A 72,089-nucleotide genomic window follows, 5' to 3' on the forward strand; every position below is an offset into this window, starting at 1 on the left:
GAGATTTTAAAGCAAATGGTTTTTAAGGGGTCATGTGTATATTTTTTCTAAAGTAATTTTGTGTTTTTGAATGAGCCAGACATGACCCAAGGTTTTGAATTTGTGTTTTGGAAACCAAACTTTCTATTTTGAAACCCAAAAATTTCACAGCTGGCTCGAGCGACCAAGTAGTGGCTCGAGCCAACATTGCGAGCTCCCCGTATTTTTCACTTTGCAAAAGTTGCCTCTAGCGACCAAATGGTGGCTCAAACGAACTCAGTTTATGTCTTCAGATGGCTCTAGCAACCAAAAGATTGCTCTAGCTATCAGTTGATTTTCAGCATGTTTTCAAAAGGCATTTTGAGTTCATATCTTCATTCCCATCTCTTTTCAGAAATTCTTAAGCGTGAATTATGACTTATTAAGGATTAATAAGCTAAGAAACAACATAAGTAAATGATTACGAAATAGAGGAAAAATTCATTCGGTTTGAACGTTGAGTTTCATCCTTTGAGCATGAACCTTGTAATCCATGTTTGCGAAAGAATTTCTAAGTATTATTTGAAGTTGTGGATAAGCCACGTAAGTTCATGATTTGAACACTCTTAGGCATACATTGTGCATTCTAAATGAATTAAAAGGTTAGAAAGAAGCCTAAGAGAATTAAACAAGCTAAGGAGCATATTAAATAGCATTGTGATCTGATTCTTGTATGTTTATGACTTGTGTAGGAGCATCCACGAGGAAGAATCAACACTCTGAACATTGTGAGTAATATCTTGGTAAAGATATTTTCATGTATATTAATTTTTGAAAACTACCTATGTGTAAGTTTTCTAGACTTCTGAATTTATGTTATGAATGAGATTCTATGTCTGATTCGTAAAACAATATGTAAAGTGATTGACAAGTACGAATACGAAATGGGCCCAAGGCCGTTTGGTGTATTTGACAAGGTCACAGAATGGGCCTAAGGCCGTTTAGAATGTTTGACAAGATAGACCTAAGGTCATCTTATATATGAATTGGACTGAAGATCGTTTCGTATGTTTGTCAAATGGATCAAAGGTCATTTTGAACAAGGAATTGATTAGACCAAAGGTCATTTTGAGTATAAATACGAATGTGAACATGATCATGACTATCAAAATGACCACAGAATTGACTGGACCAAAGGTCATTTTGAGTATGAACATGAATGTGAACATGATCATGACTATAAACATGCACACAAATATGAAGTTGGAAATGATGGACCTAAGGTCGTTAGGTACATGTGTTGTGACGGACCGGATAGTCATTTTTGTATGGATCCATTAGACCTGAGGTCAGATTATGAATCAATGTTTTGGATGGAAGGTCGTTTTGATTATGAATGTATTGAACCAAAGGTCATTTTGAACATGAATGTATTGGACCGAAGGTCATTTTGTATATGAATATGTTGGACTCAAGGTCATTTCGTCCCTTCAACATGTTCTAAGTATAATGGATTAGACCCAAGCTCATTTCATTATGATTTTGCTTAAGTACGTTATGAATGGGAATTGTGTTCCATATGTATTAAATACAAATATGATTTATTTATATACGAATTTCATTCATTAACCTTTTCACTCTAGTATTATTCACTAGGCTTTCACTTAGTCCGTTATATATATATATATATATATCTATGTATGTAGGTGAGCAACGGGATGTCCGACCCAAGCCTTAGCGAGACTGTAAGTGGTTACCAAGATTTTGGAGTCAGCCATGGTTGCCTCATGCACGAGGCTTTTGTTTTGATTTTCTTTTGTTTACTTTTGATGGTCAGGTAAGACCAGGTCTGTATATAAACCTTGGTTTTTGGTTTTCCAGTTTCTAAATGGTCCTAGACATGTATAATCTTTTCTGTTTTGCTAGGTGTGAGTTATTATATATATGTGAAAGGTTTTATTTTGCCATATATGAACAGCTTATTGGACAAAATTTATTGTTCTCCTTCTGCATCTGGCCCCATATTATTAATTTTTTTAATTTATTTCTGTATGAGGCTGTAGGTACTCTCATGATTACTGGCCAGTTATGATCCTAACTTATAGGAGTGGGTTCGGGTCGTGACAATGAGAATAATAATGATATCATCAAATGAAATATTTTTAGATTTGGAAACAAATTTTTACCAGTACATACCAATTATTTATCGTAGTAACCAAAATTTTGCATGTTTAATGTCCATGTGAGATGATGGGGTGAATCTGGTCATATATTTTGAATATCCACTGTCCAAAGTACAATTTTCTTTGTCGGATTTCACTTTGAAGTACCTACAAAACAAATCAAGTATTCAATAACCTTTTTGGGTTTGTGAATGTTAGTTTCGAAATTACTTTATTTTGGAACCCATATGTTTTTTATTTTAGCAAAATGATTTCTTTTACCAGGACAAGAAAGTGAAATATGACATTTTCTACCACAAAAATAGCATGTGAGATGAGAGAGTCTAGAAGATGCATGAACAAAACCATTTTTGAAGGTTTTTCCTTTTGAAAAAGGTTTATACACAATTCTGGCTCTACCAAATGTGTGATTTTGACTTTTAAGAAGTTTATCCAAGGTGTCTATTCCTTGAGTAAATTTTGAAAGAATTTTTTTCAAATCTTCTATATTTTCATTCAAAATAACTTCATTCATTCAAAATGTTAGTTTCTTTTTTATCTTTAAAATGTTAGTTTCTTTTTTATCTTTGAAAAACCTTTTTGTAATACTTCAATTTTATTAGATAAAGATTCGTTTTCTTTTATTGAACTTGAAAGCATCTTTTTAAGAGCAATATTTTTTATGCCAAGTCTTCTAAGTTCATCATGCAAATCTTTAAACGCGGATTGTAATTCATCAAAAGAATAAGATTCATTGTTTACTTCATCATCATCTCCAAATGCCATTAGCCATAGGTTAGATGCTTCATTGTTGTTGCTTTCCTCATCGGAGCAACATTCATCATCATCTCCCCAACTGGCTTTAATTTTCTTTTTGCTTCCATTCACCATTACAAGTTCATGGGTCATGAGAGACCCCAAAAGCTCTTCCATGCTCAATCTTGTTAAATCTTTTGCTTCTTAAATAGCAGCCACTTTTGAATTCCAATTTTTTGGCAAGGATTTGAGAATTTTTCTCATCAACTCAACATTAGTATAAGATTTACCAAGAGATTTTAGAACATTAATAATGTTAGTAAATCTAAAAAAACATTTCAGAAATGGATTCATGGGATTCCATGTTAAAAAGCTCATAATCATAAACCAACATACTAATTTTATATTCTTTAATGTGGTTGGTGCTTCATGTATGATCTCTAATTTATTGCAAATTTCCTTGGTTGATTCACATGTAGAGATTCTATTAAACTCATTAGAATCTAAAACACCGAATAAGAGATTCATGGCATCGACATTCATTTAAATGTTTCTCAAATCATTATTATCCCATTCGTGTTCTTCTTTGGGTAAGATTCGCCCTTGGATGGTCTTAGAGGGTGTCTTGTGACCATTAACTATAATTCTCCATGGCTCATAGTTTAAAACTTGAATGAAAATTTTCATTCTTGTTTTCCAAGAAGTATAATTTGAACCATCAAAAAAAGGTGGTCTAGAGGGCAATTAACCTTCAGCAAAATAAGCTCCAAAATTGGTTGTCGTGATATACTTTTAGACGGTTAAGTCAAATGCAAGAGTCCAAGCTCTGGTTGTCATGATCTACTCTTAGACGGTTAAGTCAAATGCAAGAGTCCAAGCTCTGATACCAATTGTTATCTATAGCGTTCCTAGTTTAGACTTGACCTACTGATGTTTTGAATTCGGGCTTCTTTTGTCTTATTTAGATATTCATACCATGTTTCTCTTTATTTCTCATTGAGTTTGGGTATTGGAGTGTCTTAGTTGTGTTTGGAACAGATTGGTTGCTAATTGGTACAAACTGTTGTTGTTCAAAATTTGGCCTCTTCACTCGAGCAAGCTTTGTGAGCTCCCAAAGCTTTTGCAGGCCTGCAGAGATACTGGTGAGGTAGTGTTCTTAGCTTGAGCGAGACTTCTTGCACTCGAGCGACGGTCTTCTGTCTGTAAAACTTCTAAGAGTGTGTATTCTTCACTCGAGCGAATCTTTTTGCACTCGAGCAAAACAACTTATTGTGTCTGGTCGCTCGAGCGACAACTCTTGCACTTGAGCGAGTTGCGTGTATATCAGTTCGTAAAAAAGCCATTTTACATCACTTTTTCATATCTCTATCTCTCTAAACTTTCTAAAAACCCTAAGTTGAAACCCGATCTCTCTCTAAAACTCACTTTCTCTCTTCGGAAACACTTGGATCCATTGATTTCTTCACCCTACTCCCTTTGAGAAAAAGGTAGAGCTCACTTAGAGCTTTGTTTTCATCCGAGCAAAGTTGGATTTCGGCTTCCTTGAGGTTTCTTCATTCCCTCTTTGGTCTTCTAGCTTCGAGGTAAGAATTCTCTACACTCTTTTATGATTTTTAACTTAGTTATTTGTTTTTATAAAATAATCTTGTGATTTTGGAGGATTTTGAATAAACCTAGGGTTTTGGTTTAAAATCAAAAGAGGGGTTTTCAAATGGTTGTGGAAGTGGAAATGAGATTGAGTGGTGATTAAATTGTTGATTTTGATACTTGAATTGGACTTTGGAAGAAAAAAGGGTTTGGACCTAAATGTTTCAAATATTTATTTTGTATGAATAAATGGAATTAATTTTGGGAATGTGAAATTGGATGGATATTGATATAGATGGTGAAGTTTGATATGTATTATCACTCACCTTGAAGTTTGGAAAGTTTATCTGTATTGGAGATTTTATATATTTGTTTAGAAATATCTTTTTGGGGTTATCGATGGAGGATAGCTATGATTGTTGTAGAAATTGCATGAGGATTAGGTGAATTGAAACTAATTTCTCATCTTTGTGCATTGAACATTGTTGCTCATTTAATACATTGCATATGTATATGAATTTGAGAAAATGGGTGAATGTTGGAAAGAAATGTGTATCACCAAATTAAGTTGGCCAGTGTGTCCAGAGTGAAAGTCCTGAAAAACACACGTATACATGGGTGCCGATTCCCGTGGACGAAATATCCATGAAATGGAAATAGTAGTACTTGTATAGACTACGTTTACATGGGTGCCGTTTGACGGTTTCCCGCAAACGAAATATCTATGAAAGGTTGTACCAGTTGAGATCCCCTCCCTTGTTTTCTATTGTAAAAGACATGACTTGAGAATTGTGATATAAACTAAGCATGGCATGATTTTGGGAAATAAATGTAAAACGTTTTGACATGGGCACTGTATATGTATTTCACCCTTATATCTTTGTTATGATTTATAGATTGTGTTGGATTATTTCTACTGGGCTTTGGCACACCCTATATAGGAAAACCATTTTTAGGTATTAGTGAGATACCTCCACCAAGGACTTATCTTGGGAGGACTGTCACACCCCTAACTCGCCCCTAAAAGTTTTGGGCATGACCTATTCAGAATTGAACACTTAACCTGATACATATATCCTATGGGGCCTGAACGGAAGCGCTTGATATTAGGAAATAACATGAAAACATATCCATTGAGCCATTTCTAATATGCCAGGATCGCGACTAGCAAATAAACATATAGGGAACAAGCATCAGAGAATAAGGTACATACATACGTATATGTGAGAGCCGAATAAGTAGAAGAGTCGGAAGATGCGTACTCCAGAAATTAGATACTATCCGGCTTCATATTGCGTGACTAGGACGCCGAATACGTTAGGAAAGCCGAATAGACGGAGATCAGTGGCTCCGAATGAATAAAAGGGGAATGGGATAAAAGTAGGCTCAGGCCCCGAGGCCCAAAAAGCAAGTATAAATACAAGAACCATAGATTTAGAAAGGTATGTAAGAATCACTTCACAAAACTTAGTAAACAAGCTATCCTGAGTGTCTGAACTAACTTATCCATCGAAGTGCTAATCCCGGCACCCCTGACCGGAGTGTTTGTATCTTTTCAGGTGACCAGCTGAGGATCACTAGCATCTCCCAGGATCTGAAGAGTATTTCCAAATCACTTCTCCACAACTGGCACCGTCTATGGGAATACTCAAATACATCCATGGCAGGCGTGATTGAACATCCTCTGCTAGCCACTGACAAGACTGCACAGAGAGTTGACCTCATTCTAGCAAACTCGCTTGGACCAAAAACCATCGCAACAAGACTTGCCTCGGACCTCTGCTCATATTCAAACCCAATGCAAAAGACAATACAAGCGACCATGGCACAAGCTAGGCAAACCAAACAGAGGTTGGACAACATCATCGCTGAGAACGAATGCCTTCGTCGCGATCTAGCCTCGGAAATAGAAAAATCCAAACAAACGGTGCGCCAGGCTTCTGAGCGACCCCCGAGGGCAGATGATCGACGATCCTGGGCCCGACAACAAGAAACTGACGGCCGCTATGCCTCAACAGATCATCTTGAGGAGTTCGCAAAGGACGAACGTCTCCACCAATGCATTCGGAGGAGTGTGGTCGAAACACCTGCCCGTCCGGATGATGCATCTCCGCTTGACACCGTCCACATGATATACAGCCTACCAGCGGCCCCGGCCGTGCATGTGATCCAATCACATCCAAGCCCCCAACAGCAACTCACGCCAGCAAAGCGGCCCCAAGAAACGCCAAGTATCACCTTTGACGATTCTGATTTGATCGGTGTAACACTCCCTCACATCGATCCGTTAGTTGTTGAGATGCGCGTAAACCGGTTCACCGTCGAACGCGTTCTTATCGACCAGGGCAGTACCTCAGAGGTTATGTATTATAAAACCTTCACCAAACTTGGATTCAACGAGTCAGACCTGACTCCGTCTCCTTATCCACTATTCGGCTTCAATGCCACTCCAGAGTACCCATTGGGAAAGATTAGCTTACCCGTTCGAGCAGGTTCCAGAACGGTGGACGTGGAATTCTTGGTCTTCAGGCTGCCATCGTTGTACAATCTCATCATGGGGCGATCGTGGTTGCATACCTTGTAGGCCATCCCAAGCACCTATCATCAACTGCTACGTTTCCCAACAGAACACGGCATTGAGCAAATCCGTGGATCCCAGAAATCGGCACAAGCATGTTATCTCCTTGCCACCAGAATGCCAAAGGAACTGCAAGTAAACTCCATTGAGGTGCTGAATCGGGAGATCCTGGACGATGTTGGGCGGTATCCAAATGAGAAGGCCACGGAAGATTTGGACCGAGTTGACATTGATGCCAGCCTAGAAAAATTCTTCATGATCGGCGCCTCTCTGAATCAAGCCGACAAGCAGCAGCTAATCTCTTTCTTGCTCAACAACCTTGATGTCTTTGCGTGGACTCCATACGAAATGCCGGGAATAGATCCGTCAATTTCACAGCACCATTTGAATGTCGATCCGAAATGTAAGTCGATCATTCAGAAAGGCCAACAGTCAGCCGCGGAGCACACTACCATCGTTGTTGAGGAGGTAGACAGACTGCTTGACGCCGGGGCAATTAGAGAAGTCACTTACCCTACGTGGCTCTCCAATACAGTGGTGGTGAAAAACAAAAATGAGACTTGGCAAGTGTGCGTCGACTTCACGGATCTGAATAAAGCTTGCCCCAAAGACTGTTTTCCTCTACCTAGAATCGACCAGCTCGTCGATGCGACGGCACGTCATCAACGCATGAGCTTCCTCAATGCTTACAGAGGCTACCATCAAATCGCCATGCATCCAGATGACCAGGACAAAACTGCCTTCCTCACCCCAAGAGGAACCTATTGCTACAAAGTTATGCCCTTTGGGCTGAAGAATGCAGGGGCAACCTACCAAAGATTGGTCACCGCCATGTTCAAAGAGCAACTCGGCCACACTATGGAAGTATACATCGACGATATGGTGGTCAAGTCCAAAGAAGAACAGAGTAATATAGCCGATCTAGAAAAGACATTCAACATCTTACGCAAATACAGAATGAAACTGAACGCTTCCAAGTGTGCGTTCGGAATCGGCTCTGGCAAATTCCTGGGTTACATCGTCAATCACCAAGGAATCGAAGCCAACCCAAGGCAAGTCACAGCAATCTTGGAACTCAGCTCCCCCTGCTCAGTAAAAGAATTCCAAAAGTTGATGGGGATGGCCGCTGCACTCAACAGGTTCATCAGCCAGTCTACAGATCGCTGCCGACAATTCTTTCAGACACTACGGCAGGGTAAGGCTTTTAAATGGTCCGCCGAATGCGAATCAGCCTTCAACGGACTCAAGACCTACCTCCGCTCAGTATCTCTCTTGACAACACCCGCCGCTAGTGACCCGCTCATCCTATATCTGGCAGTTTCCGATAGGGCCGTCAGCGCCGTACTGTTAAAAGAGGAGGAGGGGAAGCAACGGCCAGTGTATTATGTGAGCAAGGCAATGGTTGACGCCGAAACACGCTACCTTCCGCTGGAAAAACTCATCTTAGCCCTAGTCATGGCGGCAAGAAAACTGATGCATTACTTCCAAGGACATAGCATTGGGGTGCTAACAGATTATCCCCTCCGATCAGTACTACGGAGTGCAGAAGCATCAGGACGTGTTTCAAAATGGGCTCTTGAACTCGGCCAATACGACATTCAATTTTTACCTAAAACTACAATCAAGGGGCAGGTGTTGGCCGACTTTGTTGCCGAATTCACCGGCGAGCTTGCCAACCTCAAACCTGATGAAGTTCGACCAAAGGCTGAAGTTCTACCAAAGCCGAACTGGAGAATTTATGTCGGGGATATTTGGCAATTGTACTGTGATGGATCATCTAACCAAAAGGGCAGTGGCGCCGGAGTTGTAATCATGTCTCCAGATGGCGCAGTAATTGAGCAGGCCGTCAAGCTTGGCTTCGAAGCATCAAATAACGAAGCCGAATACAAAGCCCTTCTAGCCGGTCTGCGGAATGCGCACCTTCTCGGCGCTCGGCATCTGCTTGTGTTTTGTGATTCAAAATTGGTAATCAATTAGCTAAAGGGGGAATACGCGGCAAGAAACGACCGTATGGCGGCCTACATGAAAAAGGCCAATTCCTTGCTGGCAAAATTTGACCATCACGAACTGAACCAAATAACACGCGACTAGAACACACACGCGAACGCGTTGGCGTGCCTAGCCTCCGCCATCAATTCTGAGATCAAGCTGGCCATCGAAGTAGGTTTCGTCCCGAAGCCGAGCATTGGCCCTCCGAAGGAAATCCATGTCAACGTTATAGAATCCACACCAAGCTGGATGGACCCCATTGCTGCATTCCTCTCTTCTGAACAACTCCCAGAGAACAAAAAAGAAGCATACAAGCTGCGAAATAAAGCCCTGCGATAATATCTGGATCCGCAAGGAGGGCTTTACAAAAAGTCCCTCTCTGGTCCACATTTGAAATGCGTGCACCCCGACAAAGTGGAGGAGCTTCTGACAGAGATACATGAGGGCAGTTGTGGTGCCCATTCTGGCGGACGCTCCCTGGCCCATTGAGCTATAGCGCATGGATACTATTGGCCGACAATGAGAGCTGACGCGGAGAGTTATGTAAAAAAATGCGAACAGTGCCAAAAGTTCTCCCCATTAACCCATCTGCCTGCCGAAGAGTTGAACTCTATCACTAGTCCTTGGCCGTTTGCTCAGTGGGGACTTGATATCGTAGGACCATTGCCCAGGGCCCCAAGGAACAAGCGATTCTTAATCGTCGCGACAGACTACTTCACAAAATGGGTCGAAGCGGACGCTTTAACACATATACGAGATGCTAACATTAAATGCTTTGTATTGAGAAACATCATAACATGATTCGGCATTCCGAGAGCTCTCATCTCAGACAATAGCACCCAGTTCGATTGTGGCGTATATCGAGAGTTATGCAGCAAATATGGCATTCGACCTTACTTCTCGACACTGGCCTACCCCCAAAGCAATGGTCAAGCCGAAGCCTCTAACAAATCCATCTTGGACAGCATCAAAAAGAGACTGGAAAAAGCTAAAGGCAAATGGGTCGAAGAATTGCCGAGTGTATTGTGGGCTCATCGTACTACGCCGAGGAGAGCCACTGGAGAAACACCGTTTGCTCTATGCTTCGGAACCCAGGCAATCTTACCCCTAGAAATCAGCCTCCCAACTCTGAAATCGCAAGTTTTTGATACGGGCCAAAACAACATGACGCTTGCCCTGGATCTGATTCTGATCGAGGAACGAAGGGACCACGCCCTGGCATCCATGGCACGATATCAGCAGCAGCTCGCCAAGTCGTATAATCAGCGAGTTCAGTTACGCCGATACACGCCAGGAGAGCTTGTCCTGAAGAAGGTACTTCCAGCCGACCGGAGACCGGCCGATGGAAAATTGGGTCCAAACTGGGACGGCCCCTATCAGATAGAATCCATCGCAGGAACAAGGGCATACTGGCTCTCAGACATGTCAGGAAGAAGCCTGCCACGGCATTGGAATTCAACACATTTACGTAAATTCTATCATTGACCCGACTTGTGGGCTTGATACTTGTACATGTTCCACCTTTGCAATACAAAGTTTCTCGTTTTCTCAAGCCCGCTTCCAAGCCTTGATTACTTAGGGCCGATTAAGCCTATTAAGCCTCCAGATTCGGAGCCCCTTTCGGTGCATGACACCTTAGGGCCGATTAAGCCTATTAAGGCCGATTAAGACTCCGAATTCAGAGAGCCCATCGTGGATATCACGATTGGCCCAAATAAAGCCTTCGGATTCGGAGCCCCTTTCGATGCATGACACCTTAGGGCCGATTAAGACTCCGGATTCAGGGCGCCCTTCATGGATATCACGATTGGCCCAAATAAAGCCTCCAGATTCGGAGCCCCTTTCGGTGCATGACACCTTAGGGCCGATTAAGACTCCGGATTTGGAGCGCCCTTCGTGGATATCACGATTGGCCCAAATAAAGCCTCCGGATTCGGAGCCCCTTTCAGTGCATGACACCTTAGGGCCGATTAAGCCTATTAAGGCCGATTAAGACTCTGAATTCAGAGCGCCCTTCATAGATATCACGATTGACCCAAATAAAGCCTCCAGATTCGGAGCCCCTTTCGGTGCATGACACCTTAGGGCCGATTAAGACTCCGGATTCGGAGCGCCCTTCGTGGATATCACGATTGGCCCAAATAAAGCCTCCGGATTCAGAGCCCCTTTCGGTGCATGACACCTTAGGGCCAATTAAGACTCCGAATTCGAAGCGCCCTTCGTGGATATCACGATTGGCCCAAATAAAGCCTCCGGATTCGGAGCCCCTTTTGGTGCATGACACCTTAGGGCCGATTAAGCCTATTAAGGCTGATTAAGACTTCAAATTCGGAGCGCCCTTCGTGGATATCACGATTGGCCAAAATAGCCCCCGGATTCGGAGCCCCTTTTGGTGCATGACACCTTAGGCCCGATTAAGCCTATTAAGGCTGATTAAGACTCCGAATTCGGAGCGCCCTTCGTGGATATCACGATTGGCCAAAATAGCCTCCGGATTCAGAGCCCCTTTTGGTGCATGACACCTTAGAGCCGATTAAGGCTCCGAATCCAGATTGGCCTTTTTTGAGAGATGCATTCGCAGCACTTCATTGGCCGAATAAATATTCACTGAGAATCGTTCTTAATTCAAGCCGGTCAATACATGTTTAAACATTTACGCCACGCGACGCAAAACTTGCCAGAAAGTTGAAATAATACGATTAATTAAACACATAACATTTCAAGACCAAATACAAACATTGAAAATAAAAGAAATTCTACTTATTCGGCGCGAAATCTATTCATTCGGCACCCTTATCGTCGCTCTTCTCAATTTTGAAATCGGAATAAGGAAAGTAGTGGCGATGATACAGGGGCGAGGCCGAATCAATGCCCACGGCTTCGAGAGCTTCCTCGGTTTGAAGGGCCTTGATCCAACCGTGCTTGAATCCACGATTTTCACATCGGCAGACCTCCTCGGCAAAGTCCTGTTTGGTGTTCTCTATCCCGCCCTTCAGGCCGTCCTGAAACCCCTTTTCATAACTTGAGGTTCGTTGGGCCACTCTCTCCGTAACAACCAATTTAGATTGACCGACCGCCACCGACGCGCTCGTCTGAACATTCTTCAGCTCCCGAAGCTCACGCTCAGCCTTTTCCGCGCGAATCTCCATACTGCGATTCCTTTCGTCCTTTTTCTCGCTCTCACGTCGCGCTTCCCGCAGACGCATGCCGACTTCGTAAGCAGCATATAGCCCTTTTACGGCCCCATGTATGCTGTCTCAAAATACTTCGAAATCTCGACGTCCAACCATCGATTGTTGGACTTCCAGCGGGAATATTTGTCAAGCAAACTCGACTGTCACATCTGGGTCTTTAATGATAGAATCCCCCTCCGTCATTGGTCTATTCCTCACAAAAACCACAAAACTCAACGGTCGTGGCGTCGCATCAAGCTCAATTTTCAGTCGCGGGCGCAGAGAATTTCCCCGTTGTTGCCTGTCCTTTCGGGGCGATCTGCTTCGATGACGTTCTTCTTCCCGATCCTTGGACGTTCTTCTTCCTGTGCGCGTAGGCTCGCTACTACAACTCATTGCGGCGTCTGATTCAGTCAATCTTCGTCCCTCCCAAGTTACCTGAATGGAAATAAATAGTGCCTCTGGCGTGCACCCGCCCCATTTATCCTTCAATGTTTGCAACCCTCCCGAGGCAACGTCAATAATCCCAAACATCAACAGTCGGATGACAATTGTCCAGCCCACGAGCTGGGCCAGCTCGCGCCCTGGCTAAGGCAAGGGCAGATTTACTAATCTGGTCGGCCATGTTTTCAAGCGCAAGCGCCGATCAATGTGTGCCTCAGCCAGCCTAGGAGTTATGCCCATTCAGCTTCCCAAGCTCGTGCCATGGCTAAGGCAAGGGCAGATTTACGAATCTGGTCAGCCATGTTTTCAAGCGCAAGTGCCGATCAATGTGTGCCTCAGCCAGCCCACGAGTTACGCCCATTCGGCTTCCTAAGCTCCCGCCCTGGCTAAGGCAAGGGCAGATTTACTAATCTGGTCGGCCATGTTTTCAAGCGCAAGCGCCGATCAATGTGTGCCTCAGCCAGCCCGGGAGTTATGCCCATTCGGCTTCCCAAGCTCGTGCCGTGGCTAAGGCAAGGGCAGATTTACGAATCTGGTCAGCCATGTTTTCAAGCGCAAGTGCCGATTAATGTGTGCCTCAGCCAGCCCACGAGTTACGCCCATTCGGCTTCCTAAGCTCCCGCCCTGGCTAAGGCAAGGGCAGATTTACTAATCTGGTCAGCCATGTTTTCAAGCGCAAGCACCGATCAATGTGTGCCTCAGCCAGCCCAGGAGTTACGCCCATTCGGCTTTCCAAGCTCGCGCCCTAGCTAAGGCAAGGGCAGATTTACGAATCTGGTCAGCCATGTTTTCAAGCGCAAGCGCCGATCAATGTATGCCTCAGCCAGCCCAGGAGTTACGCCCATTCGGCTTCCCAAGCTCGTGCCCTGGCTAAGGCAAGGGCAGATTTACTTTATTAATCTGGTCGGCCATGTTTTCAAGCGCAAGCGTCGATCAATGTGTGCCTCAGCCAGCCCAAGAGTTACGCCCATTCGGCTTCCCAAGCTTGCGCCCTGGCTAATGCAATTGCAGATTTATGAATCTGGTCGGCCATGTTTTCAAGCGCAAGCGCCTATCAATGTGTGCCTCAGCCAGCCCACGAGTTACGCCCATTCGACTTCCCAAGCTCGTGCCCTGGCTAAGGCAAGGGCAGATTTACGAATCTGGTCGTCTATGTTTTCAAGCGCAAGCGCCGATCAATGTGTGCCGATCAATGTGTGCCTCAGCCAGCCCCCGATCAATGTTTTCAAGCGCAAGCGCCGATCAAGGCAAGGGCAGATCTGATCGGCCAAATATCTAACCTAAGCAGCTGATCTAACCATAACCGAAAGCAATAACATTCATCAACATTTTCCTTAGCCAGTTGAGCACAACTCATGAAATTTTATATACTCAAGTTACCAAACAAAAAGCTACAAGCCCGCATAAAAATGCCTAGCAAAAAACAAACACTATGACTATAGCAAAAGATGAAAAATACTAAATTAAAAATTGTAAAAATACATTCGACGTCCTAAAAACTGTCAGTCGGCCGGATCAGCCATCGGAATTAGACTCAAATGGCTCAACATCTACTTGCTCATATGGTATTGGCATAACCAATGGAACGTTAGTAGCAGCAAGGGCTTTGGGCCAGCCATGTTTGAATCCCCGATTTTCAAACTTGGGGACTTGGTCCACGTACTCGGCGAGTCTAGCATTTTTCCCGGCCTCGAATACTTTGGAAGACTCCGAGTCAGCTGATTCCTTCGCCGCCTTCATTTCAGCCAACTCAGCCTCCAGTTTGGAGATCGCCTTCTGGGCCAACTTGAGCGTATCTTCGCTCGCATCCGCCCTCTTCTCGACATCCGACCTCAATTGATCCGCGCAACGAGCCTTCTCCATCTCGGTGTCAGCCCTTGAGGCTTCCTTGTTCACCCTCAAAGCTTTGACCTCGGCCCTTCTCCTCTGGCCTTCAACTTCCTCGCGTAAATGACCAATCTGTTTGACGGCGTCGCGATGGCGACGGCCCATATCAGCTATCCATCCGACGATCTGTAAAACAAGAATTTAAAACCATAACTTCAACAGTATTTGGATTAAGTGAAGCTAAGTTCGAATATATACCAAAAGTGTCGATTGGGCGGCTAGTGCTATTGCATTCAGATCCGTTTCCCCCCGGAAAGCCTTCTTGTCAGACGGCAACGACACGGACGTAGCCAAGCTAAATGCGACTTCTGGATCTTTAAGCGCCAAAGCATCAGAAGAAACCGGCATGTTTTTTTATCATCGGCTGAATGACAAAAGGAATGATCACGTCCGATGCCTCTAATCGAGGACATTTGCCGCCATGTTCTTCTACGCCGGCTTCAGCTGGGCGTTTCTCTGCCTCAACTTCTTGGGCGGCCTTCATGATCAAAGTAGATTCGGCATCCCGATTTTCCGCCGTCTCCACTACAATAACGCGTAAGGACTCTGATTCACTAACAGGCAGGGAGAATTGAGATTCGGTGGCGAGTGGTACTTCAGACGGAAGGGCCTCCGCTCTTCGCTGTGCGGCCAACCTTTCCGCATTCGCCTTCCTGGCAAGTTTTGTCAGGCTTAACCCGGCCATGTCTTCGGGGTTTGCGGCGGGAATATCCTCGAAGCCGTGAAAAACGCCGTCAAGCAAAAGATCCCCTCGGCCCGAAGAGGATGGGGGATCGGCCGAATTCAATACCGCGTCAGACTCGGTTTCGGACTGTTCTGATTCGGTAACATTAGCTACACCCCGCTCTAAATCCGACCCTTCAAAGCCAACCTGCCTCAAATTTTTGAAGTCAGACAAAATAAGAGCGATGAGAGAATCTTCACCCTCCGGAACCGGGATATTTTTCGCCGCCGAGAAGGTCGTATATGTCGGCTCGTAACGAAGCAGAATGTGGGCCGCCCTACCTTGTTTCTGAAGAGTTCGACGGCCGAAATATTTGAGCGCGAATTCGATATCCGAAAGAACAGCGCCGTCAGTTGAAGACAGAACTTTCTTCAAATTTCTCCCTGCACAAGCCAAGCCATAACATTTCAAAGAAGAGGCTTTACAACAAAAATGAACAAATAATAAAAGCGAGAAAGCAATCAGCCACCTGGCTCGCCCCTCCGTCTAGGAATAAGGTCGACGTGATCCTCCCCTTCTCCAAATTCCCAATTACCCTGGACAACGACCATAACATCATCAACTCGTTTTCTAGAACTGGAAAGCATAGTAATCAGCTGATGGTCGATATCCTTGGCCCTAAGGAAGAAATGCCCGTGCCGACCAGAAGACTTAGCCAAGGCATAACAATGCCGAATGGCTGGAATGCCAAGGTTAATTCTTAGGCGACGGTTGGGCGCTATAACCCCCATTATGATTCTAAAGAAATTCACATTAGGTTGGGAAGGGATTAAACCCCAATGGCGAAGCACAGCCCTAAGAAATGGGTGAAGGGGGAAATGGACTCCACCCTCTACAATTGACAAAAGAGGAAAGACAATCATGGTTTCGTCCTCTCTCTCCATATCAAGAGTACCGTCTGCCACAAGTGACAGATGGACATCATCAGGAATGGAGAAATGGCGTTTAAAGCCAGCAATACGATCTGACAAGAGGAGGTCTTTTAAATGTTTCGCCATACCCTACAGTCTATGAGAATATGCCAAGGAATGAATAAACCAGAAAGAGTCCTCGAAGCAAGGGAGGAGAGAACTTACAAAGAACGAAGAGGATATCGAAGAAGAGAGTTTCAGGGACGATCTAAAAGGCAATCCAACGATGAGCATCATAAATACATACTTGAAAGGACGTCAAAATTTTAAATCGCAATAAATAGACACGTACGAGGGGGCGGGAAGTCGACACGACAACCAAAAGGGGTGCGCTTAGATATCCGCATAAGGATGAGGCCAACCGCTGACTTTTGGCTCCGACTTTTAGGAATTCAAAACCAAGCACTCAAGCCAACTGTCGTCGGTGAAGTGCTTGGGGGGCAATTGTGGGAGCCGAATAAGTAGAAGAGTCGGAAGATGCATACTCCAGAAATTAGATACTATCCGGCTTCATATTGCGTGACTAGGACGCCGAATACGTTAGGAAAGCCGAATAGACGGAGGTCAGTGGCTCCGAATGAATAAAAGGGGAATGAGATAAAAGTAGGCTCAGGCCCCGAGGCCCAAAAAGCAAGTATAAATACAAGAACCATAGATTTAGAAAGGTATGTAAGAATCACTTCACAAAACTTAGTAAACAAGCTATCCTGAGTGTCTGAACTAACTTATCCGTCAGAGTGCTAATCCCGGCACTCCCGACCGGAGTGTTTGTATCTTTTCAGGTGACCAGCTGAGGATCACTAGCGTCTCCCAGGATCTGAAGAGTATTTCCAAACCACTTCTCCACAGTATATATATTTACAAGTCCAGCCCAGAAATTGGGCATATAACAAAACATTAGATACAATTCAACCTTGGCCGGCAATTAGAATATAAAATAACAAAATTTAACAAAACTGTACTAAGATGCAAAGGGCTTCTCCAAGTGCCTAGTTGTACTTAGGTTGACAAAAGATAGATGATATCGACGTTAGGACTGACCTCCAAGTTGGTTACCTACAGAATTAGACAAAATTACAGAGTAAGATAAGCTTAGTGAATAACAGTACTTAAACAGTTTAATACGCAATTTAAAACATAATACATAACAGTGCATTCATAAAAATGGAATTCATATCATTAGTCTGATGCTGTATTATTTTCAGAACGGCCTTGGGCCCAGTTATAACAGAACGGCCTATTGGCCCAGTTATAACAGAACGGCCTATTGGCCCAGAAATAACAGAACAGCCTTTCGGCCCCGGCAACCTTTCGGCCCAGAAGTATACAGAACAGCCTTTCGGCCCAGAAATATACAGAACAGCCTTTCGGCCCAGAAATATACAGAACAGCCTTTCGGCCTAGAAATATATAGAACAACCTTTCGGCCCAGAAAATATACAGATGTATATAATGCCATCATTGTTTACATTCCCACCAAATTCCAATCGATATACATGTTAACGTAAGAATTTACGGAAATCAGAACGTTAATATCATTAAACATTTACAGTAATAAGCGTACATTCATTGTACTGTTACTCACAGTGTTATTGTGGAGTGATGGTTCCTCCTGTGGTGTGTCCTACACACATATATAACATCCATTAGTTCCTTTTTTTCTTTTAAACCATTTTTTGAGTCATTACATTTCAAATGAATTTACAACCATCAAAAAGGCATTAAACATAAATTCTAAAAATATCCGGGGGTTAAGCACGTAAAACAGAGCGAACATTTTTTTCGGACTTGGGCCGAACATGCGGCCACCCCCTCTGCTCGAGCGGCCAAAAACAGTATGCTTCTCCATTTTTTTTTTCTCTTCTCCGCACGTGCGGCCACAACCTCCGCACATGTGGCCTGGCCCCTGTTTGGCAGTCCAAATTTCATACAAAACTCAACTTAAAGGACACATAGTAAGGTTCATAATAGATCAATTTAACATAAGAAGAAAGTTCAAAATCACATGAAAAATGAATCACAAACCAACTTCTAATCACTTTCAATTTATAATTATAATCAATCACAATCCAACTCTTTTTTGGTTCACTTACGCACACACACACACACACACATATATGTATATATCCATCTAATCATATAATCCAACCGCATAGATGAGTATCTACATGAGATTAACAATGAAGCAAGGTGTAACTTCTCCATAACTCAAATTAATTTCCAAAACAACCAAAACAACTACATGGTAAACATAATACCCAATGAGACAATCATCTTTCACAAAACTTCAACATAACCTCTAGCCCTCCCAATTAAAAGGGTAAACTCACTCAAACCCAAGAAAGAACTTGATTTAAGATGGTGTTTACATACCTTGATTCAATTCTCCACCAAGCCTCTCAATTTCCCTAATTTTTCTCCCTAGGTGAATCTCTCCTTTTCTTCTTCTCTAATTCTCCCCCAGGGGATATTTTTCATTGAACTTCTAAGTCAAAAATGTCCAAAGGGCTTTGATATATAGATATATATTTATATAAAAGATGAATAAGACAAAATTCAATCGTTTAATCATCCCAAATTGAAATTTCACAGAAAATCTCATTATAGCTTAAAAACCATGCAGATTTCAAATGTCAAATCAATTTCAGAAAATTAAGTCTCTAAGGCTTCCAACTCCGGATTCAAACAGTTTAAGTGCGACAGATAATTTTCTTATTAAACAGATAGGAATCCATATTCCAAGTCTCACTTAATTCAACGTAATTTCACATAGAATTTCACAATAAGCGTTCAAAAACACAGAATAGAGCACTGAAAAGATACCAGAATCATGTACGAGGGTCGGGGTATTACAAGGACTGTGGAGCTGAAGGCTCTATTTTCTTATTTCGTATGTAATGTTTTTACAAGCCTAGGGCTTTATATGTATTAAGCTTATGACTCACTTTTGATGTAACCAAGTATTGTCTTAGACAGTTGTAGCCTTCAAAGCATTTCCATTATCTGTTTAACTTCTACTTCTTATTTTTATTGTTGTCACATGCTATAGATTCAAGATTAGGACTGATGAATGTATATTCGCATATGCCACCTCCTTTGTACAACTGAGTTTTATGAAATGGAACGATATCATACTTTGATTTATGTTGTTATTTAATTATCGTTATGATTGGTTTATTACAATTATTTCAGGGCGTTACAACTTGGTATCAGAGCGTACCGGGTTTAAATAATTTGGGTACGAAGGAAGTGGTTCTTAGCACAATGGGTTTATCTTATAATTTATACAACTTCCACATTTGCAGAGCTATCCACAGTGAAACCAGTAACGCCTACAGTCACAGTCACTGCCACTGCCACTGCTATGGCTCGAGTTCTCCAAGCTTCACAGAGATCACTTCTCTCTTCTTGCAAAATTCTATTGCCTCAGTTTCTATAACATCAATTTTCTTGCCAACCAAATAGACACATAGCCAATTTTCTCGCACAATCCCGGACCCAAACGTTGATCGACATCCTCCAAAAATCACCCTTTAAGTCCAACATCATCAGGATACTCCGCAACGAGATCCAATACCAGTCTGAATACGTCCCTCCCTGCTTAGTAACCTTCATCCCTTTTGTTTGGTTCCTAAGAAAGTAGAATGAAAAAAAAAAAAAAGAGAAAATGTTAGAAGATTTATGGTTTTGAGGACCCAATGTTTCTTTTTATGTTTTTCAGTTGTTCTTATTAATTTGGATTTTTTATCTAGCTTTTGTTATTTTGCATAAAAATGAAGGAATTGGAAGATAATACAATGGTTCATAGTGAATTGATTTTACATTCCTGGTAAATTGAATTAGCTAAGCTAGTTAAATAATGAATTGAATATGTTATAGGTACATGTTTGGTGGGTTAAGAAATGAAAAGAGAAGAAGGAAATTTTGAAAAAAACAAATAGACTTTGATCTTAGATAATGCGAGTTTATGTTGTAATTTAATGAAAATCTTGACTCTACTTATTCAAAGTGACAACAATGGAAAAATTAGGGTTTTTTTTTTTTTTTAAACTCAAAAGGTGTATATTAAGATTTTTTTTGTTCTTAAAAGATGTGTACAGAAAAGTTTTCCATATAATATTATGAGTGTTGCTGGATGTCTATTATGGTCATTTTAATTTATGATATAATTGTCATTAAATTAAAATTTCATTGTGTGCCCTAAATTAATTAGGTGTGTGGAAAAAGAATTTCCCAAAATCAGCGCTTGGATCTTTAGACAAAGAAAATTCAATTTTGAACTTTTCACCTCGAGTGCCCAATTTAGAAACAAATAATTGGAAATTATAAACGAAATCTGGTATTTAATGCTTGATAAAAGGAAACACAAAATCATTGTAGAAGATAAGTAAGAAAATATTATAAATAATTAACATTACCTTTATAAGAGAAATTCACCACAAGAACTAAAGCCTACTTTTCAAAGAAAGAATAAAAATTTTAATTTTTTTTTTGAAATAAAATTTTAACTAGATAGGATTTTTTTACGAATTTATAATACTTATGGGCTTATATTTCATTTTTGTAATCCTTTTAAGGATTTAATAGATTCAATCGATAGTTTAATGACTAAATAGATTTTGATTTATATACTTTAGGGACTTAATAGATACAATCGGTAGTTCAAGGACTTAGTAGATAATTTGATGATAGTTTAGGGTATAAAGTGTAATAAACCCTATTATCAAATGCTTATACTAATGAACCAATCAAATTTTTAGATTAGGTGAAAGACTAAGACTAGAATATGGCCCTTAATTTTGGACAAATCTAGATAGTTTTTCATATATAAATAGGCCCAACTATTCATTTAATAGTTTTAAACATGAATATATAATTTTTTTACCCAAGTTTAACTTCTTCTTTTTTTTTTTAATAATAAATATGCATAAATGTATGCATATTTCTTATTTTAATATGAAAATACTTAATAGTTATCAATTTGATAAATAAATAGGTCAAGTGATTCATAAGTCAGGCATAAATTAAGATATTTTTTTAAATGATTAGGTCATGGTTAAACTAGCGTAAAAGTTGAATCAACTAGACTTTAGGCCATTTTAATGTCTATCTCAATTCTAGCTCCAGAAGCCAAATCAAGAAAATAAATTTCATGTCAACAAAATGTTGAATTAGCACAATCTCTCGAAAGTTGTGAACATCTTCTTCTCAGCACAGATGTTGCGAGTGGCCCCAGTGTCAACCTACCATTCCTTTGGGTTGGACCTCACCATGTTCACCTCAGAGATGATAGTTAAAAGGTGCATGTCATCAATATCTTGTGGCAGATCCTCCATTTTAGCCATGTGGGCTCGACTTTTGTTCTGTGGAAGGATCTTCTTGTATGGCTTCTTTTTGCGGCAATCAACCACCATATACCTATCGCTTCTACAATTGAAGCACTTTCCATTGAACCTAAAAGTAAGTTCCTCCTGCTCATATACTGGCTTTTTGGAGATACCACCTCTAACCCCTAGCTTTGAGCTTTTTCCTGTTGATGGCTTCTTCTTCACTCCCAAGGACTGGCCATGCTCAACCATGTTTGCTTTCACAGTGGTGGTACTCCCTCCTTTCTTCTTGTTGTCTTCCTCAATGCGAAGCCTAACAATGATCTCTTCGATTGTCATCTCCTTTCACTTGTGCTTCAAGTAGTTATTGAAATCTTTCTAGCCGTTAAACAATTTCTCAATCAAAGCAGCTGCCTGGAATGATTCCCTCTGCATGAATCTCGTGCATAATAACTTTGAACTGTTGGACTTAGCTAATGACACCATTTTGAAGTCTAGAAACCAGGCAATGACAAATTTCTTCACCCCAGCATCCTCGATCTTGTACTTTTTGTCCAAAGCATCCCACAGCTCCTTTGCCGACTTCTTGGCATAAAACAAGTTGAGTAGTGTATCTACCAATCCATTCAAAATATAGTTCTGGTAAAGGAAGTCCGACTGATTCCAAGCATCTAGATCCATGAGTTTTTGCTTGTCTTGCTCATTCTCTTCCATGGTTGGTAGATCGTCACTCAAAAACCTCGCAAGGCTAAGAGTATTCTAGCAGAACAGTATCTTTTACTGCCACCTCTTGAAATTCACTCTAGTGAACTTCTCCGAGTGCTCATAATGGTTATGCAGACCTCCCTGAACAGCAGGAGTAGCGGCAGGATTGACCACAGAGGTCACATCAATAGGATTGACCACATGGGTCATAGTAGGGATTGGCGAGCCAATTGACCTAGGGTTCTGTCCCACCAACATTAGCAACAGCAGCAGCAGCACCATTAATTACAAAGAACCCCACCAACATTAGCAACAGCAGCAGCTGCACTATCAATTACAATTGTCATTTCTGAAAAATACAACAGAATTTCATTATTTTGTGTTTCTAGAAACTAAACTTAACACTAGAAAATATCAAAGTCAAAAATTTAATTCAAAACTAGTCTCGCCACTTACCTTATAATTGAACATGGTTAGGAAAGTTTCTAGGAAGATTGGGGGGGTCACACTAGTCCCATTTAAAACTCAGTTAACCTTAAACAAAATTTTCAAGAGCATGTTGATTCCTAGTCCATGGGAAACAAATTTAGAATTAAGTTTTCGAATGGATAAATTAGGTTAAAACAAATCAAGTTTCAAAATTTACAAGCAATTTAAAATTTACTACCCAAATTCCAAGAAATCAAAATTGCTACAATAATTTACAAGCAAATAAAATGCTTCCAAATTTACAAGCAAACAAACTTGCTTCAATAAAAATTGGTAATGAACCACTACTAGAACACAAGTAAAAAATTGCTTCAAATTATAAGAATAATAACCGATCCAAATAAGGATTCTTTTTTGTCCAATAATTCTTTTTCATGCTTAGGCATTTTTGTCCAACAAAAATGTTAGTAGCCAAATTTGGTTTACAATCCAAATTCTATTAATTTGGTTTTGTAATTTATTTATTTTTTCCATTCTCTTTCGTATAGGTATTCCTCTAAAGAAAGTTAGTAGAAAAACACAACAAATGCAAAACAAATAATTGAAAGAAACTATAAAAGAAATAAATTATTTTAAACCTTCTGGCTTTTATTTAATAGTAGAATTAACTAATGAATTAAAATGCTAGACAAGTTATAAAAGAAAACTTATAACTCCAATTTAATAGGTAACAGTCATATGAGTTACCACTAATCAATAAACATGTAAATTATTCTAGAAGAGTAGAATCAATTAACATGTAAAATGGGGGGGGGGGAGGAAGCATGCAAATAATTTTAGAATTCTAGAAAATAATTAGCATGTCAATTTTCACTTCAAAATTAGAAACCAATGAGCATACAAATTATGTTATAAAATTATAAAATAAAGAAGTATGCCAATCATGGTATGAAACTAAAACTCATGCTCATAAAATTATTCATCTAAAACAGTAGACATTTATTTCTGAAATTAATAGCATGTAAATAAAATTATTTTTCCTTGTCCAATAGTAATAAGCATACAGTTTATGTAATTAAACCAGAAACCAAACTGGAAGCAAATACATGAAACAATTATTAATCACTTGAATTTCTAAACATGATTTCTATGTAGGTGAAACGGTAGGCTTCTAATTCTTAGAAATAGTTTCGGTTTTCGTAGTAAACAAGTTTTTTTTCTTTTTATTATTAATTTAAATCTCATATCATGTACTATTGAAACAGTGGGCTAATCAATGCTATGAAACAATGGCTGTAAGATATAATATTTTATTCGGCCATGCTGGGACCCCCAGTGGGGTGACCCCAGTGAACTCTCCCCCAGTGTCAGTGTCGGCTTGTCATTAGCTGAAAACAAAAAAAAAAAAATTAAAAATAAAAAAACTATTTTTTGGACCAATCACAGAGGATCCCAGCACCTCCACTGGATATCTCAAGCTTTATTCTATTTTATTATCCTAATCATGCACCTCATATATGACACAATAGCTATATACATGTTCAATTTTCTACAGATATTACAGTAGTACCGATTACTTTTGTTACTCACAAGAGCATGGCAAAGAACTCAGACAGTATTTTACAACTTCAAGTGAACACGTTCTGTAATTATTTTTCAAATTAACAGATGCTACAAATCTATATAATTGATATTTAATTAATTTAAAAAATACAAAATAAGCAATCACACTGAAAATTATAATTAGATTGAACATAAATACATAACAAAATAAAAGAAGAAAAAAAAGCAAACCGAAACCTGTGTGGTACCACAGTCTTCTTAAAATAGATTTGCCGCCTCACCGTGTATGCTGAAGATATGTTAGTGTCTGTCTCCCAAAATGCGATGGTTAGAACCCGCTAATACAGAAACACCTTCTGTTTTGCTCCGACAGACTGATAATGGCAGTACTCTCTCATACAGAAAGAATAATATAGAAGCAGACTAACTATCACTTGAGAGCAAAGAATTTCTGTGAAGAACATCAAAGAGATTGGTCTCCTTTTATACACAATAGGAGAGAGAGGAGGAGCCTCCCAGCCATGAAGGTTGGTAACAAATGCAGTCAAAACTGCTCAATTACTCCTACAAAACTGATAAAGTAATACACAAAACTGATGAAAAATAATACACACTTGTGTGTGTATATATAACAACAGCTACTTAACAAACTTAACCCAAGAAGATTAGGTTGGTGGACCATCAACCCAAGTCCCGAGATCCAAGACCCACAAACTAGGCCCGGGTAGGCGACGCACGCGCATGTATGACAATTTTTGCATAATCAACTTAGACCATAGTTTTAGCCCAAGTCTATTCTTGAAACATCCATAACTCCCTTCGTTCGGAAAATTTAGATGCCCCAAAGGGGCTATGTCCTTAAAAAAAATTTGAGATTTAAATACCCAATTAATACTTTAATTTACAATCAATGTGAGATAGGTAGTTACACACTATTCTCAATAACTTATTCATAAGGCTAATTTTATAAAATAATTTCTCATTTAATTCTTAATATTTTTTGTCATACTTTTTGTGGTGTAAAGATTTTATTATAAAGAACCTAAATACATTTGATCTCACCTCAATCAGTAGTTGGGACCTACTTTAACTTAATATTAAAATCACCTGAAATCATTTTTTTTCTAAAATAAATAAAATATAATTATATTTCATTTTTATTTTTATTTTTATTTTTATTTTTTTGTTCTAAATTACTTTTTAAATTCATTAACTAAACACAATCTAATAAGTTACAGATTAGGTGAGAGAGACGTTTCTAAAAACTTCATAAAATTTGAGAGAGAGAGAGAGAGAGAGAGAGATTACTTTTACTTCCTCATCTCTGAAATTCATGTCTAATGTAGTATTTATATCGAGACGGATGATAGAAAGACGACAAGGTGAGATAATAATTATGTAAAGACCACAAGGTGAGATATTTTTTATTTATTATTGGGACTGAGATGCTATTGTGAATTGGTGCTATGCACTCTACGATTATGTTTGTTTTGCTGATTTATGGGTGGGATTGGATTAGGATTAAAGTGGACTCTACAAATATTTTGTTTGGTTGGTTTATTGGCTTTTGAATTTGTTTCTCCAAGGGAATTGGTATAGAGCATGTTTGTTAGGTGAAATTGAATGATGGGAATAGATTAATAGTTCATTTAGATTAATAATTCGTTGTTTGTTTCAAATTTTTTATACCGAATTAATAGTCCATCTGGACTATTAATTTCAAATTTGTGAGACTATTGTATCCCATGGGGGGTGGGCCACAAATCATGGGATAACTCATCCCATGAGATTAGGTTATCAAATTACATTGTTGATCCTCAATATTAAATATCTTTTTCCTCATGATATTAATTATACCTAATAAAGTAGTCTCAATTTAAAAATAAAATAATTTTATTTAATTTTTATTGATGTTTTATTTATTTAATTTTTTAAAATAATTTTTTATAGATATTTTATTTTAAAATTTTGTTGATAATTTGTTTAATTTCATTATTTAAATTTTAATAGATGTTTATTTAACTATTATTATTTTTTTAGATAAATTTATTTAAAATTTTAATTAAAAATAGCATATATTTTTATTGATATTTTATTTATTTAATTTTAAAAAATTATTTAATTGGGTAAAAAATAAAATAAAATAAATTTTTATTTAATCTAGCTAAAAATAAATAAAATATTAAAGATATATTTAATATTACAATTATTTAATAAATAATTAAAAAAGATAAAATAGTCATTTGAGTATTTAACTTTCTCTATAATATCTTAAATAAACATAAAATGTATGTCCTATCCAAATAAATAGTTTCAGAACTATGAAGCTCACCCCCTTATCTAGTGTGTCGAAACAAACATGCTGATACAGTAGTGGGATTAGGTTGCCTTGAATGGAGGTAGGATTGAAAAATCAATCCCACAACTGAGTGTTCAAGTACCTTTTTTTTTTCTTTTTTTTTTTTCTTTTCCTCTCTTCTTTTACCCAAGTGTGTTTGTAAATTTTTTTATATTTTCTTTAGAATTTTTTGATATTTTTTTGTTATTTTATATAAAAGTAATTTAACAATCTTATCACTAATTATCTCCGATACTATCATTAAAACAAATATATTTTTATTTTATCCTCTTACTAATAATCCCTACATTAACAATCTTTTTACTAATCATTCCTTCACTAACAATCCTATTTAATCTAATCCGCCAAACTAACATGACCAAAGTGAATTGAGACAAAATTATCTAGTGTACGTAAAATGGAAAATTCATGTAATGTTTTACTTTAATCGCGAAATTTAGCCCCGGTTTGGGAAGGAAAAAGCATCGTAAAATTTAGCCCCGGTTTGGAAAGAAACAAGCCAGGCTTTTTTGGTTAAAATAGTCACAAAAAACAAAATAGACTTTTTAGCTTAATAAGACAAAACATCACATCTAATCCGTAATCATTATATTCTTTAAAAAGCCAAAAAAGTCAAAAGTTCTTCCCAAACGAATCTGTTTAGCCATAGAATCAAAAAGCCAACCTACTTCCCAAACGAACCCAGTGGGTGTGTTTGGTTTGTGTTTTAAAACATGTTTTTTGGAAGAAAATTTCCAAAAACACGTTTGGTTACAAATTTTTTAAAAAAAATTTCAAAATTACTTATCTCTATTACACATCAATTAATCACTTTTTCTCTCTCCTCTCTCATTCCCAATTACTTTTTCTTTCACACACATCTATTCAATTACAACAAAATATCAAATCATCTCAAACTAGGGGTGTAACTCGGGCAGGTTCGGTTTGCTTAGAAGGTTATCCAAACCCAACCCAAGTTATGCTGAGACCTGCTCAGGCCCAACCAGGCCCGAATTGTAACCCGAGATTACCTATACAAGCCCGACCCGAGTTATCCGAATTTCCCGAATTGTAAATGAATTTCATTTTTTTTTTTGTAGTTACATTATTAAATTATTAAAATTTGACTCTATTTACATTTTTTTTTTATAGAAAATCATTAATACCATCAAAACAAATAATTTATATAATGTAAGAGAAATATTGATATAGTAGTCTTTACAATTTATGAGTGAAAATAAAAAATAAAAAATAAAAATTAAGATTTTATATTATTTGTATATATAATATATATTCAATATAATTTAATAATCTAAATTACTTTAATATCATGTAACGACTAATAATTTATATGTATATTTAATATTTTTATAAAAAATGATTCGGACCCCCTTTCCCCTCACCCCTTTTGACGCCCTCTCCTTTTTATTGGCCATTTTTTCTTTTTTCTTTTTCTTTTTTTCCTTCTCCTCCAATCACCACCCGCCATGTGTGTGGGGGGGTGGTGATTGGAGGGGGTCTCAATCACATCCCTATTTTTATATCTATATATATATATATATATAATTCGGGTTTCAGGTTGCTCGGGTTGTTTGACGTCTTTGCCCCAGTCCGCCCAAATTTAATTCAGGCTTTTGAATTTTTGCCAAAGCCCATACCGAATTTGAAAACATCTTGTCCAAACCCTAAAAAAATTCGGGCTGGGTTCGGGTTACTCAAGTTGAGCCCGCCCAAGTCGCACCCCTATCCCAAACTCCAAAACTATTTTCAAAATACACAACCAAACAAACTAAAAAAATTTCTAAACTCTCTCTCTCCAAAAAAAAAAAATTGAAAATTTATTATATAACACAAACCAAACACACCCAGTATTTTTGTGTTATTTTAAGAGAGAACATGACAAGTGTGATGTAATAAATTATTTTTTTATTAGTAAAAAGAGATATTTATTGATGAAAATCAAAGAATATAACAAATGATGGACATTAATAAAGAAGGTGAGTACATAAAATATTAACACTGTGTTGGGTTGGAAATTTGAAAAGAGATTTGGAAAAGGGAAAAAACGGTGATGTTTCCGACCCCCAGTGGCACCCAAGTGATGTGGCGCGTTGCCATTGCCTGAAAATCAAAAAAAAAAAAAAAAAAAAGTTTTTTTGGCCAATAGGAAGAGACCCCAGCACCCCCACTGGGGGTCTCATGCATTTTCCAGGAAAAAAATGTGTGTGAAACTAGATGAAATGTAGGTATATTTTATTCATATTTCATCTACTTTTTTTTTTCTTTTCTAAATCTCTTCCCAAATCTCATAACCAAATATAGCGTAAAGCAAAACTGAACAATCCAAATTAGGTTAGTACCAAAAAATAAGGCTAATTATTTGTTAGCCCATCACATGTAATAAATAATGTGAAGTATAGTTTCAATACCAACACATAATCTTTTGAAAAATAAGGTGTAATATTCCTTTTTGACATTTTTGTCAATGGGATAAGATTCTCTCTTTAATTGGGAAAACCACTTGGAGAGTACTGTTGAGCCTTCGTGGGGTCTATCAAGAAATCCGCATCAATGATTCGAATCGTCAATATGTAGAGCTCATCGAGTATTTTAACCATGCAAAACTTATTTTGATTGGATATCGAAAACCACTTGATTATATCATATTTGTATCAATAATTTATTTTCAAAATTATATTTATCATTAACACGAATGTGATCTGATTAAGTAGCTATTGGTATCCGATTAACATGATTTTTTTACAAAAATAAAGTACTCAATGAGTCATACAAATTGAACAATTTAGATTATCGATACAGGATCTTTAACGGACCCACAGAAGACTAATAACACTCTCCAATCTAATATGAACTTGAGAGAAGCCATCCCTTGTCAAAATAAGACCCATTTGCTCTATGTTCATGAACTTTGTACTATAAACAAAATGTACTTTTATTAATTAGCGGTATTAAGTACAAAAAAGTTTCATGAAATAAAAATAGATATAAGATAAAATATGAGTTTTATGTATATAGTGTCCATCGTATGTGGAATTCATATTTATACTTTTGTGAAAATTCATTGTGCACTTAAATTTACGAGATACTTACATGTAGGTCCTAATAAGTAGACTTATTATCTAATAGATCCTATGTAAAAAATTTATCATAAAAAAAGTCACCAATTGTAAGTTTTAGTGACAATTTATAAAAATCATGATAAAAAAAAATCACTAATTATCAATTTTTAGCGACATATATAAAAAATTGTCACAAAAAAATTATTTTTAATGACAATTTTACCAAGACTTATTTTCAATAGGACTTGATGGGAATTAAGTCTAACTATTAGGGCCTATTGGTAGTTTACCCTAAATTTACTTTTTGTGACTATATAAAGAAATTTTTTTAAAATAACCATCAGAACTGTTGTTAGTATTGAAAAATTGTCTAAAATATAGGGTAAATTACACTTATCTCTTCTGAGATATTTAATAATTACAAAGACCTTCTCTGTAGTTTCTAGAATTACACTAACCTCCCTTGCTTTTGAAACTATTATTAAGATTCACCCAATCTGTTAAGTTCATACAAACAGCGTTACTTGGATGAGAAAATGACCGTATTACCCTTTGATTTGCACGTGACCATATTTTAATTTTTTTTTTAATTATGTAAGAAATATTAACAGTAGACACCTCATTTTTTACCGCCCTTATAACTTGGGCACCACCGGTTGCGCACCCAATGATGAATTTGTATATGCTTGTCAAATGCTCAAAGTCCTCAGCGGAAAGCCTCAGCTTTGAACCTCAAAACCCTACAAACCTTGTGTCTTGTTTTTGGACCAAAATAGCAATTTTTCAAGTCTAAACATCCTGGGACCTACAGACCCACTAGTGTGGCCTGCCGGCCACTTGTGTGTTTTTTCAGATCTTTTTGCTAGTTGTGCCAGCTATTTCCACGGATGCATGCACCATTCCATACGTGTCTGTATAGATATTTCTGAGGTGGTCTTACTTTGTTCTATATATAGAGGACCCTCTCTCATATTTTAGAGGGTTAGAAAATTTGGGAGCAAAAAATATTTCTCTCTCTCTACAATTCTCTCTCTCTCTTGCAAGTTCTTCACTCTTTGCCTAGACACTCTAAACCAAACCTTGAGGTATTTTTGCTGAGGTGTTTTTCAGCTTACATTTAGCTCTTGAGCGTGTGGAATGGTTGGTTTGTAACTCAAAAAGGGTACCTCTCTTCAGGAGGTATACTTCTTAGCTTGTTCCCTTTCTTTATTTGCCATTTTGTCTATTGTTGTTAGACTGTTTTTACACTGAATTTTTGGGCTAAAACTTATGGTTTAAAGCCATTAAAGGTAAAAGGGTGGATCACTCTTCTTTAAACCTTGTTTCATAGGCTTTTGCCCTTGTGTTTCCCACATTTTTATCAACTTTCTTTGAGCTTTTTACCATTGGTTTTCAGAGTTTACCAGAGGCTAAAAATCATGTTTTGAAGTCCCAAAAATGGAGGGGGTAGCCTTCCCTCCTTGTGCTTGCTTACTAGCTTAAATTGCTCCATGTTGTAGCTTACTCTTTTAGCTCTTTTGACTTCAATTCCAACACTATTTTAACCTATTTTAGGACTTTTTTGTGTGTTTATTCCATTTATGCTTTGTATTGTAGGCTTGTAGTGTAATGGTCCTCATAGGCTTGGTGGTTTAAGCCTTAGCCACCAACCTATTTGAGTTGATAATGTTTATTTCTTGCTTCCTATACTTGTATTCATCTCTAATCACTTCTGCACTTCTCTCATTTCTTGGCTCCTTTTGTTGCCTTGAAAGTTGTTTCAAACCAATTGCTTGTTTAAGCTTGAGATAGAGGTATTGTGCTTAATGGTTTAATCCCTTTGGGGGTTCATTACCAACAGCATGGTATCTCTTTCATGTCCAAAACAACTCTTTGTTTGATGCTTATTTCCATTAGTGGACTTAAAGCTCATTATTGGATTTAATTGACTAATGAATGGATGGTAATTAAAATGGAGTAATAAAATTGGGACTAAAAGACATGCAAGATAATAAAGAAATTTGGTGTTCAATCGGACGTTAATTGAACACATGGAAACTTGGGTCATTTCATACTTTCTAGTGATGAAATGGTTCAAGTTTCCAAGGTCAACCACTTCCCTTGATCAATCCATGATAGGGAAAAGGTTTTGTTGGTCTTCCCTTACCATTTACTGAAATTGTGTCCCTTGGTTCATAAGTCATCACGCAATGAAATTGCATCGATTGATGGCTTGCGAATCAAGCCTACCCCTCCTTTGAGTTGTTTGATGATAAGGAGAGGTAGAGTGGACAAACATCCCCTAAGAATACTCTATGTGTGCTCTGTTTGCTTTCTGTTGCAGTAGGAGGAACCAAACATTAGTGGCCGGCAGGCTACTTTTACTGGGTAGCAAGCTACTTTTAATGGCTGGCCAACCATCACTTCTAGCTTGCCGGCCACTCTTGTCAAACCAAGCAGTGCCTTTTTTGGCACATAATAGAGCAAAGGTTGGGGTAAAAAAATAGTGCAATTTTCTAACTGTACAACAGAGGTATTCTGTAGCAAAATAGGGGACTTTTTCAAGTGAAAATCCGCGTGCATGCATGAGCATTCCTCACTTCCCGGGGCTAATTAGTTAGAGTAGTTACTTACTTAGCTTAATTTCTTTTGGTTGTATTCGTGTTATAATTAATTAGTTAATTCTACTTTGTAATGAATTAGTTAGTGTAATTAATTAGTTAAATCCAATTTGTAATAATTAGCTAGCATAATTAGTTTATTTAATTTGGTTTGTAATAGTTAATTCGTAGTAATTAGTTAGCTAGTTAGTTTATTCGGACCCTCATGCACGATGGCACGATTGTAATAATGTGTATGTCTTCCAACCTCACGTCTTTCTCCCTTTTATTTACTCGCTAATGATGGTTAGTTTAGAACATCATGTTTCTTTTATCATTTCCCATGATTGCATTAATTAGTCTTGCATGCATGAGATTTGGCTTATCATTCTAGCAAAGCATTGTTATTGCTAAAAATTCTTTGAATACGTGCTTAGACCGCATGCCTTGAATTGATTCACATGCTATGTTAGTAGGTGAGCCTATTAATTACATATTGCATGCGTTGCATTAGTTATTTTGCATCCGTAGGATCGTGCATTTTTTTTTTCTAACTCTTTTATTTCTTTTGGCTTACCTCAAAGTACTAGGTGAGTGGTTTTTGCTTTAGCATATTGCATGCGTGCGATTGTTGCCATATCAAGCATAATACCATGAGGCTAAGTGCTTAAATGATATACCTGTTTTGAATGCCTGTGGATGAAGGCTAATTGCTTAATTTGGGATAATTTGATGAATGTACCTATGATATCGCCTTTTTAAGTGGTTACATAGTCAAAACACTTTTTCAAAACAAACATAAAATCAAAATGTTTCAACTTTTGCAAATTAGTCTATACTTGTGTGCATCACATAGTAAAATAGCCTAATAAATCGGAACAAGAGCATATAATGTAAATAAGAGTCACATCATGATTAGTAGAGACCGATCTTTGATCGGGCGAGCGGGGATGCTCAATTCACAGCTCAATATAACACAACCCAACTCATTGCCTTAAATTTCCACTTCATCATTTCATCACAACTTTCATATCATCAATACAATTCACAATTGAATGTTCTCAATTTCAGTCTCATTTCATAACACAACTTAGATTATTAGCAACAAGAGTCAATCGTAATTTTTACATGAATTTTTCCAAACACCATCAAGGTTCAATTAACCATGAATATGTGCAATTTAAGCCCTCAATTTCATGATACTACTTTCAATTTAAGCAAAACCATCAACCATGTTCATGAGCCAAACTAAGGTTTTTAAGAGAAATTAAAGCTTTTCACAAAAACAGTTTTTATTCCAACTCTTCTATTAATTATACACCTAAATTCATAACCCAACAAGTAAACCCCAACACTTCAAACCCTAAACCCCCAAATCTTATGATTTGTCACAATATACTTAAAATATAGATTTTGAATTTGTATAAGGAAAATACCACAAATCTATCTACAAATGAGAGTATTGAAGGAAAATTAGAAATCCCTACCTTAGAAGGAGAAAAGAAGAGAAGACCTCTAAATAGACGGCTCAACGCTTGGCGCAAGACCTACATATCACACATAGCATGTACTCGAAGACTTAGTACATAAACAATGCTATAAACGACTTCAACCTGATGCCGGGCTCAAAACATTGCTAACATGCTCTTAGAGTGCTAAGATGCAAGTTTAGATGTCCCAAGGGTCTCGAATGCAAGCAAAATATGAAAAACATGGCCAATTGAAAACTTAATCCATGAATCAAGCCTAATTTAATGATTTCTACTTTGTAAATTTGAACATAAAACTCATCTTCAAAATAATCTTCTCAAACTCAAATTAATCAACCTCAATAGAGGCCCAAAGCTCCAAAAATTAGTAAAATAACTTCAATTGAGAGAATAATTCAAGATTCAAAACAATCTCCAAGTTTTCTAATTTGTAAATTTAACATGAAAACTTATCTTTAAAAAATCATCAACAAACTTCAAATTCCTTTCATAAAATGAGTCATAAGGTTCCAAAAACTTGTTAGATAACCTTCATTGAAAGCTTTATTCAAGATTCAAAACAAAAACAAATTTACAAAATTTTTCATTCGCCATTTTAAATATGATGAAACTTTCTTGAATCTTCAAATACATATGCAATTGATCTTACAAAACAATATTGATACATGATTTCTCTCATAAAATCGTGAAAAATGCATGAATTCAAGGACGAAACACAAGATATATGCATGAACTCATCAATCTCAAACCCTAGGTTACAAAATTCCATAAACTTCTATACAAAACCCAAAATACAAGTTCTAGTATGTGGGTCCATGCAAAACAAGATCAAGACATGAGAAGATGGAGAAATCTTGCATGAAGTTATTCAATTGATGAGTTCCTTGATGATTTCCTCAAATTTTCCCTTCCTTTCTACACTCTCCTTCTTTGATTCTTCCTTGAGCTCAATTCTCTTCTTCTCTTCACGATTTTGGAACTCACTCTCTCTCTAGAGTTGGTCTCTCTCTCTAGAGTTGGTCTCTCTCTTTCTCTATCTCTCTCTCTTGGTTTTCTTCTCTTTCGGCTCAATCACTCTCTCTCCCCTGAATGTTAAAGAATGAATAGGAGTATAATGTATTATGTATATACAATGAGAAAACACACACGCGCAGCCTTCTCAACACCCAGATCTTCTCAGTACACACACACCCATATACACCTCCAATTCTAGATCATTCTACAATTTATTTATGATCAAAATTAATTTAATTAAGCAACACTTAGTCTTAATTGATCTTAATTAGCACATAATTAAATCAATCATAACTAATCACAAATCCCACTTAATTTAATTAATCTACTTATTTCTATCATCAATTTTGGTTTCCCAAATGCTTGAGGCCTTCAATTTCAGATAAAGCTCAAAATCTCTACCAATAAATTATATACTCAAATTGAACACCTCATAAATAAATTTAATCCATAATAATCTTAATTCACAATTCTCATAACTTAATTAACTTCCATTCGGATAAAATTTATCAAATCTTAATCTTACTAAACTGAATCAAATACTTAATTAAACTCCCATATAATCTAATACTCGAAATTGAACCGATTCAACTCATCAATTTCACCTTTTTAAGCCATTTAGGCTTTTAATTTCTAATTCCAAAATAAATCCTTAATCAAATCATATACAAATCAGACTGAATAATTCTTATAACTCCCAAATTACATCAAAATAATAACTAATAAAAATCCGAATCTCCTTAATTAATTAAATGCCAAAAATTACATATGGTGGGATCGTCACATGTAGCTTCTCGTCAACCCCTTTCAACTTAGAATCCAAATTCCCAAATACTTCAACATTCCATTTTTTTAAAGCCAGCTTCAGTGCACTTAGTTTTGCCATGATAACATATCCAGCCAATCCCTTCGCTTTTGTAGTCTCCCCTACTCTTTTAACTTCCAAAAATGTTTCAGATCCACAGGATCCCAGTGGAGTTTGATTGGCCAGGTATTTTTTTTTTTTCTTCTTCCAATAACCAACCCCCACATGTGTGGGGGGTGGAGGGAAAGTGGAGGTCTCAATCACGTTTGTTTAACTTCATTTAGAAACCCATGATGAAGAACCCAAGCATTTATGAATCTAAAAGATTTAGGACCCCAATTCTTTTCATCCTCTATTAATAAAATGGGACTATGATCTAAGGGCAATCTAGGTAACCCCCATAATTTAATTTAAACCACTCTGAATTCATCAAGAACCTATCAATCTGACTCCAGCTTCAAGAATCTCTCCGTGTATTGCCAACCTAGCATTGGAGTGTCTATCAGTCCCAAATTATTAACAAAATCAGACATGCCCGTCCCTTCTTACACAGCCCTTTATTCCCCCTGCTGATTTGATCTCATTAAAATCCCCTCCTAAACACCAAGGTTTAGGGAATGAGCTTTTTAGAGTACTCAACACACCCCATAAATTCCTCTTACCAACTACCTCACTGGGTGCATAAATATTACCAATTACACATTCAATTCTAAGATAAATAGTACCTTATAATAGAATGAAACTTCTAGAACAACCGCAGTTCTTGGATACAAAAATCTCAGGATTAAAAATACACATGATTTTTCTTGATCTTTCTTTTATTCCTTAACTGAATTTGATCACCATTTAAATCCCCATTTTCATCTTGGCTTTGCCTTAATCTGGGCCATGAGTTGAACAAATCTCCAAATGGGCTACTTTCCTTGGCCCATTTACTGCACACCTGATGCCTCTAGCCAGATTGGATTATCACAAACCTCATTAATAAGAGCTGGCCCAATACCTACATCTACTATATGGGCTTTACCAAATACCACTTCCAAATTAATCCCAGGCCTAGCTAATTCATTTCCACTGAGACTTTTTATAGGCCCACACAAATCCATCAGATGATCATCCCCTCTACTTCCACAATCTTCTGACGTCTGTTCTAAACCACCTTGCATGCCTCCCTTGAGACCTGAGCTCAACGGTAATGATGCCTCCTTTGTTCTTCGAGCTTCCAAGTCAACTCCTGTTTCATTATATAATAATAACACAAGCAGATTCATTGATTGATAATATAGTAATTGGTCGGACTCATCAACAAGAACTGACATCAATCTTCTAGCACTTGGATTTTTTTTATTTTTTTTAAAAAGAAGAAGAAGAAGAAGAAGAAGAAGAAAAAGCACACATACATCATGTTACATAAACTAAAAATAAAAGCATGTTCTTGTTGACATCAATCTTCTAGCACTTGGATTTTTTTTATTTTTTTTAAAAAGAAGAAGAAGAAGAAGAAGAAGAAGAAGAAGAAAAAGCACACATACATCATGTTACATAAACTAAAAATAAAAGCATGTTCTTGTTGCAGGTCCCTCCTTGAGTCCTTGTCTTAGTTAAGAGGAAAGAGCTGCAGAGTCCGGATGCGGTTAGCGCCTTCAAATTCCACAGTGTATGAATTGCGAGCAGGAATGTAGTAAAACGTCACTGTTTCACCCTCCTCCAGTTCATTTTCCCTTACTAAACGAAGCCATTCTTCTCGTCTCAAGGCCTTTCTCTGATCTCTCCTTATTATCATGTGAAGGTTCCAAGGTCTTCCACTATTATCCCACACAAACATGTTGGCTCTATTGTGACCAGGTAAATAATTTGCCGCGTTTGGTATCTCCAAGGTGTGGGTAATATCCATGTGAGAGAGCACCTTCCCAAAGCAATAATGTCCCATATCCACTCTTAAATCCATTCTCCAACACCTAAACAAATAAAAAGGATTTGATGAATTAAATGTATATTCAAAGAATAAATTAAATTAATCCAAGAAGAAAAGATACGAACACTAATAAAGCAGATGGAATATGTATCCTCCCACCCCACTCCTCTATGGCTGTATTTGATTTATAGATTTTGGGAGGAATTTTTGAAAAACAATTGGAAAAAGATATTGTGAAACGTAAGTGAAATATAGTTATATTTCATTCACATTCTACCTACTTTTTCTTTTTTCCATTCCAAATCATTCCTTATTTTTATTAACCAAACACAAGAAGTTACAGATTAGGTGAGAGAGACCTTTCTAAAAACTTTACAAAGTTAGAGAGAGAGAGAGAGAGATTACTTTTGTTTCCTCTTATCTCTGAAACTCATGTCTAATGTAGGGTTTATATAGGACGGATGATAGAAAGACGACAAGGTGAGATACTTTTTATTTATAATTGGTACTGAGATCCTATTGTGAATTGGTGTTGTGCACTCGAAGTGAACTGAGACAAAATTATCTAGTGTTCTAAAAAAGGAAAATTCATGTAATGTTTTACTTTATATTTTTTATTGGTTAAAACAGTGAAAATTAGCATTTTTGTGTTATTTTAAGAGAGAATATGACAAGTGTTATGCAATAAATTATTTTCTTTATTAGTAAAAAATTGTTTATTGATGAAAATCAAAGAATATAGCGAATGATGAACATTATTAAAGAATGTGAGTGCATAAAACATTAAAACAAAACTGAACAATTCAAATTAAGTTGGCACCAAAAAACAAGTTTAATTATTTGTTAGCACATCACATGTAATAAATAATGTGAAGTATAGCTTCAATACCATCGCATAATCTTCTGAAAAACGAGGTGTAATATTCCTTTTTGACATATTATCTGTTTGACATTCTTGTCAAAGGGAGAAGCTTCTCTCTAGTTGGGAAAATCAACTAGAGAGTACTGGTAGGCCTCCGTGGGGCTACCACGAAGTCCATATCGATGATCTAAACCGTTCAATGTTGAGGGTTCGTCGAGCACTTTAACCATGCAAAAGTATCACGTTGATTGAATATCGATAGCCACTTGATCAGATCACAATTGTATTAATAATTTATTTTCAAAATCATATTTACCATTAACACAAATGTGTTAATAATTAAACATGATACGATGATTTCACTACAACAAAAGTAACCTATGGTGATGAAAAATAGTGAAGAAAATAAATTTCGTCACTAAATAAAAATAATCCATGACGAATTATAAAATTTTGTCACATAATAAAAAAAATAAAAATAATAGGTGACGAAATTTATTTTCGTCAACAAATACTTCTTTTTACATGAGGAAAAATTAAGTTTCGCCACCAAAGGCTTTCCTGCTAATTTTGTTTTGGTGGTGCCAAAATTTTGAGACTTTTGGTGAGAAAACAATTTGTCACCAATTATAAAATTATTAGTGAGGAATATATTTTCGTCACCAATAATTTTATATATATACATTTTTTTTTTTTGAGAAAATTAATTTTAAATATTTTAAGATCATTTGGTGAGAAATATATTTTTCTCATTAATGAATATTTTGAGACTTTTTAGTGAAGAAATTATTTTGTCACTAATTTTAGAGCGAAAATTTTGACATATGGGGCGGTAATGAAAAAAAATAGACTACTAACCTTTTTTCCCTTGTTTTTTTGTTTATTAGTTTCCCCCTCTCTCTCTCTCTCTCTCTCTCTCTCTCTCTCTCTCTCTCTCAGAACAAAAAACAAGTTAATTAACTCTCTAAGTAACCTATGGTGACAAAAAATACTGAAGAAAATAAATTTCGTCACTAAATAAGAATAGTCGGTGACGAATTATAAAATTTTGTCACATAATAAAAAAGTAAAAATAATAGGTGTCGAAATTTATTGTCGTCAATAAATACTTCTTTTTAGATGAGGAAAAATTAAATTTCGTCACTAAAGGTTTTCCCTCCAATTTTTTTGGATGGCGCCAAAATTTTGAAGGGGTTCAAATAACATAATCAAGCCTATGATTAGGACTAAGAGAAGATGGAGTGTTCTCAATTAATTCCTTAACATCCAAAGTATTCGCAGAGGGCCACTTCCAAACATGACTGACAACAATGACATTAACTTTAGCATCACAATTCAAAGTACTCTCTTACATGATTCTATTCCCAAACCTAGCCCACAAGGAGCCTAAAGGGTGCTAATTATTTTGATTGTGTTGTAGTTTCTGATTTTACTAGAATAGATATTACAGTTTGGATGTTATATATTAATTTATTGATATTATGAGACATGTATTTTGCTTTTGTTGTTTTATGAAAATAAACAGTTTAATTTTATATTGATTTGTATTAGATGCAGGTAAGCTTAAATTGAATACTGACGGCTGCTCAAAGGGAGTCCCAGGACAAGAAAGATATGGGGGACTGCTACGAGATGTAGCAGGTACTTGGTTATGGGGCTACTATGGCAAGATAGGACATTGCACAAGCTTGGAGATGGAGCTACGAGCCATCTATAGGGGACTCACCATCCTTTTGCAAAAAGGTACTAAAGATGTGAAAATCGAATCAGATTCAAAGCAGGCCATCAACCAAATCCTACATGGCCTAAATCAAAACTCACCTTACAAGGCCCTCATTGAAGATGCTAAGTTTTTGCTGCAAAGGTGCAATTGCTCTTTTGGCCGCACTCTGCGTGAGGGTAACAAAGTTGATGATCAATTAGCCAACATGGGAGTAGTTCATGATGAGCATGAAAACCTTCCAGATGAAGTTAGATCCTCAATTATAGATGACATGGCTGGAGTTAGTGTTATATATGAGGGACTAGCCCTCTGGTTTGTTGTAGTTGACTCTTTGAACTCTTGTTTCCTTTAAATTTCCTATGAATCAAAAAATTTTGTATTAGATATTTTATTGAATAGATTATTAAAATGCACAGGGATTGTTTGTTGAAAAAATATATATAATTGCAAAAATTTACATTTCAGTATTTCGTCACTAAATTGAAAGACTTTTTGATAAAAATTTTTGTCACCGAAGGGGCATTTTTTTTTTGCGTCTTTTCGTGATGGATATTTTCATCACTAAAAATTCTATCACTATTTTTAGTTATGAAATATTTCGTTACTCAAAATAAATAGAATAAAATTTTATTTAATTTTAGTGACGAAATTGACGTTATAGGTGACAAAATATTTAACATTTAGCGACGAAATGTTTTGTCACCAAATATCAATAATAGGGGACAAAATAAAATTGTCACCAGGTATTTTTAGCGACGAGCAATAGACAACGAATGTGGTGACAAAATTATTTCGTCGCAGATCAATTTGGTGACGAAAATTTCACTATTGGAGACAGTGATTGTTTCATTAAAGAACCATTTTGTTGTAGTGGTCCCTTCTCTGACAGAGTGTGGAACGCTGTGAAAGCTAAGATCAATGTCTCTTGGCCTGTAAGTCCCTTGGGTCTATTATATCCAGGCTGGTTTTTACTTGTACGGTTCGTCAACTTTGGTTGGCCAGGAATAACAGGTTTTTTAATGATGAATTCCTCCCTGAGGAAGTGGTTGTTAAGCATATTATTGATATGGTTAGGTTCCATATGTTATCTGTTACTAACTTGAAAGGCCATCCAAGTGACAGGTGGTTCCTTGATACATGGAAGCTCCAAAATTCAATTTTGAAGACAAGCTCCACTCCTATGGTAACTGTTAGAAAAGGGATGGGAGTTCCTTAAATGTGGGTTGAGTGATTGTGAGGATACATTGAGCGTTTCTAACTGTTTGCTAATGTGTAGGCATCAAGGAGCAGGGTGGAGGGTTATACCAATTCATAGAGGGCTGAGTGTTAATAGAACATTAAAATACACCTTTCACTGGCCATATTGAGAGTGCATTATTGCTTAATTGTCCACGTATATTTGTATGTGTACTTTATTTTGCAGGCTGCTGGATAATGATGTTTTATAGTGAGGTCTTTTATTGTGGGTTGAGTGATGGGAGGTCATATATTGAGGGTTGCTTTTCTACAGCAGAGAGTTCACTTCTATTTGTCATTGATAGGGTGTATTATCACCTGTGTGTTGAGGTCTCATATTGTGGGTTGAGTGATGAAAGGCCACATATTGTGGGTCATTGTTCCACAACAGATGATTTACTTCCTTTGTTATTAATAGGATGTATTATCTGCTCTCTGTAACAGGATCTACTAAATCAGGCAAGGTGAAGGAAAATGCAATGGCTGGTGCATTTTAAACTTCACAATTAACTTTTAATAGCATCAATTCATCATATTAACCAAGACATGACAAGATCAACTATTTAAATTTCCTTCTCTTCCCATTTCACAATTCTTATTCTTATTCACAAAAAAAATAAAAATAAAAAAAATCAGCATGCTTCAATATTTATTAAAAAAAATCATCTTTTTTTTTTCTTTTCAATTCTCATAAAAGGGATTTTTATTTCAACCACCATAAACATGTTATATTAGCTCAATAAAAAACACCTGTTCAATTAGAATACCTAGCTTAACTATTCATAAACATTAAATCTTTTTCGTACTACATAACCATCAAATAAAAATTAGGAATTTTCATTTTAAACTTCACAACCAACTTTTAATAGCATCAACTCATCATATTAACCAAAACATCACAAGATCAACCATTTAAATTTCCTTCTCTTCTCATTTCACAATCTCATACTAGCCACTGCACCGTGCAACTACTGAGAACACCTGTATGTGGGAGCTCTGTACTAGAAACTCAAAATGAGCCAGCATAGAGACATCAACCCAAAAAGAACAGAAATAGTGTCTCATATACCCCAGACCCATCTAATTACACCGGTCCAAAAAACATCTCTAATCCCTCAAAAAGAGCATGTTTGACCCTCTCAATTCTTGCAATATATTCACACTCAATCCGCCTCTCATACAGAGCGATGTGAGTTGCCGGCAGTAAATATACAACAGTGGTGTAATACTAGATGATCTTCCCTTTGCCCTCATGCCATTTAGTTTAGGATTGACCACTTTCCCAGTGATGTCCCTTAAGGCCGAATCATACATGACCGCATGCAACATACCAAAGTAGCAGAACATCAACCCCTTACCTTATGACATAGTCAAAAGTCACAAAAGGGTACATAAATAAAAGTCATATCAATAATGACATGTAAGACTCACACGGTGAGGAAACAGGGATCCATTCTCTCACATCATTACTCGGTCGCCAAGCACATATAGTATGAATACATGTTACGGTGGAGTAACTCTTCCAAAAGAGTGACGTCATACTCGATACGCTGTACAGATCTGTAGACGCGCCTGTGGGCCTCATGCTACAGTTCGGACTCGATTTGTGTCACGGTTCTTAATCTGAACCAAAGAGTCCAAATCCGGCAAATCGTTTTGAGAAACAGATTTTTTTGAAAAGAAGTGCCAAACATGGACTGCTTTGCCAGATACAGAGTCGCCACCTAAATATTTTAAAATGGGAGAATTTAGGAAACCCTGACTCGGTGCCAAAGGCCACGTGTCCGTCATTGCCAAAGTTGCCTCGGCTCGGGAGCTTGGGTACGATTGGGGAAGGTCAGCTATGAGCACCCCTTCTCGCCCGATCCGAAGATCGGCCTCTACTAACCGTGATATCCGTTTTGAAAACGTTATGTGTTCTTCTTCCATTTATTAGCCTAGAATTACTATGTTATGCGCACAGCACACAAGTATAGACTAGATTGCCGAATTTGGAAATAAACATTACATATCCGTTTGTCTTGAAAAAAACATTTTGGAATTTGCTACTCGCAAGTAGGCTAAAATACGGATTTCAACGAGTTTTTCCAACTCAGACAATCCAACCTTCACCCACAGGCATTCAAACAGTTTATCACATAAGCATCTAGCCACATGGTAAACATGCTGTCATGGTAGCATTCACACTCATGCGAGATGCTAAAGCATAAATACTTACATCGTACTCCGTGCCAAAACAATAAACTAGTTAGCCAACATGCATAGCCCTAGTTCATGTTAAATTGACTAATGCAACACATACAGGATGCCCTTAGAATAGGCTTGGCTAACCTAAGCATGGCATGTGAAATGCAATTAATTGATGCACGTATTCAATTTGGAATTCGAAATACAAATGCAGTTAGCGTGATGTACCGAGCCTGGTGCATGCAATACTGATGAATGATGCACGCATGCTAAGCATAAGGTATGCTAACTTAAATATGACCTAATACTAACCATCAAAAGCAGGTAAGTAAAAAGGGAGAAAGAAATGGGGGTTGGAAGACATGCACACACGCACCCACACTTATTACAAATTCACCCTCGCTCGGAGGGACCAAAAGAATAATACAAATCGAATAATAAATTAACTATCCTAGCTAATTGATTATTACAAATTACCTAATTAGTTAACAAACTAACTAAGCTAGGAAAAACAGTAAACCGCCTCGGGAAGAGAGCTCAATGCAATGCGTGCTCGGTCCTGCTCGGAAGTGCACTGCCATACCCAATCTGCCTCTGTTTTCCCTGCTCTGCTCCTCTGAAGACTGCCAAAATCTCAGAATTGCTTCTCTGGACATTGGGAGACACCACCGGCTGAGTAGAATGGTCACCGGCAGTGGTTTGGTGTCCCTCGACACATAATGAATCCATCGGCTGCCGATTGATTGCCGGTCGGCACTCCATGAAGTCGATCGGCAGAGAATGCCTGCAGAACCTATTTGATAGCAGCAGAGGACAGAACTTTGCATGGCAATGCAATTCAAGCCATATATGCACCAAACATGTTCCTTATCATGTGAGTGACTCAAAGGGACATGCTCCTTGGTTCTCGGACCACCAATCGCGCATTTCCATGCGTGATGGCCCAAGGGACCAAGTGTGCACATTTTAATGTCAAATGCAATGCAATGCACACAATCAAACCAAGAGGCTTCCACCTCTATCATGACTTGGTCAAGAGGTGAAGCATGCATGCCAATGCAATGCAATCCTAAACATAGGAGCTAGCATGCAATGTGAGCATGCAAACAAGCAATGCGAAACATACATCAATCATGCAAGGCATAGACAACAATCATGCAAGACATGAGGCAAGCATGTTAATATCAAGCATGTGAGATGTGACCTGAATGTGCAAATATGCAAGGCACAATGTGGGTGTTTATGCACGCAAACAAACATGTGACTTCATTCAATCATGCAAGTTCAATTATGCAACAACTCACCAATATGTTACAACATACAAGGAGTACATGCAACAAACAAAGAGATGGACTTAAACATGATTTGGGCAGTCCTAACTAGGCCTAAAACAGTGGCCAAAGTGCTATGAAATGAGGGCTAAATGACATGCAAACATGCATGCACACAAGGACCAACACTTAAGCATTAAAGAGCAATTCTCGAGCACACTCAAGAGGGTACAAACATGGACAAATAACACGCATTAAGCTCTAAAAATCATGCGAGAACATGGTGCCAAACCAAGCAAGCAAGATAGGCTAAACATGCAACAAATGGCCCAAGCATTCAAAGCAAACTAATGAAGTATTGAACTACACTTAGCAAGACCAAACATGGCATGAATTAAATGACTAAAAAAAGAATTTTAGCATGTTAAGACAAGGCCTAAAGATCACTTAGATGGCATCCAAATGACCTAAATTCAAAGACATGCACAAATGCCAAAACATGGAGCATGCTACACAAGCTTTCAAAGCATTAAAGAGGTGTCCAAGGCAAGCATACAAGCATATTAAAGGGACTGAAATAACATGGCAAACAGTCCCAAATCACTAAATTAAGGCAAGGATGCATGCTACACATTCACGCACTTAAGGCCAACAAGCCAAAAATGCAAAGGGGCTATACAATGCATGCCATGGCCAACCCCAACAACTATGGACAGACCTCAAGCATGGCAAAATAAGCACAAAAGCTTCACGAAGCTAGACCTAAAACATGCTTGAACAATGGTTTACAACCTAAGGCATGTTAAGGCCTAAACATGGCATTACAAGGTAGGTATGCTAAGCATGCATGGTGTACCAAAACCAATTAAAAACAGAGGCATATTATGACATAATAAGCACAAATAACAGCCAAGGCATGGTCCACATGAAGCTTAGCTAGGTGCTCTCTCAAGAGGCCAAAAATGGTTCTTTTCAAGAACAACAAGGAGAAGGGGTGGCCCTCTCCTCCCTAGGACCTCAAGGCACCATCCTCACGTCTGAAATCCCTTAAGATTTCAGTGGTGAGGAGGCCCAAACACCAAGGTCCCGGAGCTCACTCAAAATGGCTCAAAATGGGGCCTTTCAAGGCCTAAGAGGGGTCAAACACCTCCAAACCACAAAACACTCTAAATAAACTATTTAGAGGGCCTAAAAAAAGAACTTTTTTATGTTATACAATAAGCACAAAAACAGTTCTAAGATAGGCAAAAATACAATGCAAAAATGGGGAATAAAGGGACTAGTTTCTTACCCTTGTAGACCTTCTTCAAAAATGGTGGACCAGCTAGTTCTTCAAGCTCAAAACCACCCAAGAACACCAAGAACAACCTCTGATCCTTCAAGAATCAAGCAAAGGTGTAACACTATGTGTTTGTGTGCAATAGTAAGACACAAACACACTTATACACACACAAAGGCCAAATGAGAGAGAGGTATAGAGATAGAATGTGTATCAATCCTAACCCTAGAACTCAAAACCCTAATATTGCTGTCTAAAATCTCTAACCCTAAACAAGGGAGAGGAGGGCTCCTCTTATAGAGCTTTTGGTCTTGTAAAGCTTACAAGACAAGCTTCTAAAGAGAGAGATCCCTCCATACACGTGTATGGAGGGGAGCCAAATGCAAGACAGCTGTATTAAAATATCTGCAAAAGCAGATGAACAGTAGTCGGCTGCTCAAAATTGCCATTTTGACAAAATTGACTACCGACCGGCAATAAAGAGTGCTGACCGGCAGTACACATTGCTGATGGCAACAAAACACCAGCCGGTGGCCTCTGGCCATGGCCGGTGATGTGTGGGGATGCCTCACAAGGCATTCCCTGCCCCTCCAAGGCAAAACACAAGTGTTTGGTGCAAAACCAGACACTAAACATTCGAGTCGAGAGATCCTGAGGCAAGGCGCGCGAGCGGAGACCTCCGGGAACTCAAGACGAACACAAACATGGATGATCACCGGGTGTTCAAACGGTGACGTCCAAGTCTTGAGGATGGTAAAAAATAGGGTGTCTACAGTTGCCCCTCTTTGACAGAACTTGAAAGTCACAACAATGACGGGAGTGAATGTCAAAGCCCAGAGATGACCCATTTTTGACAAGGCCGAAGACTTAGACAAACATGCAAGACAAACAAGGTATGCGCCCGAAGGCGGGGGCAAGATGCAAGACAATGCACAGGGCCGGACATAACTTATGATCATGCAAAGAAAGTTGTAATGAAGCATACATGCGACAATTTTAAGCTAGCATACACCAAACTACACTACAATGCAGAAAGGATGTAAGAGAATTATGTAATTCTCGATACGTCTCACTCGGAGGATACAATACCTGTGCGGCTCGTCTGGTTGCACCAGCCTCAAATGAACCGTACATACAATATCGTGACTGTAAAGAAAACAACTCAACAAGTACGATGTTATTAGCAACATGCATAACATGCAAAATGAATGCAAAAGGATATGCAATATATACAAAACAACGTATAAGCAATGCAAATAAAGATGCAATGTAATTGAAACTATATGCAAAGCAATTGAATGATGATCCAATCGTGAGCGGTTCGAAACCACACCTATGTCAAATAGATTGATGGAGGTAACAAGTCTGTCTACCATAGAACGATCCACTGAACTATGAGTAATGTAGACAGACACAAGAACAAGTATTGGGGGATTGACACAAGTGGGGAAACGACCCGCTGGGGAAAGGACAATGATCCTAATGCCGGATGCAAAAATTACACTACAATGTAATATAGATATGCTGGGGAAATGAGAATGGATATGGCACGCGGGCCAAATCAAATCTTGCCTAGGCAAGGCATGTACGCATACAAGCCATGTTTCACATAGAACGGTCTACTGAACTATGCTTCGATACGAGAAGTATGGGCACATACCAGACCAAGCTCAACATGGAAAGGCGCAAGCCATAGGCGGAGGTGATGCAATGAATGCATGCAAACTACAATGCAATGGATATAGCACGCGGGCCAAACCAAATCTTGCCTAGGAAAGGCATGTACACAAACGAGCCGCGACTAACATAGAACGGTCCACTGAACTATGCTTTAACATGAGAAGTATGGGCACATACCAGACCAAGCTCAACATGGAAAGGCGCGAGCCATAGATGGAAGGTGATGCAATGAATGCATGCAATCTAACAATGCAATATGCACTATATTCTAATGATGCATGACAATGCAACTATTTATGATGATGCATGACAATGCATGTTTTTTTTATTTTTTGTTTTTTTGTTTTTGAAATGCAAATGCATGACGATGCATGGTGCCTGGAATGCGCAACAACACGCGGCTTAAGATATGCATGTGAACTTGAATATGCGACGACGCGAGTCGCTTGAAATGCATGTATAATGCAACTTATCAAAAGTCGTTCGGGCACGACAAACACCGAAGGACTTGCACCTTCAGAGGATTTAGGGTCTCCTAGACCGTATATATTGCACAAGAAATGCATAACAATGCAAGCGAACTTGAAATGCGTAACAACGTACGGCTTAAGATATGCATGACAATGCAAGCGAACTGTGCACATCAATGCGCCAAAGGTCTTGCACCTTCCAAGAATTTAAGGTCTCCTAGACCGTATATATTGCACAAGAAATGTATAACAATGCAAGCGAACATGAAATGCGCAACAACGTGCGGCTTAAGATATGCATGACAATGCAAGCGAACTGTGCACATCAATGCGCCAAAGGTCTTGCACCTTCCAAGGATTTAAGGTCTCCTAGACCGTATATATTGCACAAGAAATGCATAACAATGCAAGCGAACTTGAAATGTGCAACAACGTGCGGCTTAAGATATGCATGACAATGCAAGCGAACTGTGCACATCAATGCGCCAAAGGTCTTGCACCTTCCAAGGATTTAAGGTCTCCTAGACCGTACAATACCTGTGCGGTTCGTCTGGTTGCACCAGCCTTAAATGAACCGTACATACAATACCGTGCCTGCAAAGAAAACAACTTAACAGGTACAATGTGATTAACAACATACATATTAATGTACTTGAAAATGCGTGACAACGCAAAGCAAGTGGGGAGCATATCAATGCTGTGAAGGCACAGACATGTAAGTGGAGCACGCAGTCTACGTAGGCAACGAAATTGATCATGAGCATGCGGTCTACGCAAGTAATGAAATTGAACATAAGCATGCGGTCTACGCAAGTAGAACATGCGGTCTACGCAAGTAATGGATTGAACAAACATACGGTCTACGCAAGCAAAACATGCGGTCTACGTAAGTAATGAAATTGAACAAACATGCGGTCTACGCAAGCAAAACATGCGGTCTACGCAAGTAATGAATTTGAACAAACATGCGGTCTACGCAAACAAAACATGCGGTCTACACAAGTAATGAAATTGAACAAACATGCGGTCTACGCAAGCAAAAGATGCGGTCTACGCAAGTAATGAAATTGAACAAACATGCGGTCTACGCAAGCAAAACATGCGGTCTACGCAAGTAATGAATTTGAACAAACATGCGGTCTACGCAAGCAAAACATGCGGTCTACGCAAGTAATGAATTTGAACAAACATGCGGTCTACGCAAACAAAACATGCGGTCTACGCAAGTAATGAATTTGAACAAACATGCGGTCTATGCAAGCAAAACATGCGGTCTACGCAAGTAAAACATGCGGTCTACGCAAGTGATGAAATTTGAACAAACATGCGGTCTACGCAAACAAGTCATGCAGTCTACGCAAGTAATGAAGTTGATTGCAAACATGCGGTCTACGCAAGCAAGTCATGCGGTCTACGCAAGTAATGAAGTTGAACAAACAAGCGGTCTACGCAAGCAAGTCATGCGGTCTACGCAAGTAATGAAATTGAACAAGAACATGCGGTCTACGCAAGCAAAACATGCGGTCTACGCAGGTGATGAAAGTGAACAATCATGCGGTCTACGCAATTAATGAAATTGAACAATCATGCGGTATACGCAAGCAAGACATGCGGTCTACGCAGGTAATGAAATGATTACGAACATGCAAAATGCAATGAGATGCGCAAAACCGCGCGATGCGTTTTAGACAACGCGAGCGCACAAGACAGTGCGATTGATATGCGATACGCATGGGGCAACTTTTGAGTTTTGTAAAAGCCAAAAGGATACGAAAAGGATACACCTTGCACGAATTCGAGTGCCACGCACAGAAGACACGACCCGAGGTCAAAACGGAGGCCGGTTGAGCGTTGGAAATGCACTGTTTTGCACTGTTTTGAGCACTAAAGGCCCTGGACCCCACACATAACTCAAAAAAGGGTGTAGGAGGCTCCAAAATCACTGTAGGAGACCACCGGATGTCCACCGGCCATCAAAGTGTATCACCGGCAGTCCACCGGCCATCACACAATTCCATCGGCACAATATTTTGCCGACCGGCAAAGAGTGTGGCCGACCGGCAAAAACTCCCTGTATCGGGGCAGTTTTGTCAATTGGCCACGAGTCTTTTAAAATAGGGTTTCTAACCCTATTTTCTTACTTCTCCTTGGTCGAAAATTGCCTCCCTCTCTCTCTAGAGTGTTTTCCTCCCTTGATTCTCTCTTTTTCTTGCGTTCTAGCTCCCATTTTGTTGTTCAATTCGCGATCTGCTTCGCGTTTCGGACATTTTCAACCGAACGAAACTTCGTTTCAGTGCTTCTTTCTTGATTTTTGCCACTCGGGGCTTGTTTCCCTCGAGTTTTTCTCGATACCTGTGCCTTTTTCGTATTCCGGCTTTTCCGGCCTTTTCCGACCCTCTCGGGGCTTGACTTTTTGTTGACTTTTCACCTTCTTGCACCGTTTTTCGTCTTCCGGCCACTTTCACATTCTCTTCGAGATGGCGGATGACCTTCCACAGGGCGGGACCCCTCCAGAGCACGAGATGGACCCTGAGGTCGAGCCTTTGCCACTCCGCGTTCGGCCGTTCGATCCGGAGACCTACAGGCCCGCGGTTCACGAGATGCTCCCTGACGGACTACGCCAGTTCAGGAGCTTTGATAGGCACGTGCCACCCGAGCTACTATTGCGTGAGCCTACCTCCCACCTGTCCTTCGGCGCTTCCGAGGTAACTTTCCGTCTCTGCTTTACTTTCTGCAATGTAGGATGCAAAACTGTCATAGTTGGTTATGCTCTTTAACTGCTTTAACTCTGATATAGTGTATACTGTAGTTGATCATAAACATACGCACAACTAATATCTGTTTGAAACTGACACATGCACACACACTGCCCTGACCCCGAATCACCCGAACACACGGCGCACACTGTATTTCACTGCATACACACTGGAACCCGTTATTGGCTTGAGTCTGAAAACATGCACACATGCCGTATATGTACTGAACCATTCGAACATACTGACGCATCACACGTTGTAGTTCACCGTAAGCACACCGGCACCCGGTATCTGTTTGAATCCGAAAACATGCACACATGCTGTACCTGCCCTGAACCACCCAAAGACGCTGACACATCACACGTTGTAGTTCACTCCGAGTGCACCGACACCCGGTATTTGTTTGAATCTGTTAAAACTTGCACGCATGCTACATCTGCCCTGAACCACCCAAACACGCTGACACATCACACGCTGTAGTTCACTGGCGAGCACACCGGCACCCGATATTTGTTTGAATCCGAAAACATGCACACATGCTGTATACCTATATGCTTCTTAGAACTGCATTTTGAATATTGCTTGGCAATTGTTGTTTTTGATTATAGGGGGATTCCCATACCATCCGCGGGTATGGGAACACCGGCGCTCGGGACTGGTCCCTCGAGCTGCCAGATGTGGTTCGTGACATCATCGACGAGGCCAACTTTGGCATCTTCTGAAGGGGGCTCTCTCGACTGACTACCTGCAGGCCCTTGCTCGCCGCTCTAGCGGAGAGGTGGTGGGATACCACTGACTCCTTCCAATTCTCCGTCGCAGGGGACATGACGATGACCCCTTACGACTTCTCGATGCTTACTGGCATTGGGATAGGGGGTGATCCGATCCCATTCGACATGGATATGGACGAGTGGGACGCTGCCCAGCTGTACTTGCTTGGCACTCAGCCTCCTCTCGCTCGAGCGGGGTTCGTTAGGTACTCGTGGTTTGAGAGCCACTTTCGGGTCCAGCCGGCCTTGGCAGAGGAGGCGCAGATGTCTCCAGAGGAGGTGGACCAGTATGAGCGGGGCTTCATCATGTTCCTCTTCGGGATGACTCTCTTCGCCGATCGGGCGAACACCTTGCCCTTATGTCTGTTGAGCTTGCTGGTGGACGTCAGGCAGATCCGCCATTACGACTGGGGTGGCGCCGCTCTGGCCACTTTGTACGGTTATATGAGCTCTTCTTCCCGCCTCAGCGGATAGCTCCTTGGTGGCTACTGGCGAGCCTGGGAGGTACGTCTTCTTCCCTTTTTACATTTCTGCTTTTTGCTTTCTGTATTCTGTACACTGCACACATACTGTACACTGCCCCATACTGACTGTACACTGCACACCCGGAACATATATACTCTGCTTTACACTGACTGCACACTGCACACACTGCACACTCTGCACAATACACTGCACAACACACGGTTCTGCTATTTCTGCTTTATTTTGTATTCTGTCTTATCTGACAGTCATACTGACATCTATTCTGCAGTTGTGGGTGTATGCCTACTTTCCTAGGCTTGCCCCAGTACCTGATGAGGAGATCCCATTCGACGTCCCTTTCTCTCATCGCTTCGATGTGCGATGCGGGCGGAGACTACGGGAGTCTCTCATTTTCTTTCACAAATACTTCGACACCATCACCGCCGCGGAGGTATGTTCAACTTTAGAGTTTATTTTTTGGCTTTGTTTAGCACTGTATGTTTTCAATAACAGTAGATAATAAACTGCATTTCATTTTCAGATCACCTGGCAGCCTTGGGCTCCGTTGCTGGCCGTGGTGAGGGATCATTATGAGGGCTCGGGGGAGACTGCCCGTTGTCGAATCCTGTTGAAGGGCCCGGTCTGTCGGGTTTGGTACCTGGGGGGGCGTTTCTTGCGTCAGACCCTAGGTTTACCAGAGCAGATAGTGCCGGGTCCGCCTCCTGGCCACATGAGAGATACAGAGAGGTTCACCGCCCGGGAGATGAGGGAGTGCACCACCGGCTGGGGTGAGGAGCATCACAGAGGCGAGGGCGACTACACAGAGTACGTCCGGACCTATATTATGCGACCCTTGAGCGGTGGTCGCCGAGCTGAGGGGAAGAGGCCAGCGACGCCAGTATCTGGAGCGGGGGCTGGGACTGGAGTAGGCACATCGAGGAGGGCTCGAGTGCACGGCAGGAGCGGAGCTCGGGGGGGGGGGGGACGGGGGACTGGCTGGCCCGCCCTGCCCACTGTACTGTCATATAGAGGACAGGATGGGGCGACCTACCAGATCCCCTTTGCTCCTCCCCCGGCTGGTCATGAGTTAGCCGGCATCCCCGACTTGCCTCCGGTATGTATTACTTCATTTTGCATCTTGCATCTGGCATTTCATTTCAGTTTATTCGATATTCCGCGGAATACTGATATATCTTATACTCTTGCAGGCGTCCTCCAGGTACACCCGGCAGTCCGTGGAGTTGAATGCCTCCATGATGGGGATGCTGCAGCGGACCTTTGACCTCCTGGCCCTTTATAGTATTCCGGTATGCCCTTCTGACAATGGCCTCAAACCATTCATACACTGCTTCACATAATCTGATGCACGACACAACACCTGACACGCTAATCTCACAGCATCTGATACACTGCATACACTGCATTCTACACGGTACTTTGCTCTGATACACTGCTCACGGCATTCACACACTGTACTCATACACTGCATTCTGCACCGATAAGCTGCTCACGGTATTCACACACTGTACACTGCATTCTGCACTGATAAACTGTCCACAGTATACTGATGCATTTGCCTTTTGTGATTTTCAGCCTCCCTTCCAGATCCCTCCGGTGGGCGGTGCTCCAGCTGGGCCTTCTATTCCTGCTCGGGGAGGGCGTGGAGATACTGCACGTCCCCGTACCAGGGGAGGGCGTACTCATGTCGGGAGTAGTTCTCGGGCGCCGACCCCTGATGACGATGACGATGACGATGATGAGTCCGAGGTAGAGGCAGAGGCCGGGTCATCTGAGGAGGCTGGAGACGACTCAGACTCAGGCTCAGATGGTCTGAGGAGGCTGGAGACGACTCAGACTCAGGCTCAGATGGCGACGCTGATGATGATGCCCCTGGACCTTCGTCCAGGAAGAGGGCGAGGGCAGATCCCCGGGCCCGAGAATACTGAGAATGACCCAAATTGCTGCTTTTCTTCTTCTTTTTTGTGCTTTTTCTTTTTCTTCTCTTTTTCTTTTTCTTCTCTTTGCTGGTAGTTAGATTACCTTGTACTGCCGCGGGTAGATTTTTGTTTTCCTCAAAACTTTGTACTTGAAAAAGATTATGAAATGAAACGAACTTTTTGTTTAAAAAGTGTTACATTTACATATCTCATGTATTGCATCGCATCACATCATGTTACACCTCAATGTAAATGGAATTGATCTGTGGTCTGAATGTTGAACACTTGCATTGTAATAACAAGATAACCACACCAAGTAACAGCAGAGCAACCCATACAAACCACTGCTTAACCTGAACACACGGTCCACACTCTGCTGAGGATTAATCTGCATACAGCCCATAACCCAACACTTGGTTCATTCTGCACACGGCAAACTTTAAACAAAACAGCCTCCAAAGGTGAAACCGGCTAGGGTTGAAACATGCTCAGATGCCCCAATTTTTCCCTTCCTTCTTTTGGTTCGCCCAATTGTAGAGAATGGCACAGCACTCCGAGTACAAACAATTAACTTTCGAAAAAAAGGTTTTCTTAACCGGGGTATCGAGCCTACAACTGGATACAACGGAAAAGGGCTCAACAAAGGTACGCGACCTAAACAAAACGAGACACGCTCGGGCAAGACCCAAAACAAAGGTTGAGGTAAACAAAACAAAAGACACGACATACAGACGCGTCAACGAAGACGGGGGACCTCAGATCACGAGGAGCCAGTTTCTCTGGGCATTGTTTCCCATCCTTTCCTCATTTGTGATTCTCACATCACTCTGGCACTCAAGCTTGGTTTTTCTCTCAAAACCCTTTTGCTCGCTTTTTCTCTCAACTTACACCTCTCTATTCTTTATTCTCTCATTTTTCGTCCCTCCCCAAGGTGATTAATGAATGAATAGGAAGTTGCGGGTTCAAGCCCGATGCCATTAGCTCACATCTATTTCTTCTGGTGGATAGAGTGCCCTCCTGGCAAGTACGTTGACGACGGGGGAAAGACAGAACGCTTGACTCAACTGTGCCCCTAGTTCATCATTTTGACCATTTTTTGTTTTGGTTCCACTAAAATAGTTTTGATCAAGATGAGAGTCAGATTAACGTACTTGTTCGATTTTTGATTTGAAAACCATGCAAGTCAGGCTGTAAGCACTGAAAATTTTCCTTTTTGGGTCCAAGAAAATGGTCCAGTTTTGGAAAATGAAATAGTTTTCGAGAAAATAGTCAACCTCAGTAAAAATTTTGAAAAACTATTTTTGCAAACGGCTGATGCTCAACGAGCATGGAACTTACTCTTCAAGATGAGCAACCTCGGATCGGAGGCAATGAAAAATTGCCCCTGGCTTGAAGAACGCCGCACGGCAACGGAAAGTTGCCCCTGGTTTGAATGGCGGCTCACGACGACTCGTGGCAACGGAAAGTTGCCCATTGTTTGGATGGTGCCGCAGCGGTCCGCAAACAGTCTTTATTGGTGGTGGTCGAACTCTTGGACACAGAGATGACGAAGACGGTTATAACAGATATATGGACACAATCACCTTGGAAGGTGTTGGCGACTAGACTTTGGGATGAAGTCGAAACCATTGCATAGACCGAGACGCTATGAAAGCGTTGGGGGCTGGACTTCAGAATGAAGTTGCCTACGTATCCCAAACATGGGAATCAAGCCTTACGTAGTTCCGGTTAAGGTACACTCGGGAATTTTAACCTTCACTTTTCAGGCTCTAACTTTTGCCAAGGTGCCCGATGCGGGTTTTCGACCTTGCGAGCTTCTTTTCATTTTCTTTTGTTCATTTCTTTTTCTTTTCTTTTTCGCATTTTTTCTTTTCTTTTCTTTTCTTTTCTTTTCTTTTCTTTTCTTTTCTTTTTTTGTATTTTTTGCTTTTTTTGTATTTTTCTCTTGCTCTAACTTTTGCCTGGGTCGCCCTTCCGGGTTTTCGGCCCAGCAAGCCTCTCAAAGGGTAAAAGTGTAACAAGTCCATGCCAAATGGTTTTTGAAACTGAAGCCTCCCTGTATCTAGGAGAACGGCTGTTGCAGTGATTTGTAGGAGAATCCATCCCGGCTGCTCCACAAGCTTCTTCTGGTGAGATCTACTCTTTTTTATTCGACTCTGGTGCCTCTTGCTCGAGGGCTGCTTCTGATCTGGCCATACAGACCTCGCATGACGTTTGACCGTTGAATGTTCCGGATGAGTTCGTGTTTCAAAACAAACAGGTCGAATCTTGAGGCTGAGAGCGATCCTAGGTTGCACAATCTCAAGAGCGGTTCCACACAGGTCTTCACAGGGCCGTGTAAAACATTTGTTTTTGAAAGTTTTTAAGAAAGCGACGGATCGCTTGTGCTGAAGATAGTGTGGAACCAATCTGGATCAAGCCAGGGTCCTTCCCAGTACTCACGCTGACAAGCATGATTTCATTCATTAAGGGCTTAGCATGCCTCTCTTTCTCTCAAAATGATCAAAATTTTGCAAAACCAGAGGAATTCCTTCATTTTCGTTTTTATCACCGTGGTGTTCAAAAGGTTTTTGAAAAACTCAGGTTAATGCAATGAGTTTGGCGCACAGGAGAGCAGGCGAGATGTACTGTCAGTCCATTCAAGTCCTCTGGCACAACTAACTTACACTGGAAGCAAGCATGAAAATGAGATAGCCACCGTTGTTTCATTCAGATTTGTTGGTATAACTGGCCCCTCGGCAGGAACAGACTCAAAAAAAACAAAAACGGGTAATTACAAGACAAAACGGTGTTCGAGGCAACAACCCCGGAATCACCTGGTATTCTATACAAAGGGGACTGACTCGATACAACAAGACAGACCCTTAAGCAAAAAGACTGAACCAAGACAAAGAGACAGACTCAAAACAAAAGACTGACTTGATACCCAAGCCAGAATTTACAAAACTAGCGTTCACAGATGCTCAAAAATGCGTGCCAGACGCCACATCCAAAATATACCGAATGCCGCCCGCAGGTGGTTCACTTTCTAATTACATACTTGCAGCATCTGCGTCCTCAAAATCCAATAACTGGGTAGTAACGGACTTGGCTGAGGTGGGCGGGAGGATAACCTCATTGTCGATCAAATCTCGCACCTCATGACGGAGGCGGAAACAATTGTCGGTTGCATGGCCTGTCTGCTGGTGGTACGCGCAGTACTGAGCAGCATCATGCGTGGCAGGGAGATTCTTCGGGAGAGGTCGAAGCTCCAAGGGTTTAAGGTGCCCCCTCTCGGCAAGGATCTGAAGTGCCTTAGATAGAGGCATGTAGAGAGCATGAAAGACCCTGCGCCCTCGGGGCAGGTATTTTGAAGTCTGAGCGTTCTTACTAGACGCACAAGCGAAAGGGTCAGCAGGCGCCACCTTGGCTTTTTGATCTTTCCCGGGTGCCGGGCTGGGAATAGGAGGAACTGCTCTGGCATGACGGGGCCTATCCCGATTTTCGGACTGACTTGAACTACCCTCAGGTGGAGTGGGGAAAGCATCCTCCACAGGTTTTGCCACAACTGCGGATATCTGTTGCTTGTTCATCCCCCCAGCTTTCAAAGCCTCGACTGCCCGCAGCAGTTATTCGATGGGATCCGCGTCTGCCTTCGCTTTGTCTTTTCCTCTGGCCTTAGCCTGATCGAGGGTTTGGGTTGATGTTGATATGTCATTACCATAGCTAGAGGCCATCTCTGGTTGGCTAAGTTCAATAACAATTCGCCCCAACAGCGGGGGCTCCTGGGGTACAAAACTCCCGGCATATGGTGCGGCTGGAGGTGAAGCTGACATTCCGCAGGCGAGATCCGTCACAGACCTCTGGAGATCACCTATCATCCCCATTAGTTCAAATGTAGTAGGCTCGCGAGCCTGGTATAGCTGGGGGGCCTAGACCGGGTGCGCAACAGGCGACCTGGATGGATGTGACATGTCAATGTTGGTCTCACTTTGCGGAGTGATCCCTTGATCTAATGCAGCTGTTATAACCACGATCTCTTCTGAATTCTGCGTCATCATAAGTCCGCTGTACTGAACGATGACTGACGGATCAGATATCTGTCTTGCCTCAGCAAGGGAGAACACTATCTACTCTGTATCAACTCTCCGAACCTTTGAACTGAAAGGAAAAACAAACAGCATTTCAGCCCAAACAGATCAAACACGGGTGTAGCCGAATAACTGCACTCTACTGCTGATCACTGTTCCCCAGAATTACTGTCCCCAAAACTGAACCTGATACCCGCAGATAACTGATTTTCATCAACACTGATACTGGTGTCCTCGGGCCTAATACTCAAACTTGCAAACTGGTATGTGCGTTCCTGTAGAGATACACTCTAAAAGCACATAGCAAGTAAAGAGAGCCAAAACACCCCTATATTGGGGTAGGGTTTCCCTGTCCTATTTTGTCAGGAGCTAGGGTTTCACTACGCACGCAGCGGTTTTCAAACAACCTAACATCGGGTAAGCAACCTGTCCTAGCTTGGAATGGTCACTATGGATCCGAATATGCACTAGGTCGAATGGTCGAAAAGGGTGCCCCGGTAAAACCGGGGTTTGTGTTCCCATGCTGTCAGAGCCCATAACCGGTCAGCCTTACGGTCATGCCTTGATAAGACAAGCCTCCGGCAAACCGTTCAGGAATGGCAGATGGCAAACACGGTGTCCTAGGCGCACCAATGCACATGCAATGCAAAGAGACACATGAATGAAATCAAAACAGGATATCACGAGTTCGAGTCAAGCTCTCTAAATTCCCCAGCGGAGTTGCCAGAAACGGTAGACGCGCCCGTGGGCCTCATGCTACAGTTCGGACTCGATTTGTGTCACGGTTCTTAATCTGAACCAAAGAGTCCAAATCCGGCAAATCGTTTTGAGAAACAGATTTTTATGAAAAGAAGTGCCAAACATGGACTGCTTTGCCTGATACAGAGTCGCCACCTAAATATTTTAAAATGGGAGAATTTAGGAAACCCTGACTCGGTGCCAAAGGCCACGTGTCCGTCATTGCCAAAGTTGCCCTGGCGCGGGAGCTTGGGTACGATTGGAGAAGGTCAGCTATGAGCACCCCCTCTCGCCCGATCCGAAGATCGGCCTCTACTAACCGTGATATCCGTTTTGAAAACGTTATGTGTTCTTATTCCATTTATTAGCCTAGAATTACTACGTTATGCGCACAGCACACAAGTATAGACTAGATTGCCTAATTTGGAAATAAACATTGCATATCCGTTTGTCTTGAAAAAAAACATTTTTGGAATTTGCTACTCGCAAGTAGGCTAAAATACGGATTTCAACGAGTTTTTCCAACTCAGACAATCCAACCTTCACCCACAGGCATTCAAACAATTTATCACATAAGCATCTAGCCACATGGTAAACATGCTGTCATGGTAGCATTCACACTCATGCGAGATGCTAAAGCATAAATACTTACATCATACTCCGTGCCAAAACAATAAACTAGTTAGCCAACATGCATGGCCCTAGTTCATGTTAAATTGACTAATGCAACACATACAGGATGCCCTTAGAATAGGCTCGGCTAACCTAAGCATGGCATGTGAAATGCAATTAATTGATGCACGTATTCAATTTGGAATTCGAAATACAAATGCAGTTAGCGTGATGCACCGAGCCTGGTGCATGCAATACTGATGAATGATGCACGCATGCTAAGCATAAGGTATGCTAACTTAAATATGACCTAATACTAACCATCAAAAGCAGGTAAGTAAAAAGGGAAAAAGAAATGGGGGTTGGAAGACATGCACACACGCACCCACACTTATTACAAATTCGCCCTCGCTCGGAGGGACCAAAAGAATAATACAAATCGAATAATAAATTAACTATCCTAGCGAATTGATTATTACAAATTACCTAATTAGTTAACAAACTACCTAAGCTAGGAAAAACAGTAAACCGCCTCGGGAAGAGAGCTCAATGCAATGCGTGTCGATCCTGCTCGAAAGTGCACTGCCATACGCAATCTGCCTCTGTTTTCCCTGCTCTGATCCTCTGAAGACTGCCAAAATCTCAGAATTCCTTCTCTGGACATTGGGAGACACCACCGGCTGAGTAGAATGGTCACCGGCAGTGGTTTGGTGTCCCTCGGCACATAATGAATCCATCGGCTGCCGATTGATTGCCGGTCGGCACTCCATGAAGTCGATCGGCAGAGAATGCCTGCAGAACTTATTTGACAGCAGTAGAGGACAGAACTTTGCATGGCAATGCAATTCAAGCCATATACGCACCAAACATGTTCCTTATCATGTGAGTGACTCAAAGGGACATGCTCCTTGGTTCTCGGACCACCAATCGCGCATTTCCATGCATGATGGCCCAAGGGACCAAGTGTGCACATTTTGATGTCAAATGCAATGCAATGCACACAATCAAACCAAGAGGCTTCCACCTCTATCATGACTTGGTCAAGAGGTGAAGCATGCATGCCAATGCAATGCAATCCTAAACATAGGAGCTAGCATGCAATGTGAGCATGCAAACAAGCAATCCGAAACATACATCAATCATGCAAGGCATAGACAACAATCATGCAAGACATGAGGCAAGCATGTTAATATCAAGCAGTACATGCAACAAACAAAGAGATGGACTTAAACATGATTTGGGCAGTCCTAACTAGGCCTAAAACAGTGGCCAAAGTGCTATGAAATGAGGGCTAAATGACATGCAAACATGCATGCACACAAGGACCAACACTTAAGCATTAAAGAGCAATTCTCGAGCACACTCACGAGGGTACAAACATGGACAAATAACATGCATTAAGCTCTGAAAATCATGCGAGAACATGGTGCCAAACCAAGCAAGCAAGATAGGCTAAACATGCAACAAATGGCCCAAGCATTCAAAGCAAACTAATGAAGTATTGAACTACACTTAGCAAGACCAAACATGGCATGAATTAAATGACTAAAAACAGAATTTTAGCATGTTAAGACAAGGCCTAAAGATCACTTAGATGGCATCCAAATGACCTAAATTCAAAGACATGCACAAATGCCAAAACATGGAGCATGCTACACAAGCTTTCAAAGCATTAAAGAGGTGTCCAAGGCAGGCATACAAGCATATTAAAGGGACTGAAATAACATAGCAAACAGTCCCAAATCACTAAATTAAGGCAAGGATGCATGCTACACATTCACGCACTTAAGGCCAACAAGCCAAAAATACAAAGGGGCTATACAATGCATGCCATGGCCGACCCAAACAACTATGGACAGACCTCAAGCATGGCAAAATAAGCACAAAAGCTTCACGAAGCTAGACCTAAAACATGCTTGAACAATGGTTTACAACCTAAGGCATGTTAAGGCCTAAACATGGCATTACAAGGTAGGTATGCTAAGCATGCATGGTGTACCAAAACCAATTAAAAATAGAGGCATATTATGACATAATAAGCACAAATAATAGCCAAGGCATGGTCAACATGAAGCTTAGCTAGGTGCTCCCTCAAGAGGCCAAAAATGGTTCTTTTCAAGGACAATAAGGAGAAGGGGTGGCCCTCTCCTCCCTAGGACCTCAAGGCACCATCCTCACCTCTGAAATCCTTCAAGATTTCAGTGGTGAGGAGGCCCAAACACCAAGGTCCCGGAGCTCACTCAAAATGGCTCAAAATGGGGCCTTTCAAGGCCTAAGAGGGGTCAAACACCTCCAAACCACAAAACACTCTAAATAAAATATTTAGAGGTTCTAAAAACAGAACTTTTTTATGTTATACACTAAGCACAAAAACAGTTCTAAGATAAGAAAAAATACAATGCAAAAATGGGGAATAAAGGGACTAGTTTCTTACCCTTGTAGACCTTCTTCAAAAATGGTGGACCAGCTGGTTCTTCAAGCTCAAAACCACCCAAGAACACCAAGAACAACCTCTGATCCTTCAAGAATCAAGCAAAGGTGTAACACTATGTGTTTGTGTGCAATAGTAAGACATAAACACACTTATATACACACAAAGGCCAAATGAGAGAGAGGTATAGAGATAGAATGTGTATCAATCCTAACCCTAGAACTCAAAACCCTAATATTGCTGTCTAAAATCTCTAACCCTAAACAAGGGAGAGGAGGGCTCCTCTTATAGAGCTTTTTGTCTTGTAAAGCTTACAAGACAAGCTTCTAAAGAGAGAGATCCCTCCATACACGTGTATGGAGGGGAGCCAAATGCAAGACAGCTGTATTAAAATATCTGCAAAAGCAGATGAACAGTAGTCGGCTGCTCAAAATTGCCATTTTGACAAAATTGACTGCCGACCGGCAATAAAGAGTGCTGACCGGCAGTACACATTGCCGATGGCAACAAAACACCAGCCGGTGGCCTCTGGCCATGGCCGGTGATGTGTGGGGATGCCTCACAAGGCATTCCCTGCCCCTCTAAGGCAAAACACAAGTGTTTGGTGCAAAACCAGACACTAAACAGTCGAGTCGAGAGATCCTGAGGCAAGGCGCACGAGCCGAGACCTCCGGGAACTCAAGACGAACACAAACATGGATGATCACCGGGTGTTCAAACGGTGACATCCAAGTCTTGAGGACGGTCAAAAATGGGGTGTCTACAAGATCTTAATCTAGTCACTTTCTAGCGCCTAACCCGAATTCTTTATGTGCTCGCCTTCTAGGCGCCAAATGAGATCTCGCGTCTGGCTAATCATAACAGGCACAACATGGAAAGTGGGTACTAACATCCACGTTTAGTCCTTAACACAACCTCATCTTGGTTGTAACCATGGCGACATGCATAGTGGATTATTTAAGCCTCTATTGGCTCCAAATAAAAAATAAACCACTAGTCTCATCCTTGCTCGCTCCCAAGCGCCAAGGGCGATTGCTCGTGTGAGTGAGCCAATCTTGCCTGCTGACATCATCATCTGCTAATCATTATGACACAAACCATAATAGTGTCAACATTCCATCATCTCAAAATAAGTGATCGATTTTAAAAAAATTTGATCACAGCTTGTGCAATTCTAGATTCCAAACATAAGCCTTATCAGCACCTCTTGTGATAAGTATATACAACGGAATCCACCATGTGCACCTCACATGAAGTGATTCAAGATCACAATTCTAGATTCCAAACATAAGCCTTATCAGCACCTCTTGCGATAAGTATATACAACGGAATCCACCATGTGTGCCTCGCATGAAGTGATTTAAGATCACTACCTCTTGCGCAATAACCTCTCTAAAGATATTTTGGTGACCAATTTGCGTTCATTCTTAATGCGCCCAACTAGCGCAGATGCGCCCAATTAGCGCATTGAATCTTACAAGGAGCAAATTAATATACTACTAGTAAAGCATTTTATCCACAGTCTAATGAGCAATGTCAATGTCTAAACAACTTAGTTGACCATTTACCAAAGATAACACTTATCATGCCGAATACGCCCACATAGCGTACTTTAGGCTCCCACAACAAAGAAAAGATCAAGGAATATAGGTCATCTGTTTCTCCCAAAGACAATCCGAGGATTCACTCAATAGCTAAGGCTCTGGCTTTTACCGATAGGTAAGTTAATGGGTTTGTAATTTTGCATCTAGAATCGTTCTAGGATATTCCTTATGTAAGTCATCAAAGACAAAACATGAATTCTCCCAAAACAATCCCTAAGAATCGTACATCCGAGCATATAAATTACATCACCCATGTCCATCATATCTAAAACAGAGGACTGTCCACCCTAGGTGGCGACAACCTTATAAATTCTTGGCTCATAATGACTAAGTAAGGAAAAACTTCTTTTGGACCATTGATCATGCCTCAGTGGTCTTCATCGATCATCGTTGGCCTATCATGGCTTGACGAAATCTAAGAACCACTATTTGGATAACTGTTTTAGGCTGTAAAAGATTTATTGGAACTAGCAACCTTTTTGCGTTCCTAACTTTTTACCATAAAAGCAGAAGGTAAATCCCTATGGATCTACTTATCCAATTCTCTAACAAGAAAATTGGGTCACAATGTCCACAAATCAATGTTCCGAACTTATGTCAATCATAGCCCAAGTCAAAATAACCTCACTCCCCAGGAGGAAGTCTTCTCATGGTCTACACTTTCCTCAGTGGTGCGACTTTTCGGTATCTAGCGAGCCTTATGCCTCAACAATGACTATCCAAATTACACATAACTTTAGAACAGTTTCGCGTCATAATGGAAAGTCAACCAAATTATAGAAATGGTTAATCCTTAAAGACTTTGTCTTAAACTGCACAACATTGATCCACTTTCTAAAAACAGGGGACTAGAGCCTTTGGCATTATCCTAGGCTCTTTATGATCTTGCGGAGCAATCATGAATGTTTTCCTCTCAATCACCCAGTGATGACGTGGAAAATTTTCACATTCGCTACCACGCAACTAAGAATGTAGAGTATTCTTCTCTAATGGAGTAATCCATTAGTAGGCACATCGCTCCCACTGTCCCTAGGATATTGGAAATTTCTTTCCATTCTCAACTAGGCTACATAGAGCGCTATGCTTAGAATTCTCTATCTTATAGAGTTCCAAAAACTCTATTCACATCACCTTTACTAATAAAACTTTATGTGACTTAGTTACACTTCCACAAAGCTGCTTACCTATATGCACATGACCCGGAGGGTTTACATGACAGCATACAATAATGCGCCTCGTGACCCTATGTGTTTACAAGACAGCATACAATAATTCGCCGTAGAACTCTAGGTCTTAACTTCGCAACCTTATAAGAAGTAAAAATAAAGATAAGCTGCTTAATGGTTACAGATCGCCCATAGATGGCTGTAACAGCGCCCGCGTGGGACCTCGTGCTACAGTTCGGACTCGATTTGTGTCACGGTTCTTAATCTGAACCAAAGAGTCCAAATCTGGCAAATCGTTTTGAGAAACAGATTTTTGAAAAAATAGTGCCAAACATGGACTGCTTTGCCAGATACAGAGTCGCCACCTAAATATTTTTAAAATGGGAAAATTTAGGAAACCCTGACTCGGTGCCGAAGGCCACATGTCCGTCATCACCGGAGTTGTCTCGGCTCGGGAGCTTGGGTACGATCGGGGAAGGTCAGCTATGAGCACCCCCTTTCGCCCGGTCCGAAGACCGGCCTCTACTAACCGTGATATCCAATTTTGAAAACGTTATGTGTTCTTATTCCAATTATTAGCCTAGAATTACTATGTTATGCGCACAGCAAACAAGTATAGACTAGATTGCCTAATTTGGAAAGAAACATTGCATATCCGTTTGTATTGAAAATGCTTTAAATTTTGCTACTCGCAAGTAGGCTAAAACACGGATTTCAATGAGTTTTTCCAACTCAAACAATCCAACCTTCACCCACAGGCATTCAAAACAGTTTAACACATAAGCATCTAGCCACATGTTAAGCATGCTGTTATGGCAACATTCACACTCATGCGATATGCTAAAGCGGAAATACTTACATAGTACTCCGTGCCAAAACAAAGAACTTGTTAGCACACATGCATGATCCAAGTCCATGTGAAGTGCCTAATGCATCGCATACAAAATGTTGCTAGAATAGGCTCGGCTATCCTAAACATGTCATGTGAAAATGCACAGTTATCACATATTCAGTTTGGAATTGAAGCATTGATGCAATTAGCGTGATGTGCCGAGCCTAATGCATGCAATACAAATGCATGGATGCACACATGCATAGCATAAGGTATGCTAAATTAGACGTGCCCTAATACTAACCATCAAAGCAGGTAAGTAAAAGGGAAGAAAGAAGTGGGGATTGGAAGACATTCACACCACCCACACACACTTATTACAGATTTGCCCTCGCTCGGAGGGACCAAATAAATATTACAAATTAATTAACTACGCAAGCTAATTAATTATTACAAATTAACTAATTTAAATAACGAATTAAATAAATTAATTAAAGCAGGAAAACGCCTCGGGAAGCGTGCCACCATGCATGGGCTGCCTCTGTTTTCCTTCCTTTCCTCCTCTGGAGGCTGTCAAAGCCTCAGGACTGATCCCTTGGACAGAGAGGATCACCACCGGCTGATTGAAATTGCCACCGGCAGTGTGGTATGGCCATCGGCACAAGATTGAATCTGTCGGCAGAGAAAATGGTGCCGGTCGGCACATTACACTGCCGGTCGGCAGAGTATTCCTGCAGAACCTGCAACTCACAGCAACAAAGGGCAAAACAAGGCATGGCAGCATATTTCAAGGCATGTATGCATCAACCATGTCTCTTATCATTGTGATGACTCAAAGGGACATGTGCCTCGGTTCTCGGACCACCAATCACGCATTTCCATGCATGATGGCCCAAGGAACCAAGTATGCAACTTTGATTTCAAATGCATGCAAACCAATCAAACAAATTAGGCCCTATTCCTATCACCAATTCAAGGAACAAGGCATGCATGCAAAATGCAATGTAACCTAGGCATACAAGCTAGGAATGCAACATGACATGGCAATGCACTTATGCAATCATGCAAGCATACATAGGGCAATGCAAATGGATGGCAAGATGGACTTATACATGAATTAGGCAGCTCTAAAATAGGCCTAAAACAGTAGCCATTGTGCTAAAAGGTGAGGGCTAAATGGCATGCACACACACATGCACATAAGGACCAACACTTAAGCATAAATCAAACAACATTCAAGCACACTTGAAAGGAGGGATCATGGACTAATTAGCATGCAACATGAGCCCTAAAATTATGTCATAAAATGATGCCAAATCAAGTTATAAATCAAGCCAAAACATGCAAAGAGTAGTCCAAGTGTTCAAGGCAAATCAATAATGCATTGAACTACACTTATCATGACCAAACATGGCATGCATTAAACAACTAAAAACAGATTTTTAGCATGTTAAAACGAGGCCAAAAGACTCCTTAGATGGCATCTAAATGGCCCAAATACAAAGGCATACACCATGGCCAAAACATGGAGCATTGCAACACATGCTTTCAAAGCATTAAAGAGACCTGCAAGGCAATCAGACCAGCATGGAAATGGGACTGAAATAGCATGTAGAATGATCCCAAATCACCAAAACAATGCAAAGATGGCATGCTACACATGCACATACTCAAGGCCAACAAGCCCAAATACAAAGGAGCTATATAATGCATGCTAAAATCAACCCAAATACTTATGGACGGACCTAGAACATGGCAAAATAAACACATAAACTTCACAGATACAAGCCTAAAACATGCTCCAACAAAGGCTAACAACCTAGAACATGTTAAGGCACAAATAAGGCATTACATGGCAACTATGCTAAACATGCATGGAGTTCCAAAACCAACTTGAAATCATGTTATATCATGGATATATAAGCATGAAAAACAAACCAAATATGCTCAACACACACTCAAGCATAGGCTTCCTTAAGAGGCCAAAATATGCCCTTTTCAAGGACAACAAGGAGAGGGGGTGGCCCTCTCCTTCTTGGGACTTCAAAGCATCATCTTCACCACTGAAATCCCTCAAGATTTCAGTGGTGAAGAGACCTCAACACCAAAATCCCGGAGCTAGCACAAAATGGCTCAAAATGAGGCCTTTTGAGGCCTAAGGGTGGTCAACACCCCTCAAACAACAAAACACTCTTAATAAACAATAAAGAGGGCTTAAAAATAGAACTTTTTTATGTTATACAATAATCACAAAAACAGTTCTAAGATAGGTATAAAATTGATGCAAAAAAGGGGGAAAAATGGACTAGTTTCTCACCCTTGATGCCTTCTTCAACAAAGATGCTCCAATGGCCTCCTTGAGCTTGAATCCAAGACCAAAACTTCAAAACACACTCTTTAGAACCTCAGCTCCTAGAGGAAGGTGAAACACGAGGTGTTTGTGTGCAATAGTGAGACACAAAACACCTAGTGTGCAAAATGAGAGGGAAAGAGAGATAGGTGAGTGTATCTAACCCTAACCCTAGAAAACCAGAGCTCTCCTCTGTATTTTCCTCCCTCAAAAATGTCTAAAGCCTCTCCTTTGCCTTAGAGAGAGTTCCTCTCTATAAGCCTCTTGTAAAGCTTACAAGACAAGCTTTGCAAGAGGGAGATCCCTCCATACACGTGTATGGAGGGGAGCAAAAGTTATACAGCTGTCCTAAAATATCTACAAAAGCAGATGAACAGCAATCGGCCGGCAAAAAATGCCATCTTGGCCAAACAAAGTGCCGACCGGCACAAAAAAGTGCTGACCGGAAACAAATAGTGCCGACCGGCAAACTAAATTGCCGGTGGCAGTAAAAACCAGCCGGTGGCATCTAGCCACTGCCGGTGATGGGTGGGGATGGTCTACAAGCCCTACCCTGCCTCTCAAAGGCAAGATGCAAGTGTTTGGTGCAAAACCAGACACTAAACGGTCGAGTTCGGGGATCCTGAGGCGGGGCGCGCGAGCCGAGACCTCCGGGAACTCCAAACGAACACAAACATGGATAATCACCGAGTGTTCAAACGGTGACGTCCAAGTCTTGAGGACGGTCAAAAATGGGGTGTCTACAGTTGCCCCTCTTTGACAGAACTCGAAAGTCATAACAATGACGGGAGTGAATGTCAAAGCCCAGAGACGACCCATTTTTGATAAGGCCGAAGACTTAGACAAACATGCAAGACAAAATAAGGTATGCGCCCGAAGGCAGGGGCAAAATGCAAGACAATGCACGGAGCCGAGCATAACTTATGATCATGCAAAGAAAGCTGTAACGAAGCAAACATGCAACAATTTTAAGCTAGCATACCAAACTACACTACAATGCAGAAAGGATGTAAGAGAATTATGGAATTCTCAATACGTCTCACTCGGGAGATACAATACCTGTGCGGCTCGTCTGGTTGCACCAGCTTCAAATGAACCGTACATACAATATCGTGCCTGAAAAGAAAACAAACTTAACAGGTACAATATCGTTAGCAACATGCATGACAATGCAAAATGGATGCAAAACGAAATGCAATATATACAAAACAATGTATAAACAATGCAAATGAAGATGCAATGTAATTGAAACAATGCAAGCTACATGCAAAGCATTTGGATCGTGATCCAATCACGAGCGGTTCGAAACCACACCTATGTCAAATAGATTGATGGAGGTAACAAGTCTGTCTACCATAGAATGGTCAACTGAACTATGAGTATTGTAGACAGACGCAAGAACAAGCATTGGGTGGAATTGACATAAGTGGGGAAACAACCCGCTGGAGAAAGGACTACGATCCTAATGCCAGATGCAAAAATTACACTACAATGTAATGGATGGATATGGCACGCAGGCCAAACCAAATCTTGCCTAGGAAAGGCATGCATACATACAAGCCATGTGTAACACAGAAAAGGTGCCGCAACCCTCAACCAACATATCAACGTGGGATCGGCGCGATACACATACAGAACTGTGTTTTAACATGAAAAGTAAGGGCACATACCGGACCAAGCTCAACCTGGAAAGGCGCAAGCCAAAGGCGGAAGGTGATGCAATGAATGCATGCAATCTACAATGCAATATCTACAAATATGCAATGGAATGGATATGGATACAATGGATATGGCACGCAAGCCAAACCAAATCTTGCCTAGGAAAGGCATGTATACATACGAGCCATGTGTAACACAGAAAAGGTGCCGCAACCCTCAACCAACATATCAACGTGGAATCGGCGCGATACACATACAGAACTGTGTTTTAACATGAAATGTAAGGACACATACCGGACCAAGCTCAACCTGGAAAGGCGCAAGCCATAGGCGGAAGGTGATGCAATGAATGCATGCAAACTACAATGCAAATGCATGACAATGCACTATGATGCAATGACTATGATTGCAACTTTCCCTATCTTACCAACAGGGTGATATACTAGGTTGGTTCAGTATCCAGAACTGAGGCGTAGACATGCCGCCTCAACCTATGGGGCTTCCATACAGATTTCAAGCCGAGGGTAAACCTCTGGGTATTTAAACCAGACTTTAGTCTCGGAACTCCCGAACCTTTGCGTTCTAGGCATAAGCCGTTCGAACTCTAGTTTCCACCGTCCCAGTTGGTCTTCTAGGAACTCATCGCAAGCACAGACAGGTGGCTTTACCAGACCACCGAAAAGTCGTTCGGGCACGACAAACACCGAAGGAATTGCACCTTCAGAGGATTTAAGGTCTCCTAGACCGGAATGCAAAATGTATGCATGACTATGCACGTTTTTTTTTGTTTTTGTTTTTTTTTGAAATGCAAATGATGCAAGTAATGCATGTTGCATGGAATGCGCGATAACACGCGGCTCTCGAAGTGTACGACAATGCGAACACTAAAGGTCTTACACCTTCCAAGGATTTAAGGTCTCCTAGACCGTACGTGTTTAAGGTCTCGCCAGACCATGCGTGTTTAAGGTCTCGCCAGACCAGACGTATTGCACGACGGTATGATGCGCAAAATAGCGCAATGCGTTAGGCAACGCGAGTGCACAGGACAGTGCGATGGAATGCATGCAAAATGCAATGAGATGCGCAAAACAGCGCGAAACTGAAATGCACAAAACAGTGCAATGCTCAGAACAGCGCGAGGTTTGAAATGCACAAAACAGTGCAATGCGCAGAACAGCGCGAAGTTTGAAATGCACAAAACAGTGCGATGCCAAGTGTGACATGCATGCCACACGGAGTGTAAATGGGCTTAAATGCGCAACAACGCACGTATTCCGGAATGCATGACAATGCATGGAATGGAAATGCAATGATGCATGAGAAATGTGCACGACAATGCAAAGGGGTGCATGTTGCAACGCATGTAACATGTGCATAACAATGCAAATGTGTGGCGCATGACAGCGCGATGCAATGCACAGAAGTAGTGTGATGAACTCGCGTAACACACATGGGGAAACTTTTGAATTCAAAAGGATACAAAAAGGATACACCTTGCATGAATTCGAGTGCCACGCACTGGAGATACGGCCCGCGGTCAGAACGGAGGCCGGTTGAATGTCGGAGATGCACTTTCTTGCACTTTCTTGAGCTATAAAGACCCAAAACAGATCAAATGGCCTAAACAAGGCTGTGGGAACCCCACCGGCCGAAAGATGAGGCCACTGGCTGGCCTTCGGCACAAAAACAATTCCATCGGCACAAAAAAGTGCCGGCCGGCACAAAACATTGCCGACCGGCAAACAGTTGCTGGTGCGGGGCAGTTTTCTCTTTCCACCTCGAGTGTTATAAAATAGGGCTTGAAAACCCTATTCTTCACTTTTCCACCGCCGAAAATTCTTGCCCTCTCTCTCTAGAGCATTTCTTTCTCATTTTTCGCCCGTTTCTTCGCGTTCTACGCTCGTTTCGTCGTCGGATTCGCGATCCTCTTCGCGTTTCGGACATTTTCCACCGATCACTTTTTCATTTCGGTGCCTCGTTTGGCGTTCTTGCCTTTTCGGGGTTCGTTCCCCTCACTTTCCTCTTCATTTCCGTGCCTTTTCACATTCCGGCCTTCCCGGCCATTTCCGACCCTCTCGGGAGTTGACTTTTCAGTTGACTCTTCGTATTCCGGCTCGGTTTTCCTTTTCCGGCCATTCTCGTACCATTCTCTACATGGAGGACGACATTCCACGTGTCGGGACTCCCCCGGACCACGAGATGGATCCCGGGGTCGAGCTCTTACCACTGAGCGAGCGCCCGTTCGACCCGGCGACCTACCGGCCGGCGATCCACGTTCTGCCCCCAGACGGCCTGCGTCAGTTCCGGAGCTTTGAGAGGTACGCGGCCCCTGAGCTACTACTACGCGAGCCTACCTCCCACCTTTCATTCGGCACTCCCGAGGTAACTCTTCATCTTCTGCTTTACTTTCTGCAATGTGGGATACAAAAACTGCCATAGTTAGTTGTATTCTTTAATTGCTGAAATCTGATATGCCGTAGACCGTAGTTGACTGTAAACATACATACAACTGATATCTGCTTGAGACTGACACATGCACACACACTGCACTAGCCCTGAATCACCCAAACACACGGC

General features: G+C 40.5%; 3 long non-coding RNA genes across 3 annotated transcripts; all 3 read right to left on the reverse strand.

The window, feature by feature from the left end:
- Positions 1-21,231: 21,231 nt before the first annotated feature.
- LOC145797005 (uncharacterized) lies at positions 21,232-35,084 on the reverse strand. Its single transcript, XR_014337887.1, has 2 exons — positions 33,678-35,084; positions 21,232-22,550 (listed from the first exon to the last, which is right to left on the reverse strand). It is a non-coding gene; the product is annotated as an uncharacterized LOC145797005 (long non-coding RNA).
- Positions 35,085-36,206: 1,122 nt separating this feature from the next.
- LOC145797006 (uncharacterized) lies at positions 36,207-36,940 on the reverse strand. Its single transcript, XR_014337889.1, has 2 exons — positions 36,900-36,940; positions 36,207-36,733 (listed from the first exon to the last, which is right to left on the reverse strand). It is a non-coding gene; the product is annotated as an uncharacterized LOC145797006 (long non-coding RNA).
- LOC114316098 (uncharacterized) lies at positions 36,938-42,177 on the reverse strand. The gene is made up of 2 exons (XR_014337888.1): positions 40,098-42,177; positions 36,938-37,457 (listed from the first exon to the last, which is right to left on the reverse strand). It is a non-coding gene; the product is annotated as an uncharacterized LOC114316098 (long non-coding RNA).
- Between the last annotated feature and the right edge of the window lie 29,912 nt (positions 42,178-72,089).

This window comes from Camellia sinensis, chromosome 8, assembly GCF_055761805.1.
Source record: "Camellia sinensis isolate YWXY chromosome 8, ASM5576180v1, whole genome shotgun sequence".
Classification (NCBI taxonomy): domain Eukaryota; kingdom Viridiplantae; phylum Streptophyta; class Magnoliopsida; order Ericales; family Theaceae; genus Camellia; species Camellia sinensis.